Source organism: Paroedura picta, chromosome 10 (assembly GCF_049243985.1).
Source record: "Paroedura picta isolate Pp20150507F chromosome 10, Ppicta_v3.0, whole genome shotgun sequence".
NCBI classification, from domain to species: Eukaryota; Metazoa; Chordata; class Lepidosauria; order Squamata; family Gekkonidae; genus Paroedura; species Paroedura picta.
In genome coordinates, this window is record NC_135378.1 from 24,856,296 (window position 1) to 24,928,384 (window position 72,089).

Here is a 72,089-nt window from a genome sequence, read left to right on the forward strand (position 1 = left end):
AACCGTTCACTGGGTACTTATCCGTACGAAAATCCCTATTGATTTACCTGTTTTTACAAGGAAATAAAATGTGAAAAAAATATTTCTACATCCCATGGCCTTTCCCAACCATTTAAATTTTTCTCTTACAGGTCTAACACTTCCGAAAAACCGATACAACGCCCACCCAGAACACTATATTAAGCTAAACGAACCGTTCACTGGGTACTTAAATGTACGAAAATCCCTATTGATTTACCTGTTTTTACAAGGAAATAAAATGTGAAAACAATATTTCTACATCCCATGGCCTTTCCCAACCATTTAAATTTTTCTCTTACAAGTCTAACACTTCCAAAATATCAATACAACGCCCACCCCGAACAATATATAAAGCTAAATGAACCGTTCACTGGGTACTTATCCGTACGAAAATCCCTATAGATTTACCTGTTTTTACAAGGAAATAAAATGTGAAAAATATATTTCTACATCCCATGGCCTTTCCCAACCATTTAAATTTTTCTCTTACAGGGCTAACACTTCCGAAAAACCAATACAACGCCCACCCGGACCAATATATTAAGCTAAACGAACCGTTCACTGGGTACTTATCCGTACGAAAATCCCTATAGATTTACCTGTTTTTACAAGGAAATAAAATGTGAAAAAAATATTTCTACATACCATGGCCTTTCCCAACCATTTAAATTTTTCTCTTACAAGGCTAACACTTCCGAAAAACCAATACAACGCCCACCCGGAACAATATATAAAGCTAAACAAACCGTTCACTGGGTACTTATATGTACGAAAATCCCTATTGATTTAATTGTTTTTACAAGGAAATAAGATGTGAAAACATTATTTCTACATCCCATGGCCTTTCCCAACCATTAAAATTTTTCTCTTACAAGTCTAACACTTCCGAAAAACCAATACAACGCCCACCCGGAACAATATATAAAGCTAAACGAACCGTTCACTGGGTACTTATCCGTACGAAAATCCCTATTGATTTACCTGTTTTTACAAGAAAATAAAATGTGAAAAAAATATTTCTACATCCCATGGCCTTTCCCAACCATTTAAATTTTTCTCTTACAGGTCTAACACTTCCGAAAAACCAATACTTCGCCCACCCGGATCAATATATAAAGCTAAACCAACCGTTCACTGGGTACTTATCCGTACGAAAATCCCTATGGATTTACCTGTTTTTACAAGGAAATAAAATGTGAAAAAGATATTTCTACATCCCATGGCCTTTCCCAACCATTTGAATTTTTCTCTTACAGGTCTAACACTTCCGAAAAACCAATACAACGCCAACCCGGAACAATATATAAAGCTAAACGAACCGTTCACTGGGTACTTATCCGTACGAAAATCCCTATAGATTTACCTGTTTTTACAAGGAAATAAAATGTGAAAAAAATATTTCTACATCCCGTGGCCTTTCCCAACCATTTAAATTTTTCTCTTACAGGGCTAACACTTCCGAAAAACCAATAAACGCCCACCCGGACCAACATATTAAGCTAAACGAACCGTTCACTGGGTACTTATCCGTACGAAAATCCCTATAGATTTACCTGTTTTTACAAGGAAATAAAATGTGAAAAAAATATTTCTACATACCATGGCCTTTCCCAACCATTTAAATTTTTCTCTTACAGGGCTAACACTTCCGAAAAACCAATACAACGCCCACCCGGAACAATATATAAAGCTAAACGAACCGTTCACTGGGTACTTATCCGTACGAAAATCCCTATTGATTTACCTGTTTTTACAAGAAAATAAAATGTGAAAAAAATATTTCTACATCCCATGGCCTTTCCCAACCATTTAAATTTTTCTCTTACAGGTCTAACACTTCCGAAAAACCAATACTTCGCCCACCCGGATCAATATATAAAGCTAAACCAACCATTCACTGGGTACTTATCCGTACGAAAATCCCTATTGATTTACCTGTTTTTACAAGGAAATAAAATGTGAAAAAGATATTTCTACATCCCATGGCTTTTCCCAACCATTTGAATTTTTCTCTTACAGGGCTAACACTTCCGAAAAACCAATACAACGCCCACCCGGACCAATATATTAAGCTAAACGAACCGTTCACTGGGTACTTATCCTTACGAAAATCCCTATAGATTTACCTGTTTTTACAAAGAAATAAAATGTGAAAAAAATATTTCTACATCCCATGGCCTTTCCCAACCATTTAAATTTTTCTCTTACAGGGCTAACACTTCCGAAAAACCAATAAACGCCCACCCGGACCAACATATTAAGCTAAACGAACCGTTCACTGGGTACTTATCCGTACGAAAATCCCTATAGATTTACCTGTTTTTACAAGGAAATAAAATGTGAAAAAAATATTTCTACATACCATGGCCTTTCCCAACCATTTAAATTTTTCTCTTACAGGGCTAACACTTCCGAAAAACCAATACAACGCCCACCCGGAACAATATATAAAGCTAAACGAACCGTTCACTGGGTACTTATCCGTACGAAAATCCCTATTGATTTACCTGTTTTTACAAGAAAATAAAATGTGAAAAAAATATTTCTACATCCCATGGCCTTTCCCAACCATTTAAATTTTTCTCTTACAGGTCTAACACTTCCGAAAAACCAATACTTCGCCCACCCGGATCAATATATAAAGCTAAACCAACCATTCACTGGGTACTTATCCGTACGAAAATCCCTATTGATTTACCTGTTTTTACAAGGAAATAAAATGTGAAAAAGATATTTCTACATCCCATGGCTTTTCCCAACCATTTGAATTTTTCTCTTACAGGGCTAACACTTCCGAAAAACCAATACAACGCCCACCCGGACCAATATATTAAGCTAAACGAACCGTTCACTGGGTACTTATCCTTACGAAAATCCCTATAGATTTACCTGTTTTTACAAAGAAATAAAATGTGAAAAAAATATTTCTACATCCCATGGCCTTTCCCAACCATTTAAATTTTTCTCTTACAGGGCTAACACTTCTGAAAAACCAATACAACGCCACCCGGACCAATATATTAAGCTAAACGAACCGTTCACTGGGTACTTATCCGTACGAAAATCCCTATTGATTTACCTGTTTTTACAAGGAAATAAAATGTGAAAAAAATATTTCTACATCCCATGGCCTTTCCCAAACATTTAAATTTTTCTCTTACAGGTCTATCACTTCCGAAAAACCAATACAACGCCCACCCGGAACAATATATAAAGCTAAACAAACCATTCACTGGGTACTTATATGTACGAAAATCCCTATTGATTTAATTGTTATTACAAGGAAATAAGATGTGAAAACATTATTTCTACATCCCATGGCCTTTCCCAACCATTTGAATTTTTCTCTTACAGGTCTAACACTTCCGAAAAACCAATACAACGCCCATCCGGAACAATATATAAAGCTAAACGAACCGTTCACTGGGTACTTATCCGTACGAAAATCCCTATTTTTTTGCCTGTTTTTACAAGGAAATAAAATGTGAAAAAAATATTTCTACATCCCATGGCCTTTCCCAACCATTTAAATTTTTCTCTTACAGGTCTAACACTTCCGAAAAACCGATACAACGCCCACCCAGAACACTATATTAAGCTAAACGAACCGTTCACTGGGTACTTAAATGTACGAAAATCCCTATTGATTTACCTGTTTTTACAAGGAAATAAAATGTGAAAACAATATTTCTACATCCCATGGCCTTTCCCAACCATTTAAATTTTTCTCTTACAAGTCTAACACTTCCAAAATATCAATACAACGCCCACCCCGAACAATATATAAAGCTAAATGAACCGTTCACTGGGTACTTATCCGTACGAAAATCCCTATAGATTTACCTGTTTTTACAAGGAAATAAAATGTGAAAAATATATTTCTACATCCCATGGCCTTTCCCAACCATTTAAATTTTTCTCTTACAGGGCTAACACTTCCGAAAAACCAATACAACGCCCACCCGGACCAATATATTAAGCTAAACGAACCGTTCACTGGGTACTTATCCGTACGAAAATCCCTATAGATTTACCTGTTTTTACAAGGAAATAAAATGTGAAAAAAATATTTCTACATACCATGGCCTTTCCCAACCATTTAAATTTTTCTCTTACAAGGCTAACACTTCCGAAAAACCAATACAACGCCCACCCGGAACAATATATAAAGCTAAACAAACCGTTCACTGGGTACTTATATGTACGAAAATCCCTATTGATTTAATTGTTTTTACAAGGAAATAAGATGTGAAAACATTATTTCTACATCCCATGGCCTTTCCCAACCATTAAAATTTTTCTCTTACAAGTCTAACACTTCCGAAAAACCAATACAACGCCCACCCGGAACAATATATAAAGCTAAACGAACCGTTCACTGGGTACTTATCCGTACGAAAATCCCTATTGATTTACCTGTTTTTACAAGAAAATAAAATGTGAAAAAAATATTTCTACATCCCATGGCCTTTCCCAACCATTTAAATTTTTCTCTTACAGGTCTAACACTTCCGAAAAACCAATACTTCGCCCACCCGGATCAATATATAAAGCTAAACCAACCGTTCACTGGGTACTTATCCGTACGAAAATCCCTATGGATTTACCTGTTTTTACAAGGAAATAAAATGTGAAAAAGATATTTCTACATCCCATGGCCTTTCCCAACCATTTGAATTTTTCTCTTACAGGTCTAACACTTCCGAAAAACCAATACAACGCCAACCCGGAACAATATATAAAGCTAAACGAACCGTTCACTGGGTACTTATCCGTACGAAAATCCCTATAGATTTACCTGTTTTTACAAGGAAATAAAATGTGAAAAAAATATTTCTACATCCCGTGGCCTTTCCCAACCATTTAAATTTTTCTCTTACAGGGCTAACACTTCCGAAAAACCAATACAACGCCCACCCGGACCAACATATTAAGCTAAACGAACCGTTCACTGGGTACTTATCCGTACGAAAATCCCTATAGATTTACCTGTTTTTACAAGGAAATAAAATGTGAAAAAAATATTTCTACATCCCATGGCCTTTCCCAACCATTTAAATTTTTCTCTTACAGGGCTAACACTTCTGAAAAACCAATACAACGCCACCCGGACCAATATATTAAGCTAAACGAACCGTTCACTGGGTACTTATCCGTACGAAAATCCCTATTGATTTACCTGTTTTTACAAGGAAATAAAATGTGAAAAAAATATTTCTACATCCCATGGCCTTTCCCAACCATTTAAATTTTTCTCTTACAGGTCTATCACTTCCGAAAAACCAATACAACGCCCACCCGGAACAATATATAAAGCTAAACAAACCATTCACTGGGTACTTATATGTACGAAAATCCCTATTGATTTAATTTTTATTACAAGGAAATAAGATGTGAAAACATTATTTCTACATCCCATGGCCTTTCCCAACCATTAAAATTTTTCTCTTACAAGTCTAACACTTCCGAAAAACCAATACAACGCCCACCCGGAACAATATATAAAGCTAAACGAACCGTTCACTGGGTACTTATCCGTACGAAAATCCCTATTGATTTACCGGTTTTTACAAGGAAATAAAATGTGAAAACAATATTTCTACATCCCATGGCCTTTCCCAACCATTTAAATTTTTCTCTTACAGGTCTAACACTTCCGAAAAACCAATACAACGCCCACCCGGAACAATATATAAAGCTAAACGAACCGTTCACTGGGTACTTATATGTACGAAAATCCCTATTGATTTAATTGTTTTTACAAGGAAATAAGATGTGAAAACATTATTTCTACATCCCATGGCCTTTCCCAACCATTTAAATTTTTCTCTTACAAGTCTAACACTTCCGAAAAACCAAAACAACGCCCACCCGGAACAATATATAAAGCTAAACGAACCGTTCACTGGGTACTTATCCGTACGAAAATCCCTATTGATTTACCTGTTTTTACAAGGAAATAAAATGTGAAAAAAATATTTCTACATCCCATGGCCTTTCCCAACCATTTAAATTTTTCTCTTACAGGTCTGACACTTCCGAAAAACCAATACAACGCCCACCCGGATCAATATATAAAGCTAAACGAACCGTTCACTGGGTACTTATCCGTACGAAAATCCCTATTGATTTACCTGTTTTTACAAGGAAATAAAATGTGAAAAAAATATTTCTACATCCCATGGCTTTCCCAACGATTTAAATTTTTTTCTTACAGGTCTAACACTTCCGAAAAACCAGTACAACGCCCACCCGGAACACTATATAAAGCTAAACGAACCGTTCACTCGGTACTTATCCGTACGAAAATCCCTATTGATTTACCTTTTTTTACAAGGAAATAAAATGTGAAAAAAATATTTCTACATCCCATGGCCTTTCCCAACCATTTAAATTTTTCTCTTACAAGTCTAACACTTCCGAAAAACCAATACAACGCCCACCCGGATCAATATATAAAGCTAAACGAACCGTTCACTGGGTACTTATATGTACGAAAATCCCTATTGATTTAATTGTTTTTACAAGGAAATAGGATGTGAAAACATTATTTCTACATCCCATGGCCTTTCCCAACCATTTAAATTTTTCTCTTACAAGTCTAACACTTCCGAAAAACCAATACAACGCCCACCCGGAACAATATATAAAGCTAAACGAACCGCTCACTGGGTACTTATCCGTACGAAAATCCCTATTGATTTACCTGTTTTTACAAGGAAATAAAATGTGAAAAAAATATTTCTACATCCCATGGCCTTTCCCAACCATTTAAATTTTTCTCTTACAAGTCTAACACTTCCAAAAAACCAATACAACGCCCACCCGGATCAATATATAAAGCTAAACGAACTGTTCACTGGGTACTTATCCGTACGAAAATCCCTATTGACTTACCTGTTTTTACAAGGAAATAAAATGTGAAAAAAATATTTCTACATCCCATGGCTTTCCCAACGATTTAAATTTTTTTCTTACAGGTCTAACACTTCCGAAAAACCAGTACAACGCCCACCCGGAACACTATATAAAGCTAAACGAACCGTTCACTGGGTACTTATCCGTACGAAAATCCCTATTGATTTACCTGTTTTTACAAGGAAATAAAATGTGAAAAAAATATTTCTACATCCCATGGCCTTTCCCAACCATTTAAATTTTTCTCTTACAGGTCTATCACTTCCGAAAAACCAATACAACGCCCACCCGGAACAATATATAAAGCTAAACAAACCATTCACTGGGTACTTATATGTACGAAAATCCCTATTGATTTAATTGTTATTACAAGGAAATAAGATGTGAAAACATTATTTCTACATCCCATGGCCTTTCCCAACCATTAAAATTTTTCTCTTACAAGTCTAACACTTCCGAAAAACCAATACAACGCCCACCCGGAACAATATATACAGCTAAACGAACCGTTCACTGGGTACTTATCCGTACGAAAATCCCTATTGATTTACCGGTTTTTACAAGGAAATAAAATGTGAAAACAATATTTCTACATCCCATGGCCTTTCCCAACCATTTAAATTTTTCTCTTACAGGTCTAACACTTCCGAAAAACCAATACAACGCCCACCCGGAACAATATATAAAGCTAAACGAACCGTTCACTGGGTACTTATATGTACGAAAATCCCTATTGATTTAATTGTTTTTACAAGGAAATAAGATGTGAAAACATTATTTCTACATCCCATGGCCTTTCCCAACCATTTAAATTTTTCTCTTACAAGTCTAACACTTCCGAAAAACCAAAACAACGCCCACCCGGAACAATATATAAAGCTAAACGAACCGTTCACTGGGTACTTATCCGTACGAAAATCCCTATTGATTTACCTGTTTTTACAAGGAAATAAAATGTGAAAAAAATATTTCTACATCCCATGGCCTTTCCCAACCATTTAAATTTTTCTCTTACAGGTCTGACACTTCCGAAAAACCAATACAACGCCCACCCGGATCAATATATAAAGCTAAACGAACCGTTCACTGGGTACTTATCCGTACGAAAATCCCTATTGATTTACCTGTTTTTACAAGGAAATAAAATGTGAAAAAAATATTTCTACATCCCATGGCTTTCCCAACGATTTAAATTTTTTTCTTACAGGTCTAACACTTCCGAAAAACCAGTACAACGCCCACCCGGAACACTATATAAAGCTAAACGAACCGTTCACTCGGTACTTATCCGTACGAAAATCCCTATTGATTTACCTTTTTTTACAAGGAAATAAAATGTGAAAAAAATATTTCTACATCCCATGGCCTTTCCCAACCATTTAAATTTTTCTCTTACAAGTCTAACACTTCCGAAAAACCAATACAACGCCCACCCGGATCAATATATAAAGCTAAACGAACCGTTCACTGGGTACTTATATGTACGAAAATCCCTATTGATTTAATTGTTTTTACAAGGAAATAGGATGTGAAAACATTATTTCTACATCCCATGGCCTTTCCCAACCATTTAAATTTTTCTCTTACAAGTCTAACACTTCCGAAAAACCAATACAACGCCCACCCGGAACAATATATAAAGCTAAACGAACCGTTCACTGGGTACTTATCCGTACGAAAATCCCTATTGATTTACCTGTTTTTACAAGGAAATAAAATGTGAAAAAAATATTTCTACATCCCATGGCCTTTCCCAACCATTTAAATTTTTCTCTTACAAGTCTAACACTTCCAAAAAATCAATACAACGCCCACCCGGATCAATATATAAAGCTAAACGAACCGTTCACTGGGTACTTATCCGTACGAAAATCACTATTGATTTACCTGTTTTTACAAGGAAATAAAATGTGAAAAATATATTTCTACATCCCATGGCCTTTCCCAACCATTTAAATTTTTCTCTTACAGGTCTAACACTTCCGAAAAACCAATACAACGCCCACCCGGATCAATATATAAAGCTAAACGAACCGTTCACTGGGTACTTATCCGTACGAAAATCCCTATTGACTTACCTGTTTTTACAAGGAAATAAAATGTGAAAAAAATATTTCTACATCCCATGGCTTTCCCAACGATTTAAATTTTTTTCTTACAGGTCTAACACTTCCGAAAAACCAGTACAACGCCCACCCGGAACACTATATAAAGCTAAACGAACCGTTCACTGGGTACTTATCCGTACGAAAATCCCTATTGATTTACCTGTTTTTACAAGGAAATAAAATGTGAAAAAAATATTTCTACATCCCATGGCCTTTCCCAACCATTTAAATTTTTCTCTTACAGGTCTATCACTTCCGAAAAACCAATACAACGCCCACCCGGAACAATATATAAAGCTAAACAAACCATTCACTGGGTACTTATATGTACGAAAATCCCTATTGATTTAATTGTTATTACAAGGAAATAAGATGTGAAAACATTATTTCTACATCCCATGGCCTTTCCCAACCATTAAAATTTTTCTCTTACAAGTCTAACACTTCCGAAAAACCAATACAACGCCCACCCGGAACAATATATAAAGCTAAACGAACCGTTCACTGGGTACTTATCCGTACGAAAATCCCTATTGATTTACCGGTTTTTACAAGGAAATAAAATGTGAAAACAATATTTCTACATCCCATGGCCTTTCCCAACCATTTAAATTTTTCTCTTACAGGTCTAACACTTCCGAAAAACCAATACAACGCCCACCCGGAACAATATATAAAGCTAAACGAACCGTTCACTGGGTACTTATATGTACGAAAATCCCTATTGATTTAATTGTTTTTACAAGGAAATAAGATGTGAAAACATTATTTCTACATCCCATGGCCTTTCCCAACCATTTAAATTTTTCTCTTACAAGTCTAACACTTCCGAAAAACCAAAACAATGCCCACCCGGAACAATATATAAAGCTAAACGAACCGTTCACTGGGTACTTATCCGTACGAAAATCCCTATTGATTTACCTGTTTTTACAAGGAAATAAAATGTGAAAAAAATATTTCTACATCCCATGGCCTTTCCCAACCATTTAAATTTTTCTCTTACAGGTCTAACACTTCCGAAAAACCAATACAACGCCCACCCGGATCAATATATAAAGCTAAACGAACCGTTCACTGGGTACTTATCCGTACGAAAATCCCTATTGATTTACCTGTTTTTACAAGGAAATAAAATGTGAAAAAAATATTTCTACATCCCATGGCTTTCCCAACGATTTAAATTTTTTTCTTACAGGTCTAACACTTCCGAAAAACCAGTACAACGCCCACCCGGAACACTATATAAAGCTAAACGAACCGTTCACTCGGTACTTATCCGTACGAAAATCCCTATTGATTTACCTTTTTTTACAAGGAAATAAAATGTGAAAAAAATATTTCTACATCCCATGGCCTTTCGCAACCATTTAAATTTTTCTCTTACAAGTCTAACACTTCCAAAAAATCAATACAACGCCCACCCGGATCAATATATAAAGCTAAACGAACCGTTCACTGGGTACTTATCCGTACGAAAATCCCTATTGATTTACCTGTTTTTACAAGGAAATAAAATGTGAAAAATATATTTCTACATCCCATGGCCTTTCCCAACCATTTAATTTTTCTCTTACAGGGCTAACACTTCCGAAAAACCAATACAACGCCCACCCGGATCAATATATAAAGCTAAACGAACCGTTCACTGGGTACTTATCCGTACGAAAATCCCTATGGATTTACCTGGTTTTACAAGGAAATAAAATGTGAAAAAAAATATTTCTACATCCCATGGCCTTTCCCAACGATTTAAATTTTTTTTTTTACAGGTCTAACACTTCCGAAAAACCACTACAACGCCCACCCGGAACAATATATAAAGCTAAACGAACCGTTCACTGGGTACTTATCTGTACGAAAATCCCTATTGATTTACCTTTTTTTACAAGGAAATAAAATGTGAAAAAAATATTTCTACATCCCATGGCCTTTCCCAACCATTTAAATTTTTCTCTTACAGGTCTATCACTTCCGAAAAACCAATACAACGCCCACCCGGAACAATATATAAAGCTAAACGAACCGTTCACTGGGTACTTATATGTACGAAAATCCCTATTGATTTAATTGTTTTTACAAGGAAATAAGATGTGAAAACATTATTTCTACATCCCATGGCCTTTCCCAACCATTTAAATTTTTCTCTTACAAGTCTAACACTTCCGAAAAACCAATGCAACGCCCACCCGGAACAATATATAAAGCTAAACGAACCGTTCACTGGGTACTTATCCGTACGAAAATCCCTATTGATTTACCTGTTTTTACAAGGAAATAAAATGTGAAAAAAATATTTCTACATCCCATGGCCTTTCCCAACCATTTAAATTTTTCTCTTACAGGTCTAACACTTCTGAAAAACCAATACAACGCCCACCCGGATCAATATATAAAGCTAAACGAACCGTTCACTGGGTACTTATCCGTACGAAAATCCCTATTGATTTACCTGTTTTTACAAGGAAATAAAATGTGAAAAAAATATTTCTACATCCCATGGCCTTTCCCAACCATTTGAATTTTTCTCTTACAGGTCTAACCCTTCCGAAAAACCAATACAACGCCCATCCGGAACAATATATAAAGCTAAACGAACCGTTCACTGGGTACTTATCCGTACGAAAATCCCTATTGATTTACCTGTTTTTACAAGGAAATAAAATGTGAAAAAAATATTTCTACATCCCATGGCCTTTCCCAACCATTTAAATTTTTCTCTTACAGGTCTAACACTTCCGAAAAACCAATACAACGCCCACCCGGATCAATATATAAAGCTAAACGAACCGTTCACTGGGTACTTATCCGTACGAAAATCCCTATTGATTTACCTGTTTTTACAAGGAAATAAAATGTGAAAAAAATATTTCTACATCCCATGGCCTTTCCCAACCATTTGAATTATTCTCTTACAGGTCTGACACTTCCGAAAAACCAATACAACGCCCATCCGGAACAATATATAAAGCTAAACGAACCGTTCACTGGGTACTTATCCGTACGAAAATCCCTATTGATTTACCTGTTTTTACAAGGAAATAAAATGTGAAAAATATATTTCTACATCCCATAGCCTTTCCCAACCATTTGAATTTTTCTCTTACAGGTCTAACACTTCTGAAAAACCAATACAACGCCCATCCGGAACAATATATAAAGCTAAACGAACCGTTCACTGGGTACTTATCCGTACGAAAATCCCTATTTTTTTGCCTGTTTTTACAAGGAAATAAAATGTGAAAAAAATATTTCTACATCCCATGGCCTTTCCCAACGATTTAAATTTTTCTCTTACACGTCTAACACTTCCGAAAAACCGATACAACGCCCACCCAGAACACTATATTAAGCTAAACGAACCGTTCACTGGGTACTTAAATGTACGAAAATCCCTATTGATTTACCTGTTTTTACAAGGAAATAAAATGTGAAAACAATATTTCTACATCCCATGGCCTTTCCCAACCATTTAAATTTTTCTCTTACAAGTCTAACACTTCCAAAATATCAATACAACGCCCACCCCGAAAAATATATAAAGCTAAATGCACCGTTCACTGGGTACTTATCTGTACGAAAATCCCTATGGATTTACCTGGTTTTACAAGGAAATAAAATGTGAAAAAAAATATTTCTACATCCCATGGCCTTTCCCAACGATTTAAATTTTTTTTTTTACAGGTCTAACACTTCCGAAAAACCACTACAACGCCCACCCGGAACAATATATAAAGCTAAACGAACCGTTCACTGGGTACTTATCTGTACGAAAATCCCTATTGATTTACCTTTTTTTACAAGGAAATAAAATGTGAAAAAAATATTTCTACATCCCATGGCCTTTCCCAACCATTTAAATTTTTCTCTTACAGGTCTATCACTTCCGAAAAACCAATACAACGCCCACCCGGAACAATATATAAAGCTAAACGAACCGTTCACTGGGTACTTATATGTACGAAAATCCCTATTGATTTAATTGTTTTTACAAGGAAATAAGATGTGAAAACATTATTTCTACATCCCATGGCCTTTCCCAACCATTTAAATTTTTCTCTTACAAGTCTAACACTTCCGAAAAACCAATGCAACGCCCACCCGGAACAATATATAAAGCTAAACGAACCGTTCACTGGGTACTTATCCGTACGAAAATCCCTATTGATTTACCTGTTTTTACAAGGAAATAAAATGTGAAAAAAATATTTCTACATCCCATGGCCTTTCCCAACCATTTAAATTTTTCTCTTACAGGTCTAACACTTCTGAAAAACCAATACAACGCCCACCCGGATCAATATATAAAGCTAAACGAACCGTTCACTGGGTACTTATCCGTACGAAAATCCCTATTGATTTACCTGTTTTTACAAGGAAATAAAATGTGAAAAAAATATTTCTACATCCCATGGCCTTTCCCAACCATTTGAATTTTTCTCTTACAGGTCTAACCCTTCCGAAAAACCAATACAACGCCCATCCGGAACAATATATAAAGCTAAACGAACCGTTCACTGGGTACTTATCCGTACGAAAATCCCTATTGATTTACCTGTTTTTACAAGGAAATAAAATGTGAAAAAAATATTTCTACATCCCATGGCCTTTCCCAACCATTTAAATTTTTCTCTTACAGGTCTAACACTTCCGAAAAACCAATACAACGCCCACCCGGATCAATATATAAAGCTAAACGAACCGTTCACTGGGTACTTATCCGTACGAAAATCCCTATTGATTTACCTGTTTTTACAAGGAAATAAAATGTGAAAAAAATATTTCTACATCCCATGGCCTTTCCCAACCATTTGAATTTTTCTCTTACAGGTCTGACACTTCCGAAAAACCAATACAACGCCCATCCGGAACAATATATAAAGCTAAACGAACCGTTCACTGGGTACTTATCCGTACGAAAATCACTATTGATTTACCTGTTTTTACAAGGAAATAAAATGTGAAAAATATATTTCTACATCCCATAGCCTTTCCCAACCATTTGAATTTTTCTCTTACAGGTCTAACACTTCTGAAAAACCAATACAACGCCCATCCGGAACAATATATAAAGCTAAACGAACCGTTCACTGGGTACTTATACGTACGAAAATCCCTATTTTTTTGCCTGTTTTTAAAAGGAAATAAAATGTGAAAAAAATATTTCTACATCCCATGGCCTTTCCCAACGATTTAAATTTTTCTCTTACAGGTCTAACACTTCCGAAAAACCGATACAACGCCCACCCAGAACACTATATTAAGCTAAACGAACCGTTCACTGGGTACTTAAATGTACGAAAATCCCTATTGATTTACCTGTTTTTACAAGGAAATAAAATGTGAAAACAATATTTCTACATCCCATGGCCTTTCCCAACCATTTAAATTTTTCTCTTACAAGTCTAACACTTCCAAAATATCAATACAACGCCCACCCCGAAAAATATATAAAGCTAAATGCACCGTTCACTGGGTACTTATCTGTACGAAAATCCCTATAGATTTACCTGTTTTTACAAGGAAATAAAATGTGAAAAATATATTTCTACATCCCATGGCCTTTCCCAACCATTTAAATTTTTCTCTTACAGGGCTAACACTTCCGAAAAACCAATACAACGCCCACCCGGACCAATATATTAAGCTAAACGAACCGTTCACTGGGTACTTATCCGTACGAAAATCCCTATAGATTTACCTGTTTTTACAAGGAAATAAAATGTGAAAAAAATATTTCTACATCCCATGGCCTTTCCCAACCATTTAAATTTTTCTCTTACAGGGCTAACACTTCCGAAAAACCAATACAACGCCCACCCGGAACAATATATAAAGCTAAACAAACCGTTCACTGGGTACTTATATGTACGAAAATCCCTATTGATTTAATTGTTTTTACAAGGAAATAAGATGTGAAAACATTATTTCTACATCCCATTGCCTTTCCCAACCATTAAAATTTTTCTCTTACAAGTCTAACACTTCCGAAAAACCAATACAACGCCCACCCGGAACAATATATAAAGCTAAACGAACCGTTCACTGGGTACTTATCCGTACGAAAATCCCTATTGATTTACCTGTTTTTCCAAGAAAATAAAATGTGAAAAAAATATTTCTACATCCCATGGCCTTTCCCAACCATTTAAATTTTTCTCTTACAGGTCTAACACTTCCGAAAAACCAATACAACGCCCACCCGGATCAATATATAAAGCTAAATGAACCGTTCACTGGGTACTTATCCGTACGAAAATCCCTATTGATTTACCTGTTTTTACAAGGAAATAAAATGTGAAAAAGATATTTCTACATCCCATGGCCTTTCCCAACCATTTGAATTTTTCTCTTACAGGTCTAACACTTCCGAAAAACCAATACAACGCCAACCCGGAACAATATATAAAGCTAAACGAACCGTTCACTGGGTACTTATCCGTACGAAAATCCCTATAGATTTACCTGTTTTTACAAGGAAATAAAATGTGAAAAAAATATTTCTACATCCCGTGGCCTTTCCCAACCATTTAAATTTTTCTCTTACAGGGCTAACACTTCCGAAAAACCAATACAACGCCCACCCGGACCAATATATTAAGCTAAACGAACCGTTCACTGGGTACTTATCCGTACGAAAATCCCTATAGATTTACCTGTTTTTACAAGGAAATAAAATGTGAAAAAAATATTTCTACATCCCATGGCCTTTCCCAACCATTTAAATTTTTCTCTTACAGGGCTAACACTTCCGAAAAACCAATACAACGCCCACCCGGAACAATATATAAAGCTAAACAAACCGTTCACTGGGTACTTATATGTACGAAAATCCCTATTGATTTAATTGTTTTTACAAGGAAATAAGATGTGAAAACATTATTTCTACATCCCATGGCCTTTCCCAACCATTAAAATTTTTCTCTTACAAGTCTAACACTTCCGAAAAACCAATACAACGCCCACCCGGAACAATATATAAAGCTAAACGAACCGTTCACTGGGTACTTATCCGTACGAAAATCCCTATTGATTTACCTTTTTTTACAAGGAAATAAAATGTGAAAAAAATATTTCTACATCCCATGGCCTTTCCCAACCATTTAAATTTTTCTCTTACAAGTCTAACACTTCCGAAAAATCAATACAACGCCCACCCGGGACAATATATTAAGCTAAACGAACCGTTCACTGGGTACTTATCCGTACGAAAATCCCTATAGATTTACCTGTTTTTACAAGGAAATAAAATGTGAAAAAAATATTTCTACATCCCATGGCCTTTCCCAACCATTTGAATTTTTCTCTTACAGGTCTGACACTTCCGAAAAACCAATACAACGCCCATCCGGAACAATATATAAAGCTAAACGAACCGTTCACTGGGTACTTATCCGTACGAAAATCCCTATTGATTTACCTGTTTTTACAAGGAAATAAAATGTGAAAAATATATTTCTACATCCCATGGCCTTTCCCAACCATTTGAATTTTTCTCTTACAGGTCTATCACTTCGGAAAAACCAATACAACGCCCATCCGGACCAATATATAAAGCTAAACGAACCGTTCACTGGGTACTTATCCGTACGAAAATCCCTATTGATTTACCTTTTTTTACAAGGAAATAAAATGTGAAAAAAATATTTCTACATCCCATGGCCTTTCCCAACCATTTAAATTTTTCTCTTACAGGTCTATCACTTCCGAAAAACCAATACAACGCCCACCCGGAACAATATATAAAGCTAAACGAACCGTTCACTGGGTACTTATATGTACGAAAATCCCTATTGATTTAATTGTTTTTACAAGGAAATAAGATGTGAAAACATTATTTCTACATCCCATGGCCTTTCCCAACCATTTAAATTTTTCTCTTACAAGTCTAACACTTCCGAAAAACCAATACAACGCCCACCCGCAACAATATATAAAGCTAAACGAACCGTTCACTGGGTACTTATCCGTACGAAAATCCCTATTGATTTACCTGTATTTAGAAGGAAATAAAATGTGAAAAAAAATATTTCTACATCCCATGGCCTTTCCCAACCATTTAAATTTTTCTCTTACAGGTCTAACACTTACGAAAAACCAATACAACGCCCACCCGGATCAATATATAAAGCTAAAAGAACCGTTCACTGGGTACTTATCCGTACGAAAATCCCTATTGATTTACCTGTTTTTACAAGGAAATAAAATGTGAAAAAAATATTTCTACATCCCATGGCCTTTCCCAACCATTTGAATTTTTCTCTTACAGGTCTAACACTTCCGAAAAACCAATACAACGCCCATCCGGAACAATATATAAAGCTAAACGAACCGTTCACTGGGTACTTATCCGTACGAAAATCCCTATTGATTTACCTGTTTTTACAAGAAAATAAAATGTGAAAAAAATATTTCTACATCCCATGGCCTTTCCCAACCATTTAAATTTTTCTCTTACAGGTCTAACACTTCCGAAAAACCAATACAACGCCCACCCGGATCAATATATAAAGCTAAATGAACCGTTCACTGGGTACTTATCCGTACGAAAATCCCTATTGATTTACCTGTTTTTACAAGGAAATAAAATGTGAAAAAAATATTTCTACATCCCATGGCCTTTCCCAACCATTTAAATTTTTCTCTTACAGGTCTAACACTTCCGAAAAACCGATACAACACCCACCCGGAACAATATATAAAGCTAAACAAACCGTTCACTGGGTACTTAAATGTACGAAAATCCCTATTGATTTACCTGTTTTTACAAGGAAATAAAATGTGAAAACAATATTTCTACATCCCATGGCTTTTCCCAACCATTTAAATATTACTCTTACAAGTCTAACACTTCCAAAAAATCAATACAACGCCCACCCGGAACAATATATAAAGCTAAACGAACCGTTCACTGGGTACTTATCCGTACGAAAATCCCTATAGATTTACCTGTTTTTACAAGGAAATAAAATGTGAAAAAAATATTTCTACATCCCGTCGCCTTTCCCAACCATTTAAATTTTTCTCTTACAGGGCTAACACTTCCGAAAAACCAATACAACGCCCACCCGGACCAATATATTAAGCTAAACGAACCGTTCACTGGGTACTTATCCGTACGAAAATCCCTATAGATTTACCTGTTTTTACAAGGAAATAAAATGTGAAAAAAATATTTCTACATCCCATGGCCTTTCCCAACCATTTAAATTTTTCTCTTACAGGGCTAACACTTCCGAAAAACCAATACAACGCCCACCCGGATCAATATATAAAGCTAAGCGTACCGTTCACTGGGTACTTATCCGTACGAAAATCCCTATTGATTTACCTGTTTTTACAAGGAAATAAAATGTGAAAAAAATATTTCTACATCCCATGGCCTTTCCCAACCATTTGAATTTTTCTCTTAAGGGTCTAACACTTCCGAAAAACCAATACAACGCCCATCCGGAACAATATATAAAGCTAAACGAACCGTTCACTGGGTACTTATCCGTACGAAAATCCCTATAGATTTACCTGTTTTTACAAGGAAATAAAATGTGAAAAAAATATTTCTACATCCCATGGCCTTTCCCAACCATTTAAATTTTTCTCTTACAGGGCTAACACTTCCGAAAAACCAATACAACGCCCACCCGGATCAATATATAAAGCTAAACGAACCGTTCACTGGGTACTTATCCGTACGAAAATCCCTATTGATTTACCTGTTTTTACAAGGAAATAAAATGTGAAAAAAATATTTCTACATCCCATGGCCTTTCCCAACCATTTGAATTTTTCTCTTAAGGGTCTAACACTTCCGAAAATCCAATACAACGCCCATCCGGAACAATATATAAAGCTAAACGAACCGTTCACTGGTTACATATCCGTACGAAAATCCCTATTGATTTACCTGTTTTTACAAGGAAATAAAATGTGAAAAAAATATTTCTACATCCCATGGCCTTTCCCAACCATTTAAATTTTTCTCTTACAAGTCTAACACTTCCGAAAAACCGATACAACGCCCACCCGGAACAATATATAAAGCTAAACGAACCGTTCACTGGGTACTTAAATGTACGAAAATCCCTATTGATTTACCTGTTTTTACAAGGAAATAAAATGTGAAAACAATATTTCTACATCCCATGGCCTTTCCCAACCATTTAAATTTTTCTCTTACAAGTCTAACACTTCCAAAAAATCAATACAACGCCCACCCGGAACAATATATAAAGCTAAACGAACCGTTCACTGGGTACTTATCCGTACGAAAATCCCTATAGATTTACCTGTTTTTACAAGGAAATAAAATGTGAAAAAATATTTCTACATCCCATGGCCTTTCCCAACCATTTAAATTTTTCTCTTACAGGGCTAACACTTCCGAAAAACCAATACAACGCCCACCCGGACCAATATATTAAGCTAAACGAACCGTTCACTGGGTACTTATCCGTACGAAAATCCCTATAGATTTACCTGTTTTTACAAGGAAATAAAATGTGAAAAAAATATTTCTACATCCCATGGCCTTTCCCAACCATTAAAATTTTTCTCTTACAGGTCTAACACTTCCGAAAAACCAATACAACGCCCACCCGGAACAATATATAAAGCTAAACGAACCGTTCACTGGGTACTTATCCGTACGAAAATCCCTATTGATTTACCTTTTTTTTACAAGGAAATAAAATGTGAAAAAAAATATTTCTACATCCCATGGCCTTTCCCAACCATTTAAATTTTTCTCTTACAGGGCTAACACTTCCGAAAAACCAATACAACGCCCACCCGGAAAAATATATAAAGCTAAACAAACCGTTCACTGGGTACTTATATGTACGAAAATCCCTATTGATTTAATTGTTTTTACAAGGAAATAAGATGTGAAAACATTATTTCTACATCCCATGGCCTTTCCCAACCATTAAAATTTTTCTCTTACAGGTCTAACACTTCCGAAAAATCAATACAACGCCCACCCGGGACAATATATTAAGCTAAACGAACCGTTCACTGGGTACTTATCCGTACGAAAATCCCTATAGATTTACCTGTTTTTACAAGGAAATAAAATGTGAAAAAAATATTTCTACATCCCATGGCCTTTCCCAACCATTTGAATTTTTCTTTTACAGGTCTGACACTTCCGAAAAACCAATACAACGCCCATCCGGAACAATATATAAAGCTAAACGAACCGTTCACTGGGTACTTATCCGTACGAAAATCCCTATTGATTTACCTGTTTTTACAAGGAAATAAAATGTGAAAAATATATTTCTACATCCCATGGCCTTTCCCAACCATTTGAATTTTTCTCTTACAGGTCTATCACTTCGGAAAAACCAATACAACGCCCATCCGGACCAATATATAAAGCTAAACGAACCGTTCACTGGGTACTTATCCGTACGAAAATCCCTATTGATTTACCTTTTTTTACAAGGAAATAAAATGTGAAAAAAATATTTCTACATCCCATGGCCTTTCCCAACCATTTAAATTTTTCTCTTACAGGTCTATCACTTCCGAAAAACCAATACAACGCCCACCCGGAACAATATATAAAGCTAAACGAACCGTTCACTGGGTACTTATATGTACGAAAATCCCTATTGATTTAATTGTTTTTACAAGGAAATAAGATGTGAAAACATTATTTCTACATCCCATGGCCTTTCCCAACCATTTAAATTTTTCTCTTACAAGTCTAACACTTCCGAAAAACCAATACAACGCCCACCCGCAACAATATATAAAGCTAAACGAACCGTTCACTGGGTACTTATCCGTACGAAAATCCCTATTGATTTACCTGTATTTAGAAGGAAATAAAATGTGAAAAAAAATATTTCTACATCCCATGGCCTTTCCCAACCATTTAAATTTTTCTCTTACAGGTCTAACACTTACGAAAAACCAATACAACGCCCACCCGGATCAATATATAAAGCTAAAAGAACCGTTCACTGGGTACTTATCCGTACGAAAATCCCTATTGATTTACCTGTTTTTACAAGGAAATAAAATGTGAAAAAAATATTTCTACATCCCATGGCCTTTCCCAACCATTTGAATTTTTCTCTTACAGGTCTAACACTTCCGAAAAACCAATACAACGCCCATCCGGAACAATATATAAAGCTAAACGAACCGTTCACTGGGTACTTATCCGTACGAAAATCCCTATTGATTTACCTGTTTTTACAAGAAAATAAAATGTGAAAAAAATATTTCTACATCCCATGGCCTTTCCCAACCATTTAAATTTTTCTCTTACAGGTCTAACACTTCCGAAAAACCAATACAACGCCCACCCGGATCAATATATAAAGCTAAACGAACCGTTCACTGGGTACTTATCCGTACGAAAATCCCTATTGATTTACCTGTTTTTACAAGGAAATAAAATGTGAAAAAAATATTTCTACATCCCATGGCCTTTCCCAACCATTTAAATTTTTCTCTTACAGGTCTAACACTTCCGAAAAACCGATACAACGCCCACCCGGAATAATATATAAAGCTAAACGAACCGTTCACTGGGTACTTAAATGTACGAAAATCCCTATTGATTTACCTGTTTTTACAAGGAAATAAAATGTGAAAACAATATTTCTACATCCCATGGCTTTTCCCAACCATTTAAATATTACTCTTACAAGTCTAACACTTCCAAAAAATCAATACAACGCCCACCCGGAACAATATATAAAGCTAAACGAACCGTTCACTGGGTACTTATCCGTACGAAAATCCCTATAGATTTACCTGTTTTTACAAGGAAATAAAATGTGAAAAAAATATTTCTACATCCCGTCGCCTTTCCCAACCATTTAAATTTTTCTCTTACAGGGCTAACACTTCCGAAAAACCAATACAACGCCCACCCGGACCAATATATTAAGCTAAACGAACCGTTCACTGGGTACTTATCCGTACGAAAATCCCTATAGATTTACCTGTTTTTACAAGGAAATAAAATGTGAAAAAAATATTTCTACATCCCATGGCCTTTCCCAACCATTTAAATTTTTCTCTTACAGGGCTAACACTTCCGAAAAACCAATACAACGCCCACCCGGATCAATATATAAAGCTAAACGAACCGTTCACTGGGTACTTATCTGTACGAAAATCCCTATTGATTTACCTGTTTTTACAAGGAAATAAAATGTGAAAAAAATATTTCTACATCCCATGGCCTTTCCCAACCATTTGAATTTTTCTCTTAAGGGTCTAACACTTCCGAAAAACCAATACAACGCCCATCCGGAACAATATATAAAGCTAAACGAACCGTTCACTGGGTACTTATCCGTACGAAAATCCCTATTAATTTACCTGTTTTTACAAGGAAATAAAATGTGAAAAAAATATTTCTACATCCCATGGCCTTTCCCAACCATTTAAATTTTTCTCTTACAGGTCTAACACTTCCGAAAAACCAATACAACGCCCACCCAGATCAATATATAAAGCTAAACGAACCGTTCACTGGGTACTTATCCGTACGAAAATCCCTATTGATTTACCTGTTTTTACAAGGAAATAAAATGTGAAAAAAATATTTCTACATCCCATGGCCTTTCCCAACCATTTAAATTTTTCTCTTACAGGTCTAACACTTCCGAAAAACCAATACAACGCCCACCCGGATCAATATATAAAGCTAAACGAACCGTTCACTGGTTACATATCCGTACGAAAATCCCTATAGATTTACCTGTTTTTACAAGGAAATAAAATGTGAAAAAAATATTTCTACATCCCGTGGCCTTTCCCAACCATTTAAATTTTTCTCTTACAGGGCTAACACTTCCGAAAAACCAATACAACGCCCACCCGGACCAATATATTAAGCTAAACGAACCGTTCACGGGGTACTTATCCGTACGAAAATCCCTATAGATTTACCTGATTTTACAAGGAAATAAAATGTGAAAAAAATATTTCTACATCCCATGGCCTTTCCCAACCATTTAAATTTTTCTCTTACAGGGCTAACACTTCCGAAAAACCAATACAACGCCCACCCGGATCAATATATAAAGCTAAACGAACCGTTCACTGGGTACTAATCCGTACGAAAATCCCTATTGATTTACCTGTTTTTACAAGGAAATAAAATGTGAAAAAAATATTTCTACATCCCATGGCCTTTCCCAACCATTTGAATTTTTCTCTTAAGGGTCTAACACTTCCGAAAAACCAATACAACGCCCATCCGGAACAATATATAAAGCTAAACGAACCGTTCACTGGGTACTTATCCGTACGAAAATCCCTATTGATTTACCTGTTTTTACAAGGAAATAAAATGTGAAAAAAATATTTCTACATCCCATGGCCTTTCCCAACCATTTAAATTTTTCTCTTACAAGTCTAACACTTCCGAAAAACCGATACAACGCCCACCCGGAACAATATATAAAGCTAAACGAACCGTTCACTGGGTACTTAAATGTACGAAAATCCCTATTGATTTACCTGTTTTTACAAGGAAAGAAAATGTGAAAACAATATTTCTACATCCCATGGCCTTTCCCAACCATTTAAATTTTTCTCTTACAAGTCTAACACTTCCAAAAAATCAATACAACGCCCACCCGGAACAATATATAAAGCTAAACGAACCGTTCACTGGGTACTTATCCGTACGAAAATCCCTATAGATTTACCTGTTTTTACAAGGAAATAAAATGTGAAAAAATATTTCTACATCCCATGGCCTTTCCCAACCATTTAAATTTTTCTCTTACAGGGCTAACACTTCCGAAAAACCAATACAACGCCCACCCGGACCAATATATTAAGCTAAACGAACCGTTCACTGGGTACTTATCCGTACGAAAATCCCTATAGATTTACCTGTTTTTACAAGGAAATAAAATGTGAAAAAAATATTTCTACATCCCATGGCCTTTCCCAACCATTTAAATTTTTCTCTTACAGGTCTAACACTTCCGAAAAACCAATACAACGCCCACCCGGAACAATATATAAAGCTAAACGAACCGTTCACTGGGTACTTATCCGTACGAAAATCCCTATTGATTTACCTTTTTTTTACAAGGAAATAAAATGTGAAAAAAAATATTTCTACATCCCATGGCCTTTCCCAACCATTTAAATTTTTCTCTTACAGGTCTATCACTTCCGAAAAACCATTACAACGCCCACCCGGAACAATATATAAAGCTAAACAAACCGTTCACTGGGTACTTATATGTACGAAAATCCCTATTGATTTAATTGTTTTTACAAGGAAATAAGATGTGAAAACATTATTTCTACATCCCATGGCCTTTCCCAACCATTAAAATTTTTCTCTTACAAGTCTAACACTTCCGAAAAACCAATACAACGCCCACCCGGACCAATATATTAAGCTAAACGAACCGTTCACTGGGTACTTATCCGTACGAAAATCCCTATTGATTTACCTGTTTTTACAAGGAAATAAAATGTGAAAAAAATATTTCTACATCCCATGGCCTTTCCCAACCATTTAAATTTTTCTCTTACAGGTCTAACACTTCCGAAAAACCAATACAACGCCCACCCGGATCAATATATAAAGCTAAACGAACCGTTCACTGGGTACTTATCCGTACGAAAATCCCTATAGATTTACCTGTTTTTACAAGGAAATAAAATGTGAAAAAAATATTTCTACATCCCATGGCCTTTCCCAACCATTTAAATTTTTCTCTTACAAGTCTAACACTTCCGAAAAACCAATACAACGCCCACCCGGACCAATATATTAAGCTAAACGAACCGTTCACTGGGTACTTATCCGTACGAAAATCCCTATAGATTTACCTGTTTTTACAAGGAAATAAAATGTGAAAACAATATTTCTACATCCCATGGCCTTTCCCAACCATTTAAATTCTTCTCTTACAGGGCTAACACTTCCGAAAAACCAATACAACGCCCACCCGGACCAATATATTAAGCTAAACGAACCGTTCACTGGGTACTTATCCGTACGAAAATCCCTATAGATTTACCTGTTTTTACAAGGAAATAAAATGTGAAAAAAATATTTCTACATCCCATGGCCTTTCCCAACCATTTAAATTTTTCTCTTACAGGGCTAACACTTCCGAAAAACCAGTACAACGCCCACCCGGAACAATATCTAAAGCTAAACGAACCGTTAACTGGGTACTTATATGTACGAAAATCCCTATTGATTTAATTGTTTTTACAAGGAAATAAGATGTGAAAACATTATTTCTACATCCCATGGCCTTTCCCAACCATTAAAATTTTTCTCTTACAAGTCTAACACTTCCGAAAAACCAATACAACGCCCACCCGGAACAATATATAAAGCTAAACGAACCGTTCACTGGGTACTTATCCGTACGAAAATCCCTATAGATTTACCTGTTTTTACAAGGAAATAAAATGTGAAAAAAATATTTCTACATCCCATGGCCTTTCCCAACGATTTAAATTTTTCTCTTACAGGTCTAACACTTCCGAAAAACCAATACAACGCCCACGCGGAACAATATATAAAGCTAAACGAACCGTTCACTGGGTACTTATACGTACGGAAATCCCTATAGATTTACCTGTTTTTACAAGGAAATAAAATGTGAAAAAAATATTTCTACATCCAATGGCCTTTCCCAACCATTTAAATTTTTCTCTTACAGGTCTAACACTTCCGAAAAACCAATACAACGCCCACCCGGAACAATATATAAAGCTAAATGAACCGTTCACTGGGTACTTATCCGTACGATAATCCCTATAGATTTACCTGTTTTTACAAGGAAATAAAATGTGAAAAAAATATTTCTACATCCCATGGCCTTTCCCAACCATTTAAATTTTTCTCTTACAGGTGTAACACTTCCGAAAAACCAATACAACGCCCACCCGGAACAATATAAAAAGCTAAACGAACCGTTCACTGGGTACTTATCCGTACGGAAATCCCTATAGATTAACCTGTTTTTACAAGGAAATAAAATGTGAAAAAAATATTTCTATATCCCATGGCCTTTCCCAACCATTTAAATTTTTCTCTTACAGGGCTAACACTTCCGAAAAACCAATACAATGCCCACCCGGAACAATATATAAAGCTAAACGAACCGTTCACTGGGTACTTATACGTACGAAAATCCCTATTGATTTACCTGTTTTTACAAGGAAATAAAATGTGAAAAAAATATTTCTACATCCCATGGCCTTTCCCAACCATTTAAATTTTTCTCTTACAGGGCTAACACTTCCGAAAAACCAATACAACGCCCACCCGGAACAATATATAAAGCTAAACGAACCGTTCGCTGGGTACTTATACGTACGAAAATCCCTATTGATTTATCTGATTTTACAAGGAAATAAAATGTGAAAAAAATATTTCTACATCCCATGGCCTTTCCCAACCATTTAAATTTTTCTCTTACAGGGCTAACACTTCCGAAAAACCAATACAACGCCCAACCGGAACAATATATAAAGCTAAACGAACCGTTCACTGGTTACTTATCCGTACGAAAATCCCTATAGATTTACCTGTTTATACAAAGAAATAAAATGTGAAAAAAATATTTCTACATCCCATGGCCTTTCCCAACCATTTAAATTTTTCTCTTACAGGTCTAACACTTCTGAAAAACCTATACAACACCCACCCAGAACAATATATAAAGCTAAACGAACCGTTCACTGGCTACTTATACGTACGGAAATCCCTATAGATTTACCTGTTTTTACAAGGAAATAAAATGTGAAAAAAATATTTCTACATCCCATGGCCTTTCCCAACCATTTAAATTTTTCTCTTACAGGTCTAACACTTCCGAAAAACCAATACAACGCCCACCCGGAACAATATATAAAGCTAAACAAACCGTTCACTGGGTACTTATCCGTAGGAAAATCCCTATAGATTTACCTGTTTTTACAAGGAAATAAAATGTGAAAAAAATATTTCTACATCCCATGGCCTTTCCCAACCATTTAAATTTTTCTCTTACAGGTCTAACACTTCCGAAAAACCAATACAACGCCCACCCGGAACAATATATAAAGCTAAACGAACCGTTCACTGGGTACTTATACGTACGGAAATCCCTATAGATTTACCTGTTTTTACAAGGAAATAAAATGTGAAAAAAATATTTCTACATCCCATGGCCTTTCCCAACCATTTAAATTTTTCTCTTACAGGGCTAACACTTCCGAAAAACCAATACAATGCCCACCCGGAACAATATATAAAGCTAAACGAACCGTTCACTAGGTACTTATACGTACGAAAATCCCTATAGATTTACCTGTTTTTACAAGGAAATAAAATGTGAAAAAAATATTTCTACATCCCATGGCCTTTCCCAACCATTTAAATTTTTCTCTTACAGGTCTAACACTTCCGAAAAACCAATACAACGCCCACCCGGAACAATATATAAAGCTAAACGAACCGTTCACTGGGTACTTATACGTACGGAAATCCCTATAGATTTACGTGTTTTTACAAGGAAATAAAATGTGAAAAAAATATTTCTACATCCCATGGCCTTTCCCAACCATTTAAATTTTTCTCTTACAGGTCTAACATTTCCGAAAAACCAATACAACGCCAACCCGGAACAATATATAAAGCTAAACGAACCGTTCACTGGGTACTTATATGTACGGAAATCCGTATAGATTTACCTGTTTTTACAAGGAAATAAAATGTGAAAAAAATATTTCTACATCCCATGGCCTTTCCCAACCATTTAAATTTTTCTCTTACAGGGCTAACACTTCCGAAAAACCAATACAATGCCCACCCGGAACAATATATAAAGCTAAATGAACCGTTCACTAGGTACTTATACGTACGAAAATCCCTATTGATTTACCTGTTTTTACAAGGAAATAAAATGTGAAAAAAATATTTCTACATCCCATGGCCTTTCCCAACCATTTAAATTTTTCTCTTACAGGGCTAACACTTCCGAAAAACCAATACAACGCCCACCCGGAACAATATATAAAGCTAAACGAACCGTTCACTGGGTACTTATACGTACGAAAATCCCTATTGATTTACCTGTTTTTACAAGGAAATAAAATGTGAAAAAAATATTTCTACATCCCATGGCCTTTCCCAACCATTTAAATTTTTCTCTTACAGGGCTAACACTTCCGAAAAACCAATACAACGCCCACCCGGAACAATATATAAAGCTAAACGAACCGTTCACTGGGTACTTATACGTACGAAAATCCCTATTGATTTACCTGATTTTACAAGGAAATAAAATGTGAAAAAAATATTTCTACATCCCATGGCCTTTCCCAACCATTTAAATTTTTCTCTTACAGGGCTAACACTTCCGAAAAACCAATACAACGCCCAACCGGAACAATATATAAAGCTAAACGAACCGTTCACTGGGTACTTATCCGTACGAAAATCCCTATAGATTTACCTGTTTATACAAAGAAATAAAATGTGAAAAAAATATTTCTACATCCCATGGCCTTTCCCAACCATTTAAATTTTTGTCTTACAGGTCTAACACTTCCGAAAAACCAATACAACGCCCACCCGGAACAATATATAAAGCTAAACGAACCGTTCACTGGCTACTTATACGTACGGAAATCCCTATAGATTTACCTGTTTTTACAAGGAAATAAAATGTGAAAAAAATATTTCTACATCCCATGGCCTTTCCCAACCATTTAAATTTTTCTCTTACAGGTCTAACACTTCCGAAAAACCAATACAACGCCCACCCGGAACAATATATAAAGCTAAACGAACCGTTCACTGGGTACTTATCCGTACGAAAATCCCTATAGATTTACCTGTTTTTACAAGGAAATAAAATGTGAAAAAAATATTTCTACATCCCATGGCCTTTCCCAACCATTTAAATTTTTCTCTTACAGGGCTAACACTTCCGAAAAACCCATACAACGCCCACCCGGAACAATATATAAAGCTAAACGAACCGTTCACTGGGTACTTATCCGTACGAAAATCCCTATTGATTTACCTGTTTTTACAAGGAAATAAAATGTGAAAAAAATATTTCTACATCCCATGGCCTTTCCCAACGATTTAAATTTTTTTCTTACAGGTCTAACACTTCCGAAAAACCAGTACAACGCCCACCCGGAACAATATCTAAAGCTAAACGAACCGTTAACTGGGTACTTATATGTACGAAAATCCCTATTGATTTAATTGTTTTTACAAGGAAATAAGATGTGAAAACATTATTTCTACATCCCATGGCCTTTCCCAACCATTAAAATTTTTCTCTTACAAGTCTAACACTTCCGAAAAACCAATACAACGCCCACCCGGAACAATATATAAAGCTAAACGAACCGATCACTGGGTACTTATCCGTACGAAAATCCCTATTGATTTACCTGTTTTTACAAGGAAATAAAATGTGAAAAAAATATTTCTACATCCCATGGCCTTTCCCAACCATTTAAATTTTTCTCTTACAGGTCCAACATTTCCGAAAAACCAATACAACGCCCACCCGGATCAATATATAAAGCTAAACGAACCGTTCACTGGGTACTTATCCGTACGAAAATCCCTATTCATTTACCTGTTTTTACAAGGCAATAAAATGTGAAAAAAATATTTCTACATCCCATGGCCTTTCCCAACCATTTAAATTTTTCTCTTACAAGTCTAACACTTCTGAAAAATCAATACAACGCCCACCCGGAACAATATATAAAGCTAAACGAACCGTTCACTGGGTACTTATCCGTACGAAAATCCCTATTGATTTACCTGTTTTTACAAGGAAATAAAATGTGATAAAAATATTTCTACATCCCATGGCCTTTTCCAACGATTTAAATTTTTCTCTTACAGGTCTAACACTTCCGAAAAACCAATACAACGCCCACCCGGAACAATATATAAAACTAAACGAACCGTTCACTGGGTACTTATATGTACGAAAATCCCTATTGATTTAATTGTTTTTACAAGGAAATAAGATGTGAAAACATTATTTCTACATCCCATGGCCTTTCCCAACCATTTAAATTTTTCTCTTACAAGTCTAACACTTCCGAAAAACCAATACAACGCACACCCGGAACAATATATAAAGCTAAACGAACCGTTCACTGGGTACTTATCCGTACGAAAATCCCTATAGATTTACCTGTTTTTACAAGGAAATAAAATGTGAAAAAAATATTTCTACATCCCATGGCCTTTCCCAACCATTTAAATTTTTCTTTTACAGGGCTAACACTACCGAAAAACCAATACAATGCCCACCCGGAACAATATATAAAGCTAAACGAACCGTTCACTGGGTACTTATACGTACCAAAATCCCTATTGATTTACCTGTTTTTACAAGGAAATAAAATGTGAAAAAAATATTTCTACATCCCATGGCCTTTCCCAACCATTTAAATTTTTCTCTTACAGGTCTAACACTTCCGAAAAACCAATACAACGCCCACCCGGAACAATATATAAAGCTAAACGAACCGTTCAGTGGGTACTTATACGTACGGAAATCCCTATAGATTTACCTGTTTTTACAAGGAAATAAAGTGTGAAAGAAATATTTCTACATCCCATGGCCTTTCCCAACCATTTAAATTTTTCTCTTACAGGGCTAACACTTCCGAAAAACCAATACAATGCCCACCCGGAACAATATATAAAGCTAAACGAACCGTTCACTAGGTACTTATACGTACGAAAATCCCTATAGATTTACCTGTTTTTACAAGGAAATAAAATGTGAAAAAAATATTTCTACATCCCATGGCCTTTCCCAACCATTTAAATTTTTCTCTTACAGGTCTAACACTTCCGAAAAACCAATACAACGCCCACCCGGAACAATATATAAAGCTAAACGAACCGTTCACTGGGTACTTATACGTACGGAAATCCCTATAGATTTACGTGTTTTTACAAGGAAATAAAATGTGAAAAAAATATTTCTACATCCCATGGCCTTTCCCAACCATTTAAATTTTTCTCTTACAGGTCTAACATTTCCGAAAAACCAATACAACGCCAACCCGGAACAATATATAAAGCTAAACGAACCGTTCACTGGGTACTTATATGTACGGAAATCCGTATAGATTTACCTGTTTTTACAAGGAAATAAAATGTGAAAAAAATATTTCTACATCCCATGGCCTTTCCCAACCATTTAAATTTTTCTCTTACAGGGCTAACACTTCCGAAAAACCAATACAATGCCCACCCGGAACAATATATAAAGCTAAATGAACCGTTCACTAGGTACTTATACGTACGAAAATCCCTATTGATTTACCTGTTTTTACAAGGAAATAAAATGTGAAAAAAATATTTCTACATCCCATGGCCTTTCCCAACCATTTAAATTTTTCTCTTACAGGGCTAACACTTCCGAAAAACCAATACAACGCCCACCCGGAACAATATATAAAGCTAAACGAACCGTTCACTGGGTACTTATACGTACGAAAATCCCTATTGATTTACCTGTTTTTACAAGGAAATAAAATGTGAAAAAAATATTTCTACATCCCATGGCCTTTCCCAACCATTTAAATTTTTCTCTTACAGGGCTAACACTTCCGAAAAACCAATACAACGCCCACCCGGAACAATATATAAAGCTAAACGAACCGTTCACTGGGTACTTATACGTACGAAAATCCCTATTGATTTACCTGATTTTACAAGGAAATAAAATGTGAAAAAAATATTTCTACATCCCATGGCCTTTCCCAACCATTTAAATTTTTCTCTTACAGGGCTAACACTTCCGAAAAACCAATACAACGCCCAACCGGAACAATATATAAAGCTAAACGAACCGTTCACTGGGTACTTATCCGTACGAAAATCCCTATAGATTTACCTGTTTATACAAAGAAATAAAATGTGAAAAAAATATTTCTACATCCCATGGCCTTTCCCAACCATTTAAATTTTTCTCTTACAGGTCTAACACTTCCGAAAAACCAATACAACGCCCACCCGGAACAATATATAAAGCTAAACGAACCGTTCACTGGCTACTTATACGTACGGAAATCCCTATAGATTTACCTGTTTTTACAAGGAAATAAAATGTGAAAAAAATATTTCTACATCCCATGGCCTTTCCCAACCATTTAAATTTTTCTCTTACAGGTCTAACACTTCCGAAAAACCAATACAACGCCCACCCGGAACAATATATAAAGCTAAACGAACCGTTCACTGGGTACTTATCCGTACGAAAATCCCTATAGATTTACCTGTTTTTACAAGGAAATAAAATGTGAAAAAAATATTTCTACATCCCATGGCCTTTCCCAACCATTTAAATTTTTCTCTTACAGGGCTAACACTTCCGAAAAACCCATACAACGCCCACCCGGAACAATATATAAAGCTAAACGAACCGTTCACTGGGTACTTATCCGTACGAAAATCCCTATTGATTTACCTGTTTTTACAAGGAAATAAAATGTGAAAAAAATATTTCTACATCCCATGGCCTTTCCCAACGATTTAAATTTTTTTCTTACAGGTCTAACACTTCCGAAAAACCAGTACAACGCCCACCCGGAACAATATCTAAAGCTAAACGAACCGTTAACTGGGTACTTATATGTACGAAAATCCCTATTGATTTAATTGTTTTTACAAGGAAATAAGATGTGAAAACATTATTTCTACATCCCATGGCCTTTCCCAACCATTAAAAATTTTCTCTTACAAGTCTAACACTTCAGAAAAACCAATACAACGCCCACCCGGAACAATATATAAAGCTAAACGAACCGATCACTGGGTACTTATCCGTACGAAAATCCCTATTGATTTACCTGTTTTTACAAGGAAATAAAATGTGAAAAAAATATTTCTACATCCCATGGCCTTTCCCAACCATTTAAATTTTTCTCTTACAGGTCTAACATTTCCGAAAAACCAATACAACACCCACCCGGATCAATATATAAAGCTAAACGAACCGTTCACTGGGTACTTATCCGTACGAAAATCCCTATTCATTTACCTGTTTTTACAAGGCAATAAAATGTGAAAAAAATATTTCTACATCCCATGGCCTTTCCCAACCATTTAAATTTTTCTCTTACAAGTCTAACACTTCTGAAAAATCAATACAACGCCCACCCGGAACAATATATAAAGCTAAACGAACCGTTCACTGGGTACTTATCCGTACGAAAATCCCTATTGATTTACCTGTTTTTACAAGGAAATAAAATGTGATAAAAATATTTCTACATCCCATGGCCTTTTCCAACGATTTAAATTTTTCTCTTACAGGTCTAACACTTCCGAAAAACCAATACAACGCCCACCCGGAACAATATATAAAGCTAAACGAACCGTTCACTGGGTACTTATATGTACGAAAATCCCTATTGATTTAATTGTTTTTACAAGGAAATAAGATGTGAAAACATTATTTCTACATCCCATGGCCTTTCCCAACCATTTAAATTTTTCTCTTACAAGTCTAACACTTCCGAAAAACCAATACAACGCACACCCGGAACAATATATAAAGCTAAACGAACCGTTCACTGGGTACTTATCCGTACGAAAATCCCTATAGATTTACCTGTTTTTACAAGGAAATAAAATGTGAAAAAAATATTTCTACATCCCATGGCCTTTCCCAACCATTTAAATTTTTCTCTTACAAGGCTAACTCTTCCCGAAAAACCAATACAACGCCCACCCGGAACAATATATAAAGCTAAACGAACCGTTCACTGGGTACTTATCCGTATAAAAATCCCTATAGATTTACCTGTTTTTACAAGGAAATAAAATGTGATAAAAATATTTCTACATCCCATGGCCTTTTCCAACGATTTAAATTTTTCTCTTACAGGTCTAACACTTCCGAAAAACCAATACAACGCCCACCCGGAACAATATATAAAGCTAAACGAACCGTTCACTGGGTACTTATCCGTACGAAAATCCCTATAGATTTACCTGTTTTTACAAGGAAATAAAATGTGAAAAAAATATTTCTACATCCCATGGCCTTTCCCAACGATTTAAATTTTTCTCTTACAGGTCTAACACTTCCGAAAAACCAATACAACGCCCACGCGGAACAATATATAAAGCTAAACGAACCGTTCACTGGGTACTTATACGTACGGAAATCCCTATAGATTTACCTGTTTTTACAAGGAAATAATATGTGAAAAAAATATTTCTACATCCAATGGCCTTTCCCAACCATTTAAATTTTTCTCTTACAGGTCTAACACTTCCGAAAAACCAATACAACGCCCACCCGGAACAATATATAAAGCTAAACGAACCGTTCACTGGGTACTTATCCGTACGAAAATCCCTATAGATTTACCTGTTTTTACAAGGAAATAAAATGTGAAAAAAATATTTCTACATCCCATGGCCTTTCCCAACCATTTAAATTTTTCTCTTACAGGTCTAAGACTTCCGAAAAACCAATAAAACGCCCACCCGGAACAATATATAAAGCTAAACGAACCGTTCACTGGGTACTTATACGTACGGAAATCCCTATAGATTTACCTGTTTTTACAAGGAAATAAAATGTGAAAAAAATATTTCTACATCCCGTGGCCTTTCCCAACCATTTAAATTTTTCTCTTACAGGTCTAACACTTCCGAAAAACCAATACAACGCCCACCCAGAACAATATATAAAGCTAAACGAACCGTTAACTGGCTACTTATCCGTACGAAAATCCCTATTGATTTACCTGTTTTTACAAGGATATAAAATGTGAAAAAAATATTTCTACATCCCATGGCCTTTCCCAACCATTTAAATTTTTCTCTTACAGGTCTAACATTTCCGAAAAACCAATACAACGCCCACCCGGATCAATATATAAAGCTAAACGAACCGTTCACTGGGTACTTATCCGTACGAAAATCCCTATTCATTTACCTGTTTTTACAAGGCAATAAAATGTGAAAAAAAATATTTCTACATCCCATGGCCTTTCCCAACCATTTAAATTTTTCTCTTACAAGTCTAACACTTCTGAAAAATCAATACAACGCCCACCCGGAACAATATATAAAGCTAAACGAACCGTTCACTGGGTACTTATCCGTACGAAAATCCCTATTGATTTACCTTTTTTTACAAGGAAATAAAATGTGAAAAAAATATTTCCACATCCCATGGCCTTTCCCAACCATTTAAATTTTTCTCTTACAGGTCTATCACTTCCGAAAAACCAATACAACGCCCACCCGGAACAATATATAAAGCTAAACGAACCGTTCACTGGGTACTTATATGTACGAAAATCCCTATTGATTTAATTGTTTTTACAAGGAAATAAGATGTGAAAACATTATTTCTACATCCCATGGCCTTTCCCAACCATTTAAATTTTTCTCTTACAAGTCTAACACTTCCGAAAAACCAATACAACGCACACCCGGAACAATATATAAAGCTAAACGAACCGTTCTCTTTGTACTTATCCGTACGAAAATCCCTATAGATTTACCTGTTTTTACAAGGAAATAAAATGTGAAAAAAATATTTCTACATCCCATGGCCTTTCCCAACCATTTAAATTTTTCTTTTACAGGGCTAACACTACCGAAAAACCAATACAATGCCCACCCGGAACAATATATAAAGCTAAACGAACCGTTCACTGGGTACTTATACGTACCAAAATCCCTATTGATTTACCTGTTTTTACAAGGAAATAAAATGTGAAAAAAATATTTCTACATCCCATGGCCTTTCCCAACCATTTAAATTTTTCTCTTACAAGGCTAACTCTTCCCGAAAAACCAATACAACGCCCACCCGGAACAATATATAAAGCTAAACGAACCGTTCACTGGGTACTTATCCGTATAAAAATCCCTATAGATTTACCTGTTTTTACAAGGAAATAAAATGTGATAAAAATATTTCTACATCCCATGGCCTTTTCCAACGATTTAAATTTTTCTCTTACAGGTCTAACACTTCCGAAAAACCAATACAACGCCCACCCGGAACAATATATAAAGCTAAACGAACCGTTCACTGGGTACTTATCCGTACGAAAATCCCTATAGATTTACCTGTTTTTACAAGGAAATAAAATGTGAAAAAAATATTTCTACATCCCATGGCCTTTCCCAACGATTTAAATTTTTCTCTTACAGGTCTAACACTTCCGAAAAACCAATACAACGCCCACGCGGAACAATATATAAAGCTAAACGAACCGTTCACTGGGTACTTATACGTACATAAATCCCTATAGATTTACCTGTTTTTACAAGGAAATAAAATGTGAAAAAAATATTTCTACATCCCATGGCCTTTCCCAACCATTTAAATTTTTCTCTTACAGGTCTAAGACTTCCGAAAAACCAATAAAACGCCCACCCGGAACAATATATAAAGCTAAACGAACCGTTCACTGGGTACTTATACGTACGGAAATCCCTATAGATTTACCTGTTTTTACAAGGAAATAAAATGTGAAAAAAATATTTCTACATCCCGTGGCCTTTCCCAACCATTTAAATTTTTCTCTTACAGGTCTAACACTTCCGAAAAACCAATACAACGCCCACCCAGAACAATATATAAAGCTAAACGAACCGTTAACTGGCTACTTATCCGTACGAAAATCCCTATTGATTTACCTGTTTTTACAAGGAAATAAAATGTGAAAAAAATATTTCTACATCCCATGGCCTTTCCCAACCATTTAAAGTTTTCTCTTACACGTCTAACACATCCAAAAAACCAATACAACGCCCACCCGGAACAATATATAAAGCTAAACGAACCGTTCACTGGGTACTTATACGTACGGAAATCCCTATAGATTTACCTGTTTTTACAAGGAAATAAAATGTGAAAAAAATATTTCTACATCCCATGGCTTTTCCCAACCATTTAAATTTTTCTTTTACAGGGCTAACACTACCGAAAAACCAATACAATGCCCACCCGGAACAATATATAAAGCTAAACGAACCGTTCACTGGGTACTTATACGTACCAAAATCCCTATTGATTTACCTGTTTTTACAAGGAAATAAAATGTGAAAAAAATATTTCTACATCCCATGGCCTTTCCCAACCATTTAAATTTTTCTCTTACAAGGCTAACTCTTCCCGAAAAACCAATACAACGCCCACCCGGAACAATATATAAAGCTAAACGAACCGTTCACTGGGTACTTATCCGTATGAAAATCCCTATAGATTTACCTGTTTTTACAAGGAAATAAAATGTGATAAAAATATTTCTACATCCCATGGCCTTTTCCAACGATTTAAATTTTTCTCTTACAGGTCTAACACTTCCGAAAAACCAATACAACGCCCACCCGGAACAATATATAAAGCTAAACGAACCGTTCACTGGGTACTTATCCGTACGAAAATCCCTATAGATTTACCTGTTTTTACAAGGAAATAAAATGTGAAAAAAATATTTCTACATCCCATGGCCTTTCCCAACGATTTAAATTTTTCTCTTACAGGTCTAACACTTCCGAAAAACCAATACAACGCCCACGCGGAACAATATATAAAGCTAAACGAACCGTTCACTGGGTACTTATACGTACGGAAATCCCTATAGATTTACCTGTTTTTACAAGGAAATAAAATGTGAAAAAAATATTTCTACATCCAATGGCCTTTCCCAACCATTTAAATTTTTCTCTTACAGGTCTAACACTTCCGAAAAACCAATACAACGCCCACCCGGAACAATATATAAAGCTAAACGAACCGTTCACTGGGTACTTATCCGTACGAAAATCCCTATAGATGTACCTGTTTTTACAAGGAAATAAAATGTGAAAAAAATATTTCTACATCCCATGGCCTTTCCCAACCATTTAAATTTTTCTCTTACAGGTCTAAGACTTCCGAAAAACCAATAAAACGCCCACCCGGAACAATATATAAAGCTAAACGAACCGTTCACTGGGTACTTATACGTACGGAAATCCCTATAGATTTACCTGTTTTTACAAGGAAATAAAATGTAAAAAAATATTTCTACATCCCGTGGCCTTTCCCAACCATTTAAATTTTTCTCTTACAGGTCTAACACTTCCGAAAAACCAATACAACGCCCACCCAGAACAATATATAAAGCTAAACGAACCGTTAACTGGCTACTTATCCGTACGAAAATCCCTATTGATTTACCTGTTTTTACAAGGAAATAAAATGTGAAAAAAATATTTCTACATCCCATGGCCTTTCCCAACCATTTAAAGTTTTCTCTTACACGTCTAACACATCCAAAAAACCAATACAACGCCCACCCGGAACAATATATAAAGCTAAACGAACCGTTCACTGGGTACTTATACGTACGGAAATCCCTATAGATTTACCTGTTTTTACAAGGAAATAAAATGTGAAAAAAAAATTTCTACATCCCATGGCCTTTCCCAACCATTTAAATTTTTCTCTTACAGGGCTAACACTTCCGAAAAACCAATACAATGCCCACCTGGAACAATATATAAAGCTAAGCGAACCGTTCACTGGGTACTTATACGTACGAAAATCCCTATTGATTTACCTGTTTTTACAAGGAAATAAAATGTGAAAAAAATATTTCTACATCCCATGGCCTTTCCCAACCATTTAAATTTTTCTCTTACAGGGCTAACACTTCCGAAAAACCAATACAACGCCCAACCAGAACAATATATAAAGCTAAACGAACCGTTCACTGGGTACTTATCCGTACGAAAATCCCTATAGATTTACCTGTTTTTACAAGGAAATAAAATGTGAAAAAAATATTTCTACATCCCATGGCCTTTCCCAACCATTTAAATTTTTCTCTTACAGGTCTAACACTTCCGAAAAACCAATACAACAATATATAAAGCTAAACAAACCGTTCCCTATAGATTTACCTGTTTTTACAAGGAAATAAAATGTGAAAAAAATATTTCTACATCCCATGGCCTTTCCCAACCATTTAAATTTTTCTCTTACAGGTCTAACAGTTCCGAAAAACCAATACAACGCCCACCCGGAACAATATATAAAGTTAACGAACCGTTCACTGGGTACTTATCCGTACGAAAATCCCTATTGATTTACCTTTTTTTTACAAGGAAATAAAATGTGAAAAAAAATATTTCTACATCCCATGGCCTTTCCCAACCATTTAAATTTTTCTCTTACAGGTCTAACACTTCCGGAAAAACCAATACAACGCCCACCCGGATCAATATATAAAGCTAAACGAACCGTTCACTGGGTACTTATCCGTATGAAAATCCCTATAGATTTACCTGTTTTTACAAGGAAATAAAATGTGAAAAAAATATTTCTATATCCCATGGCCTTTCCCAACCATTTAAATTTTTCTCTTACAGGGCTAACACTTCCGAAAAACCCATACAACGCCCACCCGGAACAATATATAAAGCTAAACGAACCGTTCACTGGGTACTTATCCGTACGAAAATCCCTATTGATTTACCTGTTTTTACAAGGAAATAAAATGTGAAAAAAATATTTCTACATCCCATGGCCTTTCCCAACGATTTAAATTTTTTTCTTCCAGGTCTAACACTTCCGAAAAACCAGTAAAACGCCCACCCGGAACAATATCTAAAGCGAAACGAACCGTTCACTGGGTACTTATCCGTACGAAAATCCCTATTGATTTACCTTTTTTTACAAGGAAATAAAATGTGAAAAAAAATATTTCTACATCCCATGGCCTTTCCCAACCATTTAAATTTTTCTCTTACAGGTCTATCACTTCCGAAAAACCAATACAACGCCCACCCGGAACAATATATAAAGCTAAACGAACCGTTCAATGGGTACTTATATGTACGAAAATCCCTATTGATTTAATTGTTTTTACAAGGAAATAAGATGTGAAAACATTATTTCTACATCCCATGGCCTTTCCCAACCATTAAAATTTTTCTCTTACAAGTCTAACACTTCCGAAAAACCAATACAACGCCCACCCGGAACAATATATAAAGCTAAACGAACCGATCACTGGGTACTTATCCGTACGAAAATCCCTATTGATTTACCTGTTTTTACAAGGAAATAAAATGTGAAAAAAATATTTCTACATCCCATGGCCTTTCCCAACCATTTAAATTTTTCTCTTACAGGTCTAACACTTCCGAAAAACCAATACAACGCCCACCCGGATCAATATATAAAGCTAAATGAACCGTTCACTGGGTACTTATCCGTACGAAAATCCCTATACATTTACCTGTTTTTACAAGGCAATAAAATGTGAAAAAAATATTTCTACATCCCATGGCCTTTCCCAACCATTTAAATTTTTCTCTTACAAGTCTAACACTTCTGAAAAATCAATACAACGCCCACCCGGAACAATATATAAAGCTAAACGAACCGTTCACTGGGTACTTATCCGTACGAAAATCCCTATTGATTTACCTTTTTTTACAAGGAAATAAAATGTGAAAAAAATATTTCCACATCCCATGGCCTTTCCCAACCATTTAAATTTTTCTCTTACAGGTCTATCACTTCCGAAAAACCAATACAACGCCCACCCGGAACAATATATAAAGCTAAACGAACCGTTCACTGGGTACTTATATGTACGAAAATCCCTATTGATTTAATTGTTTTTACAAGGAAATAAGATGTGAAAACATTATTTCTACATCCCATGGCCTTTCCCAACCATTTAAATTTTTCTCTTACAAGTCTAACACTTCCGAAAAACCAATACAACGCACACCCGGAACAATATATAAAGCTAAACGAACCGTTCACTGGGTACTTATCCGTACGAAAATCCCTATAGATTTACCTGTTTTTACAAGGAAATAAAATGTGAAAAAAATATTTCTACATCCCATGGCCTTTCCCAACCATTTAAATTTTTCTCTTACAAGGCTAACTCTTCCCGAAAAACCAATACAACGCCCACCCGGAACAATATATAAAGCTAAACGAACCGTTCACTGGGTACTTATCCGTATGAAAATCCCTATAGATTTACCTGTTTTTACAAGGAAATAAAATGTGATAAAAATATTTCTACATCCCATGGCCTTTTCCAACGATTTAAATTTTTCTCTTACAGGTCTACCACTTCCGAAAAATAAATACAACGCCCACCCGGAACAATATATAAAGCTAAACGAACCGTTCACTGGGTACTTATCCGTACGAAAATCCCTATAGATTTACCTGTTTTTACAAGGAAATAAAATGTGAAAAAAATATTTCTACATCCCATGGCCTTTCCCAACCATTTAAATTTTTCTCTTACAGGTCTAACACTTCCGAAAAACCAATACAACGCCCACGCGGAACAATATATAAAGCTAAACGAACCGTTCACTGGGTACTTATACGTACGGAAATCCCTATAGATTTACCTGTTTTTACAAGGAAATAAAATGTGAAAAAAATATTTCTACATCCAATGGCCTTTCCCAACCATTTAAATTTTTCTCTTACAGGTCTAACACTTCCGAAAAACCAATACAACGCCCACCCGGAACAATATATAAAGCTAAACGAACCGTTCACTGGGTACTTATCCGTACGATAATCCCTATAGATTTACCTGTTTTTACAAGGAAATAAAATGTGAAAAAAATATTTCTACATCCCATGGCCTTTCCCAACCATTTAAATTTTTCTCTTACAGGTGTAACACTTCCGAAAAACCGTTACAACGCCCACCCGGAGCAATATAAAAAGCTAAACGAACCGTTCACTGGGTACTTATACGTACGGAAATCCCTATAGATTTACCTGTTTTTACAAGGAAATAAAATGTGAAAAAATATTTCTACATCCCATGGCCTTTCCCAACCATTTAAAATTTTCTCTTACAAGGCTAACTCTTCCCGAAAAACCAATACAACGCCCAACCGGAACAATATATAAAGCTAAACGAACCGTTCACTGGGTACTTATCCGTATGAAAATCCCTATAGATTTACCTGTTTTTACAAGGAAATAAAATGTGATAAAAATATTTCTACATCCCATGGCCTTTTCCAACGATTTAAATTTTTCTCTTACAGGTCTAACACTTCCGAAAAATCAATACAACGCCCACCCGGAACAATATATAAAGCTAAACGAACCGTTCACTGGGTACTTATCCGTACGAAAATCCCTATAGATTTACCTGTTTTTACAAGGAAATAAAATGTGAAAAAAATATTTCTACATCCCATGGCCTTTCCCAACCATTTAAATTTTTCTCTTACAGGTCTAACACTTCCGAAAAACCAATACAACGCCCACCCGGAACAATATATAAAGCTAAACAAACCGTTCACTGGGTACTTATCCGTACGAAAATCCCTATAGATTTACCTGTTTTTACAAGGAAATAAAATGTGAAAAAAATATTTCTACATCCCATGGCCTTTCCCAACCATTTAAATTTTTCTCTTACAGGTCTAACACTTCCGAAAAACCAATACAACGCCCACCCGGAACAATATATAAAGCTAAACGAACCGTTCACTGGGTACTTATACGTACGGAAATCCCTATAGATTTACCTGTTTTTACAAGGAAATAAAATGTGAAAAAAATATTTCTACATCCCATGGCCTTTCCCAACCATTTAAATTTTTCTCTTACAGGTCTAACACTTCCGAAAAACCAATACAATGCCCACCCGGAACAATATATAAAGCTAAACGAACCGTTCACTAGGTACTTATATGTACGAAAATCCCTAGAGATTTACCTGTTTTTACAAGGAAATAAAATGTGAAAAAAATATTTCTACATCCCATGGCCTTTCCCAACCATTTAAATTTTTCTCTTACAGGTCTAACACTTCCGAAAAACCAATACAACGCCCATCCGGAACAATATATAAAGCTAAACGAACCGTTCACTGGGTACTTATACGTACGAAAATCCCTATAGATTTACCTGTTTTTACAAGGAAATAAAATGTGAAAAAAATATTTCTACATCCCATGGCCTTTCCCAACCATTTAAATTTTTCTCTTACAGGTCTAACACTTCCGAAAAACCAATACAACGCCCACCCGGAACAATATATAAAGCTAAACAAACCGTTCACTGGGTAATTATCCGTACGAAAATCCCTATAGATTTACCTGTTTTTACAAGGAAATAAAATGTGAAAAAAATATTTCTACATCCCATGGCCTTTCCCAACCATTTAAATTTTTCTCTTACAGGTCTAACACTTCCGAAAAACCAATACAACGCCCACCCGGAACAATATATAAAGCTAAACGAACCGTTCACTGGGTACTTATACGTACGGAAATCCCTATAGATTTACCTGTTTTTACAAGGAAATAAAATGTGAAAAAAATATTTCTACATCCCATGGCCTTTCCCAACCATTTAAATTTTTCTCTTACAGGGCTAACACTTCCGAAAAACCAATACAATGCCCACCCGGAACAATATATAAAGCTAAACGAACCGTTCACTAGGTACTTATACGTACGAAAATCCCTATAGATTTACCTGTTTTTACAAGGAAATAAAATGTGAAAAAAATATTTCTACATCCCATGGCCTTTCCCAACCATTTAAATTTTTCTCTTACAGGTGTAACACTTCCGAAAAACCGTTACAACGCCCACCCGGAGCAATATAAAAAGCTAAACGAACCGTTCACTGGGTACTTATACGTACGGAAATCCCTATAGATTTACCTGTTTTTACAAGGAAATAAAATGTGAAAAAATATTTCTACATCCCATGGCCTTTCCCAACCATTTAAATTTTTCTCTTACAAGGCTAACTCTTCCCGAAAAACCAATACAACGCCCAACCGGAACAATATATAAAGCTAAACGAACCGTTCACTGGGTACTTATCCGTATGAAAATCCCTATAGATTTACCTGTTTTTACAAGGAAATAAAATGTGATAAAAATATTTCTACATCCCATGGCCTTTTCCAACGATTTAAATTTTTCTCTTACAGGTCTAACACTTCCGAAAAATCAATACAACGCCCACCCGGAACAATATATAAAGCTAAACGAACCGTTCACTGGGTACTTATCCGTACGAAAATCCCTATAGATTTACCTGTTTTTACAAGGAAATAAAATGTGTAAAAAATATTTCTACATCCCATGGCCTTTCCCAACCATTTAAATTTTTCTCTTACAGGTCTAACACTTCCGAAAAACCAATACAACGCCCACCCGGAACAATATATAAAGCTAAACAAACCGTTCACTGGGTACTTATCCGTACGAAAATCCCTATAGATTTACCTGTTTTTACAAGGAAATAAAATGTGAAAAAAATATTTCTACATCCCATGGCCTTTCCCAACCATTTAAATTTTTCTCTTACAGGTCTAACACTTCCGAAAAACCAATACAACGCCCACCCGGAACAATATATAAAGCTAAACGAACCGTTCACTGGGTACTTATACGTACGGAAATCCCTATAGATTTACCTGTTTTTACAAGGAAATAAAATGTGAAAAAAATATTTCTACATCCCATGGCCTTTCCCAACCATTTAAATTTTTCTCTTACAGGGCTAACACTTCCGAAAAACCAATACAATGCCCACCCGGAACAATATATAAAGCTAAACGAACCGTTCACTAGGTACTTATACGTACGAAAATCCCTATAGATTTACCTGTTTTTACAAGGAAATAAAATGTGAAAAAAATATTTCTACATCCCATGGCCTTTCCCAACCATTTAAATTTTTCTCTTACAGGTCTAACACTTCCGAAAAACCAATACAACGCCCATCCGGAACAATATATAAAGCTAAACGAACCGTTCACTGGGTACTTATACGTACGAAAATCCCTATAGATTTACCTGTTTTTACAAGGAAATAAAATGTGAAAAAAATATTTCTACATCCCATGGCCTTTCCCAACCATTTAAATTTTTCTCTTACAGGTCTAACACTTCCGAAAAACCAATACAACGCCCACCCGGAACAATATATAAAGCTAAACAAACCGTTCACTGGGTACTTATCCGTACGAAAATCCCTATAGATTTACCTGTTTTTACAAGGAAATAAAATGTGAAAAAAATATTTCTACATCCCATGGCCTTTCCCAACCATTTAAATTTTTCTCTTACAGGTCTAACACTTCCGAAAAACCAATACAACGCCCACCCGGAACAATATATAAAGCTAAACGAACCGTTCACTGGGTACTTATACGTACGGAAATCCCTATAGATTTACCTGTTTTTACAAGGAAATAAAATGTGAAAAAAATATTTCTACATCCCATGGCCTTTCCCAACCATTTAAATTTTTCTCTTACAGGGCTAACACTTCCGAAAAACCAATACAATGCCCACCCGGAACAATATATAAAGCTAAACGAACCGTTCACTAGGTACTTATACGTACGAAAATCCCTATAGATTTACCTGTTTTTACAAGGAAATAAAATGTGAAAAAAATATTTCTACATCCCATGGCCTTTCCCAACCATTTAAATTTTTCTCTTACAGGTCTAACACTTCCGAAAAACCAATACAACGCCCACCCGGAAATATATATATAGCTAAACGAACCGTTCACTGGGTACTTATACGTACGGAAATCCCTATAGATTTACCTGTTTTTACAAGGAAATAAAATGTGAAAAAAATATTTCTACATCCCATGGCCTTTCCCAACCATTTAAATTTTTCTCTTACAGGTCTAACATTTCCGAAAAACCAATACAACGCCAACCCGGAACAATATATAAAGCTAAACGAACCGTTCACTGGGTACTTATAAGTACGGAAATCCCTATAGATTTACCTGTTTTTACAAGGAAATAAAATGTGAAAAAAATATTTCTACATCCCATGGCCTTTCCCAACCATTTAAATTTTTCTCTTACAGGGCTAACACTTCCGAAAAACCAATACAACGCCCACCCGGAACAATATATAAAGCTAAACGAACCGTTCACTAGGTACTTATACGTACGGAAATCCCTATTGATTTACCTGTTTTTACAAGGAAATAAAATGTGAAAAAAATATTTCTACATCCCATGGCCTTTCCCAACCATTTAAATTTTTCTCTTACAGGGCTAACACTTCCGAAAAACCAATACAACGCCCATCCGGAACAATATATAAAGCTAAACGAACCGTTCACTGGGTACTTATACGTACGAAAATCCCTATTGATTTACCTGTTTTTACAAGGAAATAAAATGTGAAAAAAATATTTCTACATCCCATGGCCTTTCCCAACCATTTAAATTTTTCTCTTACAGGGCTAACACTTCCGAAAAACCAATACAACGCCCACCCGGAACAATATATAAAGCTAAACGAACCGTTCACTGGGTACTTACACGTACGAAAATCCCTATTGATTTACCTGATTTTACAAGGAAATAAAATGTGAAAAAAATATTTCTACATCCCATGGCCTTTCCCAACCATTTAAATTTTTCTCTTACAGGGCTAACACTTCCGAAAAACCAATACAACGCCCAACCGGAACAATATATAAAGCTAAACGAACCGTTCACTGGGTACTTATCCGTACGAAAATCCCTATAGATTTACCTGTTTATACAAAGAAATAAAATGTGAAAAAAATATTTCTACATCCCATGGCCTTTCCCAACCATTTAAATTTTTCTCTTACAGGTCTAACACTTCCGAAAAACCAATACAACGCCCACCCGGAACAATATATAAAGCTAAACGAACCGTTCACTGGGTACTTATACGTACGGAAATCCCTATAGATTTACCTGTTTTTACAAGGAAATAAAATGTGAAAAAAATATTTCTACATCCCATGGCCTTTCCCAACCATTTAAATTTTTCTCTTACAGGTCTAACACTTCTGAAAAACCAATACAACGCCCACCCGGAACAATATATAAAGCTAAACGAACCGTTCACTGGGTACTTATCCGTACGGAAATCCCTATAGATTTACCTGTTTTTACAAGGAAATAAAATGTGAAAAAAATATTTCTACATCCCATGGCCTTTCCCAACCATTTAAATTTTTCTCTTACAGGTCTAACACTTCTGAAAAACCAATACAACGCCCACCCGGAACAATATATAAAGCTAAACGAACCGTTAACTGGGTACTTATCCGTACGAAAATCCCTATTGATTTACCTGTTTTTACAAGGAAATAAAATGTGAAAAAAATATTTCTACATCCCATGGCCTTTCCCAACCATTTAAATTTTTCTCTTACAGGTCTAACACTTCCGAAAAACCAATACAACGCCCACCCGGAACAATATATAAAGCTAAACGAACCGTTCACTGGGTACTTATACGTACGGAAATCCCTATAGATTTACCTGTTTTTACAAGGAAATAAAATGTGAAAAAAATATTTCTACATCCCATGGCCTTTCCCAACCATTTAAATTTTTCTCTTACAGGTCTAAGACTTCCGAAAAACCAATAAAACGCCCACCCGGAACAATATATAAAGCTAAACGAACCGTTCACTGGGTACTTATACGTACGGAAATCCCTATAGATTTACCTCTTTTTACAAGGAAATAAAATGTGAAAAAAATATTTCTACATCCCATGGCCTTTCCCAACCTTTTAAATTTTTCTCTTACAGGGCTAACACTTCCGAAAAACCAATACAATGCCCACCCGGAACAATATATAAAGCTAAACGAACCGTTCACTAGGTACTTATACGTACGAAAATCCCTATTGATTTACCTGTTTTTACAAGGAAATAAAATGTGAAAAAAATATTTCTACATCCCATGGCCTTTCCCAACCATTTAAATTTTTCTCTTACAGGGCTAACACTTCCGAAAAACCAATACAACGCCCACCCGGAACAATATATAAAGCTAAACGAACCGTTCACTGGGTACTTATGCGTACGAAAATCCCTATTGATTTACCTGTTTTTACAAGGAAATAAAATGTGAAAAAAATATTTCTACATCCCATGGCCTTTCCCAACCATTTAAATTTTTCTCTTACAGGGCTAACACTTCCGAAAAACCAATACAACGCCCACCCGGAACAATATATAAAGCTAAACGAACCGTTCACTGGGTACTTATACGTACGAAAATCCCTATTGATTTACCTGATTTTACAAGGAAATAAAATGTGAAAAAAATATTTCTACATCCCATGGCCTTTCCCAACCATTTAAATTTTTCTCTTACAGGGCTAACACTTCCGAAAAACCAATACAATGCCCAACCGGAACAATATATAAAGCTAAACGAACCGTTCACTGGGTACTTATCCGTACGAAAATCCCTATAGATTTACCTGTTTATACAAAGAAATAAAATGTGAAAAAAATATTTCTACATCCCATGGCCTTTCCCAACCATTTAAATTTTTCTCTTACAGGTCTAACACTTCCGAAAAACCAATACAACGCCCACCCAGAACAATATATAAAGCTAAACGAACCGTTCACTGGGTACTTATACGTACGGAAATCCCTATAGATGTACCTGTTTTTACAAGGAAATAAAATGTGAAACAAATATTTCTACATCCCATGGCCTTTCCCATCCATTTAAATTTTTCTCTTACAGGTCTAACACTTCCGAAAAACCAATACAACGCCCACCCGGAACAATATATAAAGCTAAACGAACCGTTCACTGGGTACTTATACGTACGGAAATCCCTATAGATTTACCTGTTTTTACAAGGAAATAAAATGTGAAAAAAATATTTCTACATCCCATGGCCTTTCCCAACCATTTAAATTTTTCTCTTACAGGTCTAAGACTTCCGAAAAACCAATAAAACGCCCACCCGGAACAATATATAAAGCTAAACGAACCGTTCACTGGGTACTTATACGTACGGAAATCCCTATAGATTTACCTGTTTTTACAAGGAAATAAAATGTGAAAAAAATATTTCTACATCCCATGGCCTTTCCCAACCATTTAAATTTTTCTCTTACAGGGCTAACACTTCCGAAAAACCAATACAATGCCCACCCGGAACAATATATAAAGCTAAACGAACCGTTCACTAGGTACTTATACGTACGAAAATCCCTATTGATTTACCTGTTTTTACAAGGAAATAAAATGTGAAAAAAATATTTCTACATCCCATGGCCTTTCCCAACCATTTAAATTTTTCTCTTACAGGGCTAACACTTCCGAAAAACCAATACAACGCCCACCCGGAACAATATATAAAGCTAAACGAACCGTTCACTGGGTACTTATGCGTACGAAAATCCCTATTGATTTACCTGTTTTTACAAGGAAATAAAATGTGAAAAAAATATTTCTACATCCCATGGCCTTTCCCAACCATTTAAATTTTTCTCTTACAGGGCTAACACTTCCGAAAAACCAATACAACGCCCACCCGGAACAATATATAAAGCTAAACGAACCGTTCACTGGGTACTTATACGTACGAAAATCCCTATTGATTTACCTGATTTTACAAGGAAATAAAATGTGAAAAAAATATTTCTACATCCCATGGCCTTTCCCAACCATTTAAATTTTTCTCTTACAGGGCTAACACTTCCGAAAAACCAATACAACGCCCAACCGGAACAATATATAAAGCTAAACGAACCGTTCACTGGGTACTTATCCGTACGAAAATCCCTATAGATTTACCTGTTTATACAAAGAAATAAAATGTGAAAACAATATTTCTACATCCCATGGCCTTTCCCAACCATTTAAATTTTTCTCTTACAGGTCTAACACTTCCGAAAAACCAATACAACGCCCACCCAGAACAATATATAAAGCTAAACGAACCGTTCACTGGGTACTTATACGTACGGAAATCCCTATAGATTTACCTGTTTTTACAAGGAAATAAAATGTGAAACAAATATTTCTACATCCCATGGCCTTTCCCATCCATTTAAATTTTTCTCTTACAGGTCTAACACTTCTGAAAAACCAATACAATGCCCACCCGGAACAATATATAAAGCTAAACGAACCGTTCGCTGGGTACTTATCCGTACGGAAATCCCTATAGATTTACCTGTTTTTACAAGGAAATAAAATGTGAAAAAAATATTTCTACATCCCATGGCCTTTCCCAACCATTTACATTTTTCTCTTACAGGGCTAGCACTTCCGAAAAACCAATACAATGCCCACCCGAAACAATATATAAATCTAAACGAACCGTTCACTGGGTACTTATACGTACGAAAATCCCTATAGATTTACCTGTTTATACAAAGAAATAAAATGTGAAAACAATATTTCTACATCCCATGGCCTTTCCCAACCATTTAAATTTTTCTCTTACAGGTCTAACACTTCCGAAAAACCAATACAACGCCCACCCGGACCAATATGGAAAGCTAAATGAACCGTTCACTGGGTACTTATCCGTACGGAAATCCCTATAGATTTACCTGTTTTTACAAGGAAATAAAATGTGAAACAAATATTTCTACATCCCATGGCCTTTCCCATCCATTTAAATTTTTCTCTTACAGGTCTAACACTTCTGAAAAACCAATACAATGCCCACCCGGAACAATATATAAAGCTAAACGAACCGTTCGCTGGGTACTTATCCGTACGGAAATCCCTATAGATTTACCTGTTTTTACAAGGAAATAAAATGTGAAAAAAATATTTCTACATCCCATGGCCTTTCCCAACCATTTACATTTTTCTCTTACAGGGCTAGCACTTCCGAAAAACCAATACAATGCCCACCCGAAACAATATATAAATCTAAACGAACCGTTCACTGGGTACTTATCCGTACGAAAATCCCTATTGATTTACCTGTTTTTACAAGGAAATAAAATGTGAAAAAAATATTTCTACATCCCATGGCCTTTCCCAACCATTTAAATTTTTCTCTTACAGGGCTAACACTTCCGAAAAACCAATACAACGCCCACCCGGACCAATATGGAAAGCTAAATGAACCGTTCACTGGGTACTTATCCGTACGGAAATCCCTATAGATTTACCTGTTTTTACAAGGAAATAAAATGTGAAAAAAATATTTCTACATCCCATGGCCTTTCCCAACCATTTAAATTTTTCTCTTACAGGTCTAACACTTCCGAAAAACCAATACAACGCCCACCCGGAACAATATATAAAGCTAAACGAACCGTTCACTGGGTACTTATACGTACGGAAATCATTATAGATTTACCTGTTTTTACAAGGAAATAAAATGTGAAAAAACTATTTCTACATCCCATGGCCTTTCCCAACCATTTAAATTTTTCTCTTACAGGTCTAACACTTCCGAAAAACCAATACAACGCCCACCCGGAACAATATATAAAGCTAAACGAACCGTTCAGTGGGTACTTATACGTACGGAAATCCCTATAGATTTACCTGTTTTTACAAGGAAATAAAGTGTGAAAGAAATATTTCTACATCCCATGGCCTTTCCCAACCATTTAAATTTTTCTCTTACAGGTCTAACACTTCCGAAAAACCAATACAACGCCCACCCGGAACAATATATAAAGCTAAACGAACGGTTCACTGGGTACTTATCCGTACGGAAATCCCTATAGATTTACCTGTTTTTACAAGGAAATAAAATGTGAAAAAAAAATTTCTACATCCCATGGCCTTTCCCAACCATTTAAATTTTTCTCTTACAGGGCTAACACTTCCGAAAAACCAATACAACGCCCAACCGGAACAATATATAAAGCTAAACGAACCGTTCACTGGGTACTTATCCGTACGAAAATCCCTATAGATTTACCTGTTTATACAAAGAAATAAAATGTGAAAAAAATATTTCTACATCCCATGGCCTTTCCCAACCTTTTAAATTTTTCTCTTACAGGTCTAACACTTCCGAAAAACCTATACAACGCCCACCCAGAACAATATATAAAGCTAAACGAACCGTTCACTGGGTACTTATACGTACGGAAATCCCTATAGATTTACCTGTTTTTACAAGGAAATAAAATGTGAAACAAATATTTCTACATCCCATGGCCTTTCCCATCCATTTAAATTTTTCTCTTACAGGTCTAACACTTCTGAAAAACCAATACAATGCCCACCCGGAACAATATATAAAGCTAAACGAACCGTTCGCTGGGTACTTATCCGTACGGAAATCCCTATAGATTTACCTGTTTTTACAAGGAAATAAAATGTGAAAAAACTATTTCTACATCCCATGGCCTTTCCCAACCATTTAAATTTTTCTCTTACAGGTCTAACACTTCCGAAAAACCAATACAACGCCCACCCGGAACAATATATAAAGCTAAACGAACCGTTCAGTGGGTACTTATACGTACGGAAATCCCTATAGATTTACCTGTTTTTACAAGGAAATAAAGTGTGAAAGAAATATTTCTACATCCCATGGCCTTTCCCAACCATTTAAATTTTTCTCTTACAGGTCTAACACTTCCGAAAAACCAATACAACGCCCACCCGGAACAATATATAAAGCTAAACGAACCGTTCACTGGGTACTTATCCGTACGGAAATCCCTATAGATTTACCTGTTTTTACAAGGAAATAAAATGTGAAAAAAATATTTCTAAATCCCATGGCCTTTCCCAACCATTTAAATTTTTCTCTTACAGGTCTAACACTTCCGAAAAACCAATACAACGCCCACCCGGAACGATATATAAAGCTAAACGAACGGTTTACTGGGTACTTATCCGTACGAAAATCCCTATTGATTTACCTGTTTTTACAAGGAAATAAAATGTGAAAAAAATATTTCTACATCCCATGGCCTTTCCCAACCATTTAAATTTTTCTCTTACAGGTCTAACACTTCCGAAAAACCAATACAACGCCCACCCGGATCAATATATAAAGCTAAACGAACCGTTCACTGGGTACTTATCCGTACGAAAATCCCTATTGATTTACCTGTTTTTACAAGGAAATAAAATGTGAAAAAAATATTTCTACATCCCATGGCCTTTCCCAACCATTTAAAGTTTTCTCTTACAGGTCTAACACTTCCGAAAAACCAATACAACGCCCACCCGGAACAATATATAAAGCTAAACGAACCGTTCACTGGGTACTTATCCGTACGAAAATCCCTATTGATTTACCTGTTTTTACAAGGAAATAAAATGTGAAAAAAATATTTCTACATCCCATGGCCTTTCCCAACCATTTAAATTTTTCTCTTACAGGTCTAACACTTCCGAAAAACCAATACAACGCCCACCCGGATCAATATATAAAGCTAAACGAACCGTTCACTGGGTACTTATCCGTACGAAAATCCCTATTGATTTACCTGTTTTTACAAGGAAATAAAATGTGAAAAAAATATTTCTACATCCCATGGCCTTTCCCAACCATTTAAATTTTTCTCTTACAGGTCTAACACTTCCGAAAAACCAATACAACGCCCACCCTGACCAATATATAAAGCTAAACGAACCGTTCACTGGGTACTTATCCGTACGAAAATCCCTATTGATTTAATTGTTTTTACAAGGAAATAAAATGTGAAAAAAATATTTCTCCATCCCATGGCCTTTCCCAACCATTTAAATTTTTCTCTTACAGGTCTAACACTTCCGAAAAACCAATACAACGCCCACCCGGATCAATATATAAAGCTAAACGAACCGTTCACTGGGTACTTATCCGTACGAAAATCCCAATTGATTTATCTGTTTTTACAAGGAAATAAAATGTGAAAAAAATATTTCTACATCCCATGGCCTTTCCCAACCATTTAAATTTTTCTCTTACAGGTCTAACACTTCCGAAAAACCAATACAACGCCCACCCGGACCAATATATAAAGCTAAACGAACCGTTCACTGGGTACTTATCCGTACGAAAATCCCTATTGATTTAATTGTTCTTACAAGGAAATAAAATGTGAAAAAAATATTTCTCCATCCCATGGCCTTTCCCAACCATTTAAATTTTTCTCTTACAGGTCTAACACTTCCGAAAAACCAATACAACGCCCACCCGGAACAATATATAAAGCTAAACGAACCGTTCACTGGGTACTTATCCGTACGAAAATCCCTATTGATTTACCTGTTTTTACAAGGAAATAAAATGTGAAAAAAATATTTCTACATCCCATGGCCTTTCCCAACCATTTAAATTTTTCTCTTACAGGTCTAACACTTCCGAAAAACCAATACAACGCCCACCCTGACCAATATATAAAGCTAAACGAACCGTTCACTGGGTACTTATCCGTACGAAAATCCCTATTGATTTACCTGTTTTTACAAGGAAATAAAATGTGAAAAAAATATTTCTACATCCCATGGCCTTTCCCAACCATTTAAATTTTTCTCTTACAGGTCTAACACTTCCGAAAAACCAATACAACGCCCACCCGGAACAATATATAAAGCTAAACGAACCGTTCACTGGGTACTTATCCGTACGAAAATCCCTATTGATTTACCTGTTTTTACAAGGAAATAAAATGTGAAAAAAATATTTCTACATCCCATGGCCTTTCCCAACCATTTAAATTTTTCTCTTACAGGTCTAACACTTCCGAAAAACCAATACAACGCCCACCCTGACCAATATATAAAGCTAAACGAACCGTTCACTGGGTACTTATCCGTACGAAAATCCCTATTGATTTAATTGTTTTTACAAGGAAATAAAATGTGAAAAAAATATTTCTCCATCCCATGGCCTTTCCCAACCATTTAAATTTTTCTCTTACAGGTCTAACACTTCCGAAAAACCAATACAACGCCCACCCGGATCAATATATAAAGCTAAACGAACCGTTCACTGGGTACTTATCCGTACGAAAATCCCAATTGATCTACCTGTTTTTACAAGGAAATAAAATGTGAAAAAAATATTTCTACATCCCATGGCCTTTCCCAACCATTTAAATTTTTCTCTTACAGGTCTAACAATTCCGAAAAACCAATACAACGCCCACCCGGACCAATATATAAAGCTAAACGAACCGTTCACTGGGTACTTATCCGTACGAAAATCCCTATTGATTTAATTGTTCTTACAAGGAAATAAAATGTGAAAAAAATATTTCTCCATCCCATGGCCTTTCCCAACCATTTAAATTTTTCTCTTACAGGTCTAACACTTCCGAAAAACCAATACAACGCCCACCCGGAACAATATATAAAGCTAAACGAACCGTTCACTGGGTACTTATCCGTACGAAAATCCCTATTGATTTACCTGTTTTTACAAGGAAATAAAATGTGAAAAAAATATTTCTACATCCCATGGCCTTTCCCAACCATTTAAATTTTTCTCTTACAGGACTAACACTTCCGAATAACCGATACAAAGCCCACCCGGAACAATATATAAAGCTCAACGAACCGTTCACTGGGTACTTAAATGTACGAAAATCCCTATTGATTTACCTGTTTTTACAAGGAAATAAAATGTGAAAACAATATTTCTACATACCATGGCCTTTCCCAACCATTTAAATTTTCCTCTTAGAAGTCTAACACTTCCGAAAAATCAATACAACGCCCACCCGGAACAATATATAAAGCTAAACGAACCGTTCACTGGGTACTTATCCGTACGAAATTCCCTATTGATTTACCTGTTTTTACAAGGAAATAAAATGTGAAAAAAATATTTCTGCATGCCATGGCCTTTCCCAACCATTTAAATTTTTCTCTTACAGGGCTAACACTTCCGAAAAACCAATACAACGCCCACTCGGACCAATATATTAAGCTAAACGAACCGTTCACTGGGTACTTATCCGTAGGAAAATCCCTATAGATTTACCTGTTTTTACAAGGAAATAAAATGTGAAAAAAATATTTCTACATCCCATGGCCTTTCCCAACCATTTAAATTTTTCTCTTACAGGGCTAACACTTCCGAAAAACCAATACAACGCCCACCCGGAACAATATATAAAGCTAAACGAACCGTTCACTAGGTACTTATACGTACGGAAATCCCTATTGATTTACCTGTTTTTACAAGGAAATAAAATGTGAAAAAAATATTTCTACATCCCATGGCCTTTCCCAACCATTTAAATTTTTCTCTTACAGGGCTAACACTTCCGAAAAACCAATACAACGCCCATCCGGAACAATATATAAAGCTAAACGAACCGTTCACTGGGTACTTATACGTACGAAAATCCCTATTGATTTACCTGTTTTTACAAGGAAATAAAATGTGAAAAAAATATTTCTACATCCCATGGCCTTTCCCAACCATTTAAATTTTTCTCTTACAGGTCTAACACTTCCGAAAAACCAATACAACGCCCACCCGGATCAATATATAAAGCTAAACGAACCGTTCACTGGGTACTTATCCGTACGAAAATCCCAATTGATTTACCTGTTTTTACAAGGAAATAAAATGTGAAAAAAATATTTCTACATCCCATGGCCTTTCCCAACCATTTAAATTTTTCTCTTACAGGTCTAACAATTCCGAAAAACCAATACAACGCCCACCCGGACCAATATATAAAGCTAAACGAACCGTTCACTGGGTACTTATCCGTACGAAAATCCCTATTGATTTAATTGTTCTTACAAGGAAATAAAATGTGAAAAAAATATTTCTCCATCCCATGGCCTTTCCCAACCATTTAAATTTTTCTCTTACAGGTCTAACACTTCCGAAAAACCAATACAACGCCCACCCGGAACAATATATAAAGCTAAACGAACCGTTCACTGGGTACTTATCCGTACGAAAATCCCTATTGATTTACCTGTTTTTACAAGGAAATAAAATGTGAAAAAAATATTTCTACATCCCATGGCCTTTCCCAACCATTTAAATTTTTCTCTTACAGGACTAACACTTCCGAATAACCGATACAAAGCCCACCCGGAACAATATATAAAGCTCAACGAACCGTTCACTGGGTACTTAAATGTACGAAAATCCCTATTGATTTACCTGTTTTTACAAGGAAATAAAATGTGAAAACAATATTTCTACATACCATGGCCTTTCCCAACCATTTAAATTTTCCTCTTAGAAGTCTAACACTTCCGAAAAATCAATACAACGCCCACCCGGAACAATATATAAAGCTAAACGAACCGTTCACTGGGTACTTATCCGTACGAAATTCCCTATTGATTTACCTGTTTTTACAAGGAAATAAAATGTGAAAAAAATATTTCTGCATGCCATGGCCTTTCCCAACCATTTAAATTTTTCTCTTACAGGGCTAACACTTCCGAAAAACCAATACAACGCCCACTCGGACCAATATATTAAGCTAAACGAACCGTTCACTGGGTACTTATCCGTAGGAAAATCCCTATAGATTTACCTGTTTTTACAAGGAAATAAAATGTGAAAAAAATATTTCTACATCCCATGGCCTTTCCCAACCATTTAAATTTTTCTCTTACAGGGCTAACACTTCCGAAAAACCAATACAACGCCCACCCGGAACAATATATAAAGCTAAACGAACCGTTCACTAGGTACTTATACGTACGGAAATCCCTATTGATTTACCTGTTTTTACAAGGAAATAAAATGTGAAAAAAATATTTCTACATCCCATGGCCTTTCCCAACCATTTAAATTTTTCTCTTACAGGGCTAACACTTCCGAAAAACCAATACAACGCCCATCCGGAACAATATATAAAGCTAAACGAACCGTTCACTGGGTACTTATACGTACGAAAATCCCTATTGATTTACCTGTTTTTACAAGGAAATAAAATGTGAAAAAAATATTTCTACATCCCATGGCCTTTCCCAACCATTTAAATTTTTCTCTTACAGGTCTAACACTTCCGAAAAACCAATACAACGCCCACCCGGAACAATATATAAAGCTAAACGAACGGTTCACTGGGTACTTATCCGTACGGAAATCCCTATAGATTTACCTGTTTTTACAAGGAAATAAAATGTGAAAAAAAAATTTCTACATCCCATGGCCTTTCCCAACCATTTAAATTTTTCTCTTACAGGGCTAACACTTCCGAAAAACCAATACAACGCCCAACCGGAACAATATATAAAGCTAAACGAACCGTTCACTGGGTACTTATCCGTACGAAAATCCCTATAGATTTACCTGTTTATACAAAGAAATAAAATGTGAAAAAAATATTTCTACATCCCATGGCCTTTCCCAACCATTTAAATTTTTCTCTTACAGGTCTAACACTTCCGAAAAACCAATACAACGCCCACCCAGAACAATATATAAAGCTAAACGAACCGTTCACTGGGTACTTATACGTACGGAAATCCCTATAGATTTACCTGTTTTTACAAGGAAATAAAATGTGAAACAAATATTTCTCCATCCCATGGCCTTTCCCAACCATTTAAATTTTTCTCTTACAGGTCTAACACTTCCGAAAAACCAATACAACGCCCACCCGGAACAATATATAAAGCTAAACGAACCGTTCACTGGGTACTTATCCGTACGAAAATCCCTATTGATTTACCTGTTTTTACAAGGAAATAAAATGTGAAAAAAATATTTCTACATCCCATGGCCTTTCCCAACCATTTAAATTTTTCTCTTACAGGACTAACACTTCCGAATAACCGATACAAAGCCCACCCGGAACAATATATAAAGCTCAACGAACCGTTCACTGGGTACTTAAATGTACGAAAATCCCTATTGATTTACCTGTTTTTACAAGGAAATAAAATGTGAAAACAATATTTCTACATACCATGGCCTTTCCCAACCATTTAAATTTTCCTCTTAGAAGTCTAACACTTCCGAAAAATCAATACAACGCCCACCCGGAACAATATATAAAGCTAAACGAACCGTTCACTGGGTACTTATCCGTACGAAATTCCCTATTGATTTACCTGTTTTTACAAGGAAATAAAATGTGAAAAAAATATTTCTGCATGCCATGGCCTTTCCCAACCATTTAAATTTTTCTCTTACAGGGCTAACACTTCCGAAAAACCAATACAACGCCCACTCGGACCAATATATTAAGCTAAACGAACCGTTCACTGGGTACTTATCCGTAGGAAAATCCCTATAGATTTACCTGTTTTTACAAGGAAATAAAATGTGAAAAAAATATTTCTACATCCCATGGCCTTTCCCAACCATTTAAATTTTTCTCTTACAGGGCTAACACTTCCGAAAAACCAATACAACGCCCACCCGGAACAATATATAAAGCTAAACGAACCGTTCACTAGGTACTTATACGTACGGAAATCCCTATTGATTTACCTGTTTTTACAAGGAAATAAAATGTGAAAAAAATATTTCTACATCCCATGGCCTTTCCCAACCATTTAAATTTTTCTCTTACAGGGCTAACACTTCCGAAAAACCAATACAACGCCCATCCGGAACAATATATAAAGCTAAACGAACCGTTCACTGGGTACTTATACGTACGAAAATCCCTATTGATTTACCTGTTTTTACAAGGAAATAAAATGTGAAAAAAATATTTCTACATCCCATGGCCTTTCCCAACCATTTAAATTTTTCTCTTACAGGTCTAACACTTCCGAAAAACCAATACAACGCCCACCCGGAACAATATATAAAGCTAAACGAACGGTTCACTGGGTACTTATCCGTACGGAAATCCCTATAGATTTACCTGTTTTTACAAGGAAATAAAATGTGAAAAAAAAATTTCTACATCCCATGGCCTTTCCCAACCATTTAAATTTTTCTCTTACAGGGCTAACACTTCCGAAAAACCAATACAACGCCCAACCGGAACAATATATAAAGCTAAACGAACCGTTCACTGGGTACTTATCCGTACGAAAATCCCTATAGATTTACCTGTTTATACAAAGAAATAAAATGTGAAAAAAATATTTCTACATCCCATGGCCTTTCCCAACCATTTAAATTTTTCTCTTACAGGTCTAACACTTCCGAAAAACCAATACAACGCCCACCCAGAACAATATATAAAGCTAAACGAACCGTTCACTGGGTACTTATACGTACGGAAATCCCTATAGATTTACCTGTTTTTACAAGGAAATAAAATGTGAAACAAATATTTCTACATCCCATGGCCTTTCCCATCCATTTAAATTTTTCTCTTACAGGTCTAACACTTCTGAAAAACCAATACAATGCCCACCCCGAACAATATATAAAGCTAAACGAACCGTTCGCTGGGTACTTATCCGTACGGAAATCCCTATAGATTTACCTGTTTTTACAAGGAAATAAAATGTGAAAAAAATATTTCTACATCCCATGGCCTTTCCCAACCATTTACATTTTTCTCTTACAGGGCTAGCACTTCCGAAAAACCAATACAATGCCCACCCGAAACAATATATAAATCTAAACGAACCGTTCACTGGGTACTTATCCGTACGAAAATCCCTATTGATTTACCTGTTTTTACAAGGAAATAAAATGTGAAAAAAATATTTCTACATCCCATGGCCTTTCCCAACCATTTAAATTTTTCTCTTACAGGGCTAACACTTCCGAAAAACCAATACAACGCCCACCCGGACCAATATGGAAAGCTAAATGAACCGTTCACTGGGTACTTATCCGTACGGAAATCCCTATAGATTTACCTGTTTTTACAAGGAAATAAAATGTGAAAAAAATATTTCTACATCCCGTGGCCTTTCCCAACCATTTAAATTTTTCTCTTACAGGTCTAACACTTCCGAAAAACCAATACAACGCCCACCCAGAACAATATATAAAGCTAAACGAACCGTTAACTGGCTACTTATCCGTACGAAAATCCCTATTGATTTACCTGTTTTTACAAGGAAATAAAATGTGAAAAAAATATTTCTACATCCCATGGCCTTTCCCAACCATTTAAATTTTTCTCTTACACGTCTAACACATCCAAAAAACCAATACAACGCCCACCCGGAACAATATATAAAGCTAAACGAACCGTTCACTGGGTACTTATACGTACGGAAATCCCTATAGATTTACCTGTTTTTACAAGGAAATAAAATGTGAAAAAAAAAATTTCTACATCCCATGGCCTTTCCCAACCATTTAAATTTTTCTCTTACAGGGCTAACACTTCCGAAAAACCAATACAATGCCCACCTGGAACAATATATAAAGCTAAGCGAACCGTTCACTGGGTACTTATACGTACGAAAATCCCTATTGATTTACCTGTTTTTACAAGGAAATAAAATGTGAAAAAAATATTTCTACATCCCATGGCCTTTCCCAACCATTTAAATTTTTCTCTTACAGGTCTAACACTTCCGAAAAACCAATACAACGCCCAACCAGAACAATATATAAAGCTAAACGAACCGTTCACTGGGTACTTATCCGTACGAAAATCCCTATAGATTTACCTGTTTTTACAAGGAAATAAAATGTGAAAAAAATATTTCTACATCCCATGGCCTTTCCCAACCATTTAAATTTTTCTCTTACAGGTCTAACACTTCCGAAAAACCAATACAATGCCCACCCGGAACAATATATAAAGCTAAACGAACCGTTCACTGGGTACTTATACGTACGGAAATCATTATAGATTTACCTGTTTTTACAAGGAAATAAAATGTGAAAAAAATATTTCTACATCCCGTGGCCTTTCCCAACCATTTAAATTTTTCTCTTACAGGTCTAACACTTCCGAAAAACCAATACAACGCCCACCCAGAACAATATATAAAGCTAAACGAACCGTTAACTGGCTACTTATCCGTACGAAAATCCCTATTGATTTACCTGTTTTTACAAGGAAATAAAATGTGAAAAAAATATTTCTACATCCCATGGCCTTTCCCAACCATTTAAATTTTTCTCTTACACGTCTAACACATCCAAAAAACCAATACAACGCCCACCCGGAACAATATATAAAGCTAAACGAACCGTTCACTGGGTACTTATACGTACGGAAATCCCTATAGATTTACCTGTTTTTACAAGGAAATAAAATGTGAAAAAAAAAATTTCTACATCCCATGGCCTTTCCCAACCATTTAAATTTTTCTCTTACAGGGCTAACACTTCCGAAAAACCAATACAATGCCCACCTGGAACAATATATAAAGCTAAGCGAACCGTTCACTGGGTACTTATACGTACGAAAATCCCTATTGATTTACCTGTTTTTACAAGGAAATAAAATGTGAAAAAAATATTTCTACATCCCATGGCCTTTCCCAACCATTTAAATTTTTCTCTTACAGGTCTAACACTTCCGAAAAACCAATACAACGCCCAACCAGAACAATATATAAAGCTAAACGAACCGTTCACTGGGTACTTATCCGTACGAAAATCCCTATAGATTTACCTGTTTTTACAAGGAAATAAAATGTGAAAAAAATATTTCTACATCCCATGGCCTTTCCCAACCATTTAAATTTTTCTCTTACAGGTCTAACACTTCCGAAAAACCAATACAATGCCCACCCGGAACAATATATAAAGCTAAACGAACCGTTCACTGGGTACTTATACGTACGGAAATCATTATAGATTTACCTGTTTTTACAAGGAAATAAAATGTGAAAAAACTATTTCTACATCCCATGGCCTTTCCCAACCATTTAAATTTTTCTCTTACAGGTCTAACACTTCCGAAAAACCAATACAACGCCCACCCGGAACAATATATAAAGCTAAACGAACCGTTCAGTGGGTACTTATACGTACGGAAATCCCTATAGATTTACCTGTTTTTACAAGGAAATAAAGTGTGAAAGAAATATTTCTACATCCCATGGCCTTTCCCAACCATTTAAATTTTTCTCTTACAGGTCTAACACTTCCGAAAAACCAATACAACGCCCACCCGGAACAATATATAAAGCTAAACGAACCGTTCACTGGGTACTTATCCGTACGGAAATCCCTATAGATTTACCTGTTTTTACAAGGAAATAAAATGTGAAAAAAATATTTCTAAATCCCATGGCCTTTCCCAACCATTTAAATTTTTCTCTTACAGGTCTAACACTTCCGAAAAACCAATACAACGCCCACCCGGAACAATATATAAAGCTAAACGAACGGTTCACTGGGTACTTATCCGTACGAAAATCCCTATTGATTTACCTGTTTTTACAAGGAAATAAAATGTGAAAAAACTATTTCTACATCCCATGGCCTTTCCCAACCATTTAAATTTTTCTCTTACAGGTCTAACACTTCCGAAAAACCAATACAACGCCCACCCGGAACAATATATAAAGCTAAACGAACCGTTCAGTGGGTACTTATACGTACGGAAATCCCTATAGATTTACCTGTTTTTACAAGGAAATAAAGTGTGAAAGAAATATTTCTACATCCCATGGCCTTTCCCAACCATTTAAATTTTTCTCTTACAGGTCTAACACTTCCGAAAAACCTATACAACGCCCACCCGGAACAATATATAAAGCTAAACGAACCGTTCACTGGGTACTTATCCGTACGGAAATCCCTATAGATTTACCTGTTTTTACAAGGAAATAAAATGTGAAAAAAATATTTCTAAATCCCATGGCCTTTCCCAACCATTTAAATTTTTCTCTTACAGGTCTAACACTTCCGAAAAACCAATACAACGCCCACCCGGAACAATATATAAAGCTAAACGAACGGTTCACTGGGTACTTATCCGTACGAAAATCCCTATTGATTTACCTGTTTTTACAAGGAAATAAAATGTGAAAAAAATATTTCTACATCCCATGGCCTTTCCCAACCATTTAAATTTTTCTCTTACAGGTCTAACACTTCCGAAAAACCAATACAACGCCCACCCGGATCAATATATAAAGCTAAACGAACCGTTCACTGGGTACTTATCCGTACGAAAATCCCTATTGATTTACCTGTTTTTACAAGGAAATAAAATGTGAAAAAAATATTTCTACATCCCATGGCCTTTCCCAACCATTTAAAGTTTTCTCTTACAGGTCTAACACTTCCGAAAAACCAATACAACGCCCACCCGGAACAATATATAAAGCTAAACGAACCGTTCACTGGGTACTTATCCGTACGAAAATCCCTATTGATTTACCTGTTTTTACAAGGAAATAAAATGTGAAAAAAATATTTCTACATCCCATGGCCTTTCCCAACCATTTAAATTTTTCTCTTACAGGTCTAACACTTCCGAAAAACCAATACAACGCCCACCCGGATCAATATATAAAGCTAAACGAACCGTTCACTGGGTACATATCCGTACGAAAATCCCTATTGATTTACCTGTTTTTACAAGGAAATAAAATGTGAAAAAAATATTTCTACATCCCATGGCCTTTCCCAACCATTTAAATTTTTCTCTTACAGGTCTAACACTTCCGAAAAACCAATACAACGCCCACCCTGACCAATATATAAAGCTAAACGAACCGTTCACTGGGTACTTATCCGTACGAAAATCCCTATTGATTTAATTGTTTTTACAAGGAAATAAAATGTGAAAAAAATATTTCTCCATCCCATGGCCTTTCCCAACCATTTAAATTTTTCTCTTACAGGTCTAACACTTCCGAAAAACCAATACAACGCCCACCCGGATCAATATATAAAGCTAAACGAACCGTTCACTGGGTACTTATCCGTACGAAAATCCCAATTGATTTACCTGTTTTTACAAGGAAATAAAATGTGAAAACAATATTTCTACATCCCATGGCCTTTCCCAACCATTTAAATTTTTCTCTTACAGGTCTAACAATTCCGAAAAACCAATACAACGCCCACCCGGACCAATATATAAAGCTAAACGAACCGTTCACTGGGTACTTATCCGTACGAAAATCCCTATTGATTTAATTGTTCTTACAAGGAAATAAAATGTGAAAAAAATATTTCTCCATCCCATGGCCTTTCCCAACCATTTAAATTTTTCTCTTACAGGTCTAACACTTCCGAAAAACCAATACAACGCCCACCCGGAACAATATATAAAGCTAAACGAACCGTTCACTGGGTACTTATCCGTACGAAAATCCCTATTGATTTACCTGTTTTTACAAGGAAATAAAATGTGAAAAAAATATTTCTACATCCCATGGCCTTTCCCAACCATTTAAATTTTTCTCTTACAGGTCTAACACTTCCGAATAACCGATACAACGCCCACCCGGAACAATATATAAAGCTCAACGAACCGTTCACTGGGTACTTAAGTGTACGAAAATCCCTATTGATTTACCTGTTTTTACAAGGAAATAAAATGTGAAAACAATATTTCTACATACCATGGCCTTTCCCAACCATTTAAATTTTCCTCTTAGAAGTCTAACACTTCCGAAAAATCAATACAACGCCCACCCGGAACAATATATAAAGCTAAACGAACCGTTCACTGGGTACTTATCCGTACGAAATTCCCTATTGATTTACCTGTTTTTACAAGGAAATAAAATGTGAAAAAAATATTTCTGCATCCCATGGCCTTTCCCAACCATTTAAATTTTTCTCTTACAGGGCTAACACTTCCGAAAAACCAATACAACGCCCACTCGGACCAATATATTAAGCTAAACGAACCGTTCACTGGGTACTTATCCGTAGGAAAATCCCTATAGATTTACCTGTTTTTACAAGGAAATAAAATGTGAAAAAAATATTTCTACATCCCATGGCCTTTCCCAACCATTTAAATTTTTCTCTTACAGGGCTAACACTTCCGAAAAACCAATACAACGCCCACCCAGAACAATATATAAAGCTAAACGAACCGTTCACTAGGTACTTATATGTACGAAAATCCCTATTGATTTAATTGTTTTTACAAGGAAATAAGATGTGAAAACATTATGTCTACATCCCATGGCCTTTCCCAACCTTTTAAATTTTTCTCTTACAGGTCTAACACTTCCGAAAAACCAATACAACGCCCACCCGGAACAATATATAAAGCTAAACGACCCGTTCACTGGTTACTTATCCGTACGAAAATCCCTATTGATTTACCTGTTTTTACAAGGAAATAAAATGTGAAAAAAATATTTCTACATCCCATGGCCTTTCCCAACCATTTAAATTTTTCTCTTACAGGTCTAACACTTCCGAAAAACAAATACAACGCCCACCCGGAACAATATATAAAGCTAAACGAACCGTTCAGTGGGTACTTATACGTACGGAAATCCCTATAGATTTACCTGTTTTTACAAGGAAATAAAGTGTGAAAGAAATATTTCTACATCCCATGGCCTTTCCCAACCATTTAAATTTTTCTCTTACAGGTCTAACACTTCCGAAAAACCAATACAACGCCCACCCGGAACAATATATAAAGCTAAACGAACCGTTCACTGGGTACTTATCCGTACGGAAATCCCTATAGATTTACCTGTTTTTACAAGGAAATAAAATGTGAAAAAAATATTTCTACATCCCATGGCCTTTCCCAACCATTTAAATTTTTCTCTTACAGGTCTAACACTTCCGAAAAACCAATACAACGCCCACCCGGAACAATATATAAAGCTAAACGAACCGTTCACTGGGTACTTATCCGTACGAAAATCCCTATTGATTTACCTGTTTTTACAAGGAAATAAAATGTGAAAAAAATATTTCTAAATCCCATGGCCTTTCCCAACCATTTAAATTTTTCTCTTACAGGTCTAACACTTCCGAAAAACCAATACAACGCCCACCCGGAACAATATATAAAGCTAAACGAACCGTTCACTGGGTACTTATCCGTACGAAAATCCCTATTGATTTACCTGTTTTTACAAGGAAATAAAATGTGAAAAAAATATTTCTACATCCCATGGCCTTTCCCAACCATTTACATTTTTCTCTTACAGGTCTAACACTTCCGAAAAACCAATACAACGCCCTCCCGGATGAATATATAAAGCTAAACAAACCGTTCACTGGGTACTTATCCGTACGAAAATCCCTATTGATTTACCTGTTTTTACAAGGAAATAAAATGTGAAAAAAATATTTCTACATCCCATGGCCTTTCCCAACCATTTAAATTTTTCTCTTACAGGTCTAACACTTCCGAAAAACCAATACAACGCCCACCCGGAACAATATATAAAGCTAAACGAACCGTTCACTGGGTACTTATCCGTACGAAAATCCCTATTGATTTACCTGTTTTTACAAGGAAATAAAATGTGAAAAAAATATTTCTAAATCCCATGGCCTTTCCCAACCATTTAAATTTTTCTCTTACAGGTCTAACACTTCCGAAAAACCAATACAACGCCCACCCGGAACAATATATAAAGCTAAACGAACCGTTCACTGGGTACTTATCCGTACGAAAATCCCTATTGATTTACCTGTTTTTACAAGGAAATAAAATGTGAAAAAAATATTTCTACATCCCATGGCCTTTCCCAACCATTTACATTTTTCTCTTACAGGTCTAACACTTCCGAAAAACCAATACAACGCCCACCCGGATCAATATATAAAGCTAAACGAACCGTTCACTGGGTACTTATCCGTACGAAAATCCCTATTGATTTACCTGTTTTTACAAGGAAATAAAATGTGAAAAAAATATTTCTACATCCCATGGCCTTTCCCAACCATTTAAATTTTTCTCTTACAGGTCTAACACTTCCGAAAAACCAATACAACGCCCACCCGGACCAATATATAAAGCTAAACGAACCGTTCACTGGGTACTTATCCGTACGAAAATCCCTATTGATTTAATTGTTTTTACAAGGAAATAAAATGTGAAAAAAATATTTCTCCATCCCATGGCCTTTCCCAACCATTTAAATTTTTCTCTTACAGGTCTAACACTTCCGAAAAACCAATACAACGCCCACCCGGATCAATATATAAAGCTAAACGAACCGTTCACTGGGTACTTATCCGTACGAAAATCCCTATTGATTTAATTGTTTTTACAAGGAAATAAGATGTGAAAACATTATGTCTACATCCCATGGCCTTTCCCAACCTTTAAAATTTTTCTCTTACAGGTCTAACACTTCCGAAAAACCAATACAACGCCCACCCGGAACAATATATAAAGCTAAACGAACCGTTCACTGGTTACTTATCCGTACGAAAATCCCTATAGATTTACCTGTTTTTACAAGGAAATAAAATGTGAAAAAAATATTTCTACATCCCATGGCCTTTCCCAACCATTTAAATTTTTCTCTTACAGGTCTAACACTTCCGAAAAACCAATACAACGCCCACCCGGACCAATATATAAAGCTAAACGAACCGTTCACTGGGTACTTATCCGTACGAAAATCCCTATTGATTTAATTGTTTTTACAAGGAAATAAAATGTGAAAAAAATATTTCTCCATCCCATGGCCTTTCCCAACCATTTAAATTTTTCTCTTACAGGTCTAACACTTCCGAAAAACCAATACAACGCCCACCCGGATCAATATATAAAGCTAAACGAACCGTTCACTGGGTACTTATCCGTACGAAAATCCCTATTGATTTAATTGTTTTTACAAGGAAATAAGATGTGAAAACATTATGTCTACATCCCATGGCCTTTCCCAACCTTTAAAATTTTTCTCTTACAGGTCTAACACTTCCGAAAAACCAATACAACGCCCACCCGGAACAATATATAAAGCTAAACGAACCGTTCACTGGTTACTTATCCGTACGAAAATCCCTATAGATTTACCTGTTTTTACAAGGAAATAAAATGTGAAAAAAATATTTCTACATCCCATGGCCTTTCCCAACCATTTAAATTTTTCTCTTACAGGTCTAACACTTCCGAAAAACCAATACAACGCCCACCCGGAACAATATATAAAGCTAAACGAACCGTTCACTGGGTACTTATCCGTACGGAAATCCCTATAGATTTACCTGTTTTTACAAGGAAATAAAATGTGAAAAAAATATTTCTACATCCCATGGCCTTTCCCAACCATTTAAATTTTTCTCTTACAGGGCTAACACTTCCGAAAAATCAATACAACGCCCACCCGGAACAATATATAAAGCTAAACGAACCGTTCACTGGGTACTTATCCGTACGAAAATCCCTATTGATTTACCTGTTTTTACAAGGAAATAAAATGTGAAAAAAATATTTCTACATCCCATGGCCTTTCCCAACCATTTAAATTTTTCTCTTACATGTCTAACACTTCCGAAAAACCAATACAACGCCCACCCGGACCAATATATAAAGCTAAACGAACCGTTCACTGGGTACTTATCCGTACGAAAATCCCTATTGATTTAATTGTTTTTACAAGGAAATAAAATGTGAAAAAAATATTTCTCCATCCCATGGCCTTTCCCAACCATTTAAATTTTTCTCTTACAGGTCTAACACTTCCGAAAAACCAATACAACGCCCACCCGGATCAATATATAAAGCTAAACGAACCGTTCACTGGGTACTTATCCGTACGAAAATCCCTATTGATTTACCTGTTTTTACAAGGAAATAAAATGTGAAAAAAATATTTCTACATCCCATGGCCTTTCCCAACCATTTAAATTCTTCTCTTACAGGTCTAACACTTCCGAAAAACCAATACAACGCCCACCCGGACCAATATATAAAGCTAAACGAACCGTTCACTGGGTACTTAAATGTACGAAAATCCCTATTGATTTACCTGTTTTTACAAGGAAATAAAATGTGAAAACAATATTTCTACATACCATGGCCTTTCCCAACCATTTAAATTTTCCTCTTAGAAGTCTAACACTTCCGAAAAATCAATACAACGCCCACCCGGAACAATATATTAAGCTAAACGAACCGTTCACTGGGTACTTATCCGTACGAAAATCCCTATAGATTTACCTGTTTTTACAAGGAAATAAAATGTGAAAAAAATATTTCTACATCCCATGGCCTTTCCCAACCATTTAAATTTTTCTCTTACAGGGCTAACACTTCCGAAAAATCAATACAACGCCCACCCGGAACAATATATAAAGCTAAACGAACCGTTCACTGGGTACTTATCCGTACGAAAATCCCTATAGATTTACCTGTTTTTACAAGGAAATAAAATGTGAAAAAAATATTTCTACATCCCATGGCCTTTCCCAACCATTTAAATTTTTCTCTTACAGGTCTAACACTTCCGAAAAACCAATACAACGCCCACCCGGAACAATATATAAAGCTAAACGAACCGTTCACTGGGTACTTATCCGTACGAAAATCCCTATAGATTTACCTGTTTTTACAAGGAAATAAAATGTGAAAAAAATATTTCTACATCCCATGGCCTTTCCCAACCATTTAAATTTTTCTATTACAGGGCTAACACTTCCGAAAAACCAATACAACGCCCACCCGGAACAATATATAAAGCTAAACGAACCGTTCACTGGGTACTTATCCGTACGAAAATCCCTATAGATTTACCTGTTTTTACAAGGAAATAAAATGTGAAAAAAATATTTCTACATCCCATGGCCTTTCCCAACCATTTAAATTTTTCTCTTACAGGGCTAACACTTCCGAAAAACCAATACAACGCCCACCCGGAACAATATATAAAGCTAAACGAACCGTTCACTGGGTATTTATACGTATGGAAATCCCTATAGATTTACCTGTTTTTACAAGGAAATAAAATGTGAAAAAAATATTTCTACATCCCATGGCCTTTCCCAACCATTTAAATTTTTCTCTTACAGGTCTAACACTTCCGAAAAACCAATACAACGCCCACCCGGAACAATATATAAAGCTAAATGAACCGTTCACTGGTTACTTATCCGTACGAAAATCCCTATTGATTTACCTGTTTTTACAAGGAAATAAAATGTGAAAAAAATATTTCTACATCCCATGGCCTTTCCCAACCATTTAAATTTTTCTCTTACAGGTCTAACACTTCCGAAAAACCAATACAACGCCCACCCGGAACAATATATAAAGCTAAACGAACAGTTCACTGGGTACTTATACGTACGGAAATCCCTATAGATTTACCTGTTTTTACAAGGAAATAAAATGTGAAAAAAAAAATTCTACATCCCATGGCCTTTCCCAACCATTTAAATTTTTCTCTTACAGGGCTAACACTTCCGAAAAACCAATACAATGCCCACCTGGAACAATATATAAAGCTAAACGAACCGTTCACTGGGTACTTATCCGTACGAAAATCCCTATTGATTTACCTGTTTTTACAAGGAATTAAAATGTGAAAAAAATATTTCTACATCCCATGGCCTTTCCCAACCATTTAAATTTTTCTCTTACAGGGCTAACACTTCTGAAAAACCAATACAACACCCACCCGGAACAATATATAAAGCTAAACGAACCGTTCACTGGGTACTTATCCGTACGAAAATCCCTATTGATTTACCTGTTTTTACAAGGAAATAAAATGTGAAAACAATATTTCTGCATCCCATGGCCTTTCCCAACCATTTAAATTTTTCTCTTACAGGGCTAACACTTCCGAAAAACCAATACAACGCCCACCCGGAACAATATATAAAGCTAAACGAACCGTTCACTAGGTACTTATATGTTCGAAAATCCCTATTGATTTAATTGTTTTTACAAGGAAATAAGATGTGAAAACATTATGTCTACATCCCATGGCCTTTCCCAACCTTTTAAATTTTTCTCTTACAGGTCTAACACTTCCGAAAAACCAATACAACGCCCACCCGGAACAATATATAAAGCTAAACGAACCGTTCACTGGTTACTTATCCGTACGAAAATCCCTATAGATTTACCTGTTTTTACAAGGAAATAAAATGTGAAAAAAATATTTCTACATCCCATGGCCTTTCCCAACCATTTAAATTTTTCTCTTACAGGTCTAACACTTCCGAAAAACCAATACAACGCCCACCCGGAACAATATATAAAGCTAAACGAACCTTTCACTGGGTACTTATCCGTACGGAAATCCCTATAGATTTACCTGTTTTTACAAGGAAATAAAATGTGAAAAAAATATTTCTACATCCCATGGCCTTTCCCAACCATTTAAATTTTTCTCTTACAGGGCTAACACTTCCGAAAAATCAATACAACGCCCACCCGGAACAATATATAAAGCTAAACGAACCGTTCACTGGGTACTTATCCGTACGAAAATCCCTATTGATTTACCTGTTTTTACAAGGAAATAAAATGTGAAAAAAATATTTCTACATCCCATGGCCTTTCCCAACCATTT